Source organism: Pristiophorus japonicus, unplaced genomic scaffold, assembly GCF_044704955.1.
Source record: "Pristiophorus japonicus isolate sPriJap1 unplaced genomic scaffold, sPriJap1.hap1 HAP1_SCAFFOLD_1246, whole genome shotgun sequence".
Taxonomy (NCBI): domain Eukaryota; kingdom Metazoa; phylum Chordata; class Chondrichthyes; family Pristiophoridae; genus Pristiophorus; species Pristiophorus japonicus.
The window spans coordinates 4096-75318 of NW_027250911.1; the positions used below are offsets into that span (position 1 = coordinate 4096).

Genomic DNA, 71223 nt, shown 5'->3' on the forward strand with positions numbered 1-71223 from the left:
GGCGGGGGGGTCACAATGTGCGAGGGGATGGGCAGTGGGAGTGGGGGGAGGGGGTCACTATGTGCGGGGGAGGGGCAGTGGGGGCGGGGTGAGGGGTCACTATGAGCGGGGAAGGGGCAGTGGGCGCGGGGGAGGGGGGGTCTCTATGTGCGGGGGAGGGGCAGTGGGGCGGGGGGAGGGGCAGTGGGTACGGGGGAGGGGGTCACTATGTGCGGGGGGAGGGGCAGTGGGTGCGGGGGAAGGGTCATTATGTGCGGTGGGGAGGGGCAGTGGGGCGGAGGGAGGGGCAGTGGGTGTGGGGGGAGGGGGTCACTATGTGCGGGGGGGACAGTGGGGCGGGGGGAGGGGCAGTGGGTGTGGGGGGAGGGGGTCACTATGTGCGGGGGGGGCAGTGGGGCGGGGGGAGGGGCAGTGGGTGTGGGGGGGAGGGGTCACTATGTGCGGGGGGGGCAGTGGGTGCGGGGGAAGGGGTCACTATGTGCGGGGGAGTGGCAGTGAGTGCGGGGGAGGGGCAGTGGGTGTGGGGGGAGGGGGTCACGATGTGCGGGGGGAGGGGCAGTGGGTCTGGGGGGAAGGGGTCACTATGTGCGGGGGAGGGGCAGTGAGTGCGGGGGAGGGGCAGTGGGCGCGGGGGAGGGGCAGTGGGTGCGGTGGAAGGGGTCACTATGTGCGGAGGGGGTAGTGAGGCGGGGGGAGGGGCAGTGGGTGTGGGGGGAAGGGGTCACTATGTGCGGAGGGGGTAGTGGGGCGGGGGGGTGGGGCAGTGGGTGTGGGGGGAAGGGGTCACTATGTGCGGGGGGGGGTAGTGGGGCGGGGGAGGGGGAGTGGGTGTGGGGGGAAGGGGTCACTATGTGCGGGGGGGTAGTGAGGCGGGGGGAGGGGCAGTGGGTGTGGGGGGAAGGGGTCACTATGTGCGGGGGGGGTAGTGGGGCGGGGGAGGGGCAGTGGGTGTGAGGGGAAGGGGTAACTATGTGCGGGGGGTAGTGAGGCGAGGGGAGGGGCAGTGGGTGTGGGGGGAAGGGGTCACTATGTGCGGGGGGGTTGGTGGGGCGGGGGAGGGGCAGTGGGTGTGGGGGGAAGGGGTCACTATGTGCGGGGGGGGGTAGTGGGGCGGGTGAGGGGCAGTGGGTGTGGGGGGAAGGGGTCACTATGTGCGGGGGGAGGGGCAGTGGTTGGGGGGGGAAGGGGTCACTATGTGCGGGGAGGGGCAGTGGGTGTGGGGGAGGGGGTCACTATGTGCGGGGGGAGGGGCAGTGGTTGGGGGGGTCACTATGTGCGGGGGAGGGGCAGTGGTTGGGGGGGTCACTATGTGCGGGGGGAGGGGCAGTGGTTGGGGGGGTCACTATGTGCGGGGGAGGGGCAGTGGTTGGGGGGGACACTATGTGCGGGGGGAGGGGCAGTGGTTGGGGGGGTCACTATGTGCGGGGGAGGGGCAGTGGTTGGGGGGGACACTATGTGCGGGGGGAGGGGCAGTGGGGGAGGGGGTCACTATGTGCGGGGGGAGGGGCAGTGGTTGGGGGGGTCACTATGTGCGGGGAGGGGCAGTGGTTGGGGGGGACACTATGTGCGGGGGGAGGGGCAGTGGTTGGGGGGGACACTATGTGCGGGGGGAGGGGCAGTGGTTGGGGGGGACACTGTGCGGGGGGAGGGGCAGTGGTTGGGGGGGACACTGTGCGGGGGGAGGGGCAGTGGTTGGGGGGGACACTATGTGCGGGGTCAGGGGGGGGTATGGAACGTCCCCCTCCCTCTGAGTCGGACTCACGTGGACCATCTCCTCGAACTGGATGCGTTTGGTTTGGCTCCTCTTCCATTTGCCCAGCTGTTTCTTGGCGCTGAAGCTCGAGGTGGAAAGTTCTGGAATGGAGGAGGTGTCAGGATCAGGAGCGGTCTGACCCACGTACCCCTAAGCGTGCCCCTTTTCCCCCCATCCCCGGGATCAGCCCGAGCCAACCGTTGACGGGGCTAAAGGGGAGCAGCTCCCAGAATTCCATTGTACCGTCCCCTCACCCCTGACATCTGACCCCGTGACCTCCCTGCCCCAATCCAGCGCGCCGGTCAAGGGGGAGGGTTTATGGTTCGTTGTGGGGGGGGGGGGGGCGCAGGGGGAGCCAAATCTATCCTCTGTTCCCCCTCACCCCCCCCCCCACCCCCCACCCCCCTGCAAACTGGCCACTGGGATGTGAGCCAAGCCAGGGGGGCAAAAGGTTTGGAAATTACCCTCGGTAACCCGCTCCTCCGCCCTCCCCCCCGATCAACCAGCCCTCCCTGCACCCCCCCTCCCCCTACACCCCACCCCCGCCCACTCCAAGCCGTCTTACCTTACCATGAGGCAGACGGGAAGCGAAGCAGGATCAAACAAAACAGGGGGTCGGGAGGCGGGCGATTGGTCAAGCCAAGGCCAAGCCTTTCGGAAGGCTGGAGATTGACGTCAAGCCGGGGAGGTGAAAGGTCAACACAGGGCCACTTTGTGGAAGTCGCCTGTGAAACTGGTCTCAACATGGGGCTGGAATACAAGGGACAGGAATTTGGACTTCAGTTGTATCTCTGTAACCTCCTCCAGCCCCACAACCCCACTGCCCTCCTCCAATTCTGCCCTCCTGACCATCCCTGATTATAATCGCTCCACCATCGGTGGCCGTGCCTTCTGCTGCCCGGGCCCCAAGCTCTGCAACTCCCTCCCTAAACCTCTCCGCCCCTCTCTCTCTCTCTCTCTCTCTCCTTCGAGACGCTCCTTAAAACCGACCCAGCTTTTGGTCACCTGCGCTAACTTCGACTTGTGCAAGGCAAGGTGTCAAATTTTCGACGATCTCATAACGCTCCTGTCAAGCGGCTTGGGAACCTGACGCCACATTAAAGGTGCTACTTAAATGCAGGCGCGTTGTTGTATAAAGCTCTGGTCAAACCCCCTCTGGACTAACTGCGTCCATCCTGGACCTGACCCCACGGGAGGGAGATATCGGTCTCAGCAGAATGATACCCCGGGGCTCAAAGGAATACATTACAAGGACAGGTTGCACACACTGGCCCTGTGTTCCCTCGAGTGTCCATCATCATCATCATCATCATAGGCAGTCCCTCGGAATCGAGGAAGACTTGCTTCCACTCTTAACATGAGTCCTTAGGTGGCTGAACAGTCCAATACGAGAACCACAGTCCCTGTCACAGGTGGGGCAGACAGTGGTTGAGGATTGGCTAACTAACAGAGAGTCGGGATAAATGGTTCGTTCTCGGGTTGGCAATCAGTGAGGTGCCACAGGGATCAGTGCTGGGACCCCAACTATTTACAATATATATATTAATGGCTTGGAAGAAGGGACTGAGTGTAACGTAGCCAAGTTTGCTGACGATACAAAGATGGGAGGGAGGGTCATGTGTGAGGAGGACACAAAAAATCTGCCAAAGGACATAGACAGGCTAAGTGAGTGCGGGAAAAATTTGGCAGATGGAGTATAATGTTGGAAAGTGTGAGGTCATGCACTTTGGCAGAAAAAAAATCAAAGAGCAAGTTATTATTTAAATGGAGAAAGATTGCAAAGTGCCGCAGTACAGCGGGACCTGGGGGTACTTGTGCATGAAACACAAAAGGATAGTATGCAGGTACAGCAAGTGATCAGGGAGGCCAATGGTATCTTGGCCTTTGTTGCAAAGGGGGATGGAGTATAAAAGCAGGGAAGTCTTGCTACAGTTATACAGGGTATTGGTGAGGCCACACCTGGAGTACTGCGTGCAGTTTTGGTTTCCATATTTACGAAAGGACAGACTTGCTTTGGAGGCAGTTCAGAGAAGGTTCACTTGGTTGATTCCGGGGCTGAGGGGGTTGACTTATGAGGAAAGGTTGAGGAGGTTGGGCCTCTACTCATTGGAATTCAGAAAAATGAGAGGTGATCTTATCGAAACGTATAAGATTATGAGGGGGCTTGACAAGGTGGATGCAGAGAGGATGTTTCCACTGATGGGGGAGACTAGAACTAGGGGGCATGATCTTAGAATAAGGGGCCGCCCATTTAAAACTGAGATGAGGAGAAATTTCTTCTCTCAGAGGGTTGTAAATCTGTGGAATTCTCTGCCTCAGAGAGCTGTGGAAGCCGGGACATTGAATATATTTAAGACAGAAATAGACAGTTTCTTAAACGATAAGGGAATAAGGGGTTATGGGGAGCGGGCGGGGAAGTGGAGCTGAGTCCATGATCGGATCAGCCATGATCGTATTAAATGGCGGAGCAGGCTCGAGGGGCTGTATGGCCGACTCCTGCTCCTATTTCTTATGTTCTTATGTAAGGGTGGGTGGGACTGGTTTGCCGCACGCTCCTTCCGCTGCCTGCGCTTGGTTTCTGCACGCTCTCGGCGATGAGACTCGAGGTGCTCAGCGCCCTCCCGGATGCACTTCCTCCACTTAGAGCGGACTGGTCTTTGGGCCAGGGACTCCCAGGTGTCGGTGGGGATGTTGCACTTTATCAGGGAGGCTTTGAGGGTGGTCCCTTGTAACGTTTCCTCTGCCCACCTTTGCCTCGTTTGCCGTGAAGGAGTTCCGAGTAGAGCGCTTGTTTTGGGAGTCTCGTGTCGGGCATGTGGACAATGTGGCCTGCCACATAGTCGACGTATTTACTGAGGTGTACGAAAGCATGGGCCTTACGCTTATCATCCCTAAGACAAAGGTCCTCCACCAGCCTGCCCTCGCCGCACAGCACTGCCCCCCAGTCATCAAGATCCACGGCACAGCCCTGGACAATGTGGACCCCTTTCCTTATCTCGGGAGCCTCCTATCAACAAGGGCAGGCATCAGATTAGTAAAAGGAGAGGTGCAACGAGACCTTGGTGTCATGGTACATCAGTCATTGAAAGTTGGCATGCAGGTACAGCAGGCGGTGAAGAAGGCAAATGATATGTTGACCTTCATAGCTAGGGGATTTGAGTATAGGAGCAGGGAGGTCTTACTGCAGTGGTACAGAGCCTTGGTGAGGCCTCACCTGGAATATTGTGTACAGTTTTGGTCTCCTAATCTGAGGAAGGACATTCTTGCTATTGAGGGAGTGCAGCGAAGGTTCACCAGACTGATTCCCGGGATGGCAGGACTGACATATGAAGAAAGACTGGAACGACTAGGCCTGTATTCACTGGAATTTAGAAGAATGAGAGGGGATCTCATAGAAACGTATAAAATTCTGACGGGACTGGACAGGTTAGATGCAGGAAGAATGTTCCCGATGTTGGGGAAGTCTAGAACCAGGGGTCACAGTCTAAGGATAAGGGGTAAGCCATTTAGGACCGAGATGAGGAGAAACTTCTTCACTCAGAGAATTGTGAACCTGTGGAATTCTCTACCACAGAAAGTTGTTGGGATCAGTTCATTAGATATATTCAAAAGGGAGTTAGATGTGGCCCTTACGGCTAAAGGGATCAAGGGGTATGGAGAGAAAGCAGGAAAGGGGTACTGAGGTGAATGATCAGCCCTGATCATATTGAATGGTGGAGCAGGCTCGAAGGGCCGAATGGCCTACTCCTGCACCTAGTTTCGATGTGACCTTGTTGGCGACGAGATCCAACACCGCCTCCAGTGCTGCCATCGGCCGCCTCGAAAATAGAAGGTTAACGGGTGAGCTAATCCAGGTGTTTAAGAATTTGATAGGGTCGATCGAGAGAAGAAGGGAGGGGAGCAGAGCCCAGAACAAGAGGGCCACAGCTGAAGATCAGACGCAGGCCGCTCAGGGGTGTTGTCAGGAAGGATTTCTTCACACTAAGGGTGGTGGGAGTCTGGAAGGCTCTCTCCCCAAAAGAGCGGTGAAGGCCCGGGGTCAATCGGAGCTTCATGACCGAGAGCAATAGAGTTTTGTTGGGTCAGGGGAGCGAGAGATGTGGAGCCAAGGGCGGGGGGGGCGTACGTGGGGTGGAGTTACAGATCAGGCATGAAGTGCTTGAGGGGCTGAATGGCCTACTCCTGCTCCGAATCGTGACACAGCCACTCTTTGACACAACGACACGCCTCGGGGGACGATTGAGTTTTTGGGTGTTAAGGTAACCAAGAGATATGGGGCTATTGCGGGAAAATGGACATGGGGTCAAAGATCGGCCGTGATCTCATTGACTGGTGGAGCAGGCTCGAGGGGCCTAAAGGCCAACTCCTGCTCCGATTTCTGATGTTGCCAGGAGAGATTTAAATCCACGCTCACCATCGTCCTGTAAAAAATGACAACAACAGTGATTAGAAACACTCCCAGGGCAGGTACAGGGGGTTAGATACAGAGTAAAGCTCCCTCTACACTGTCCCATCACACACTCCCAGGGCAGGTACAGGGGGTTAGATACAGAGTAAAGCTCCCTCTACACTGTCCCATCACACACTCCCAGGGCAGGTACAGCACGGGGTTAGATACAGAGTAAAGCTCCCTCTACACTGTCCCATCAAACACTCCCAGGGCAGATACAGGGGGTTAGATACAGAGTAAAGCTCCCTCTACACTGTCCCATCAAACACTCCCGGGGCAGGTACAGCACGGGGTTAGATACAGAGTAAAGCTCCCTCTACACTGTCCCATCACACACTCCCAGGGCAGGTACAGCACGGGGTTAGATACAGAGTAAAGCTCCCTCTACACTGTCCCATCACACACTCCCAGGGCAGGTACAGTATTCACTGACTTTGCTTCCATTTCCCACCCTCTCTGTGCTGATCTTTCTGTGCCCCAGTGGTAGGCCTGACTAGGCCGGGACGTTAGGTTTGCACGGGACGATGCGGACTGATTTATAACACACCCACACACGTAACTCCCCTCATCTGCTGCCATGACAACGCCTGCTCCCCCCGGGCCTGCAGCGTCGCCGTGGCGACACGTGGGGCCTGTGCCTACGATCGCGGGGAGAGTGACTTCGTCTCTAGGCCAGATGGTCCTGGCGTTCGAGCCCCCACTCCGGACACTCGAGCCCCATAATCCAGGCTGACACGCCCAGTGCCGCACTGTCGGAGGGGCAGTACTGGGGGAGTGCCGCACTGTCGGAGGGGCGGTACTGGGGGAGTGCCGCACTGTCGGAGGGCAGTACTGAGGGAGCGCCGCACTGTCGGAGGGGCGGTACTGGGGGAGTGCCGCACTGTCGGAGGGGCAGTACTGGGGGAGTGCCGCACTGTCGGAGGGCAGTACTGAGGGAGCGCCGCACTGTCGGAGGGCAGTACTGAGGGAGCGCCACACTGTCGGAGGGGCGGTACTGGGGGAGTGCCGCACTGTCGGAGGGCAGTACTGAGGGAGCGCCGCACTGTCGGAGGGGCAGTACTGAGGGAGCGCTGCACTGTCGGAGGGGCAGTACTGAGGGAGCCCCGCACTGTCGGAGGGGCAGTACTGAGGGAGCGCTGCACTGTCGGAGGGGCAGTACTGAGGGAGCCCCGCACTGTCGGAGGGGCTGTACTGAGGGAGCGCCGCACTGTCAGAGGGGCGGTACTGAGGGAACCCCGCACTGTCGGAGGGGCGGTACTGAGGGAGCCCCGCACTGTCGGAGGGGCGGTACTGAGGGAGCCCCGCACTGTCAGAGGGGCGGTACTGAGGGAGCCCCGCACTGTCGGAGGGGCGGTACTGAGGGAGCGCCGCACTGTCGGAGGGGCGGTACTGAGGGAGCCCCGCACTGTCGGAGGGGCGGTACTGAGGGAGCCCCGCACTGTCGGAGGGGCGGTACTGAGGGAGCCCCGCACTGTCAGAGGGGCAGTACTGAGGGAGCGCCGCACTGTCGGAGGGGCGGTACTGGGGGAGCCCCGCACTGTCGGAGGGGCAGTACTGAGGGAGCGCCGCACTGTCGGAGGGGCAGTACTGAGGGAGCGCCGCACTGTCGGAGGGGCAGTACTGAGGGAGCCCCGCACTGTCGGAGGGGCAGTACTCCGGGGAGTGCCGCACTGTCGGAGGGGCAGTACTGAGGGAGTGCCGCACTGTCGGAGGGGCAGTACTGAGGGAGTGCCGCACTGTCGGAGGGGCAGTACTGAGGGAGCGCCGCACTGTCAGAGGTTCAGTCTTTCACGTTGAGACCTTAAACCGAGGCCCCAATTGGAAGAAGAGCGTGGCGGGGGGAGGGGGTGTGGTTGGGAGTACTCCCCCTCACTCCCTGGGTGGCCTGGGCTAATATTCCGCCCCCCCCACCCCCAACCCCCTCCCCAAAAAGTTGATCGGATTAACTACCCAACCCATCCACCGGTGGAATCTTGCTGTGCACAGAATGCCCCCTCCCCTCGCGGTGAACAGAGAGCGAGGGCGTTAGGTCGCGACCCCAGGAGGGGTTATTGATGCCCCAACCCCACCTCCCGCTCCCGAAAGTGACGCAGATCTCCCACTGGCCTTTCCCGATTGGACCGTTCGGGCGAACAGTGGGGGTCGGAGGTCAAGGGGGCGGCATGTCCCAGGATACGTCCAGGCCACGCGCTGCTCGGAACAGGCGTCGCAGTGAAATCCAGCCCGTGGGTGGAGGGGGGGATACTGCGTGTTTCCCGTGCCCGCTCCGTGGGCCGCCTCCCCCTGACCCCCTGACCTTCGACCCCCGACGCTCTCCCGCGATTCTGCTCGTTCACGGGCCAACTTTCGACTCACCGTTGAGTCTATGGCCGATCTCCTCATTAATGACTTTGTGTTCACGTGCATCGAGTCGTGTCCGGCCTCCACTCTGGTGGAAGGAGGTTGCAGAGGGCAAGACATTAGGAGCAGGCTGCGCTTCGATGGGCATCTGCGCCCGCCCGTGCTCCCAAACACCAGCCCCGAGGTCCCAGACATCCGACTCCAGACCCACACACTGGGGTACGGGTCCCACACACACTGACTCTCACTGGGGTACGGGTCCCACACACACTGACTCTCACTGGGGTACAGGTCCCACACACACTGACTCTCACTGGGGTACGGGTCCCACACACACTGACTCTCACTGGGGTACGGGTCCCATACACACTGACTCTCACTGGGGTACAGGTCCCACACACACTGACTCTCACTGGGGTACGGGTCCCACACACACTGACTCTCACTGGGGTATGGGTCCCAAACACACTGACTCTCACTGGGGTACGGGTCCCACACACACCGACTCTCACTGGGGTACGGGTCCCACACACACTGACTCTCACTGGGGTACAGGTCCCACACACACTGACTCTCACTGGGGTACGGGTCCCACAGAAGCCTTGGCGAGTTGCTGCAGTGCAAGTGAGTGTTGAAGGTGGTGGGTTGCGTGGCCCATCGAGCGGCCGCTTTGTCCTGGATGGTGTCGAGCTTCTCGAGTGTTGTTGGAGCTGCAACTCATCCAGGCAAGTGGGGAGTGTTCCATCACTCTCCTGACTTGTGCCTTGTAGATGGTGGGAAGGCTTTGGGGAGTCAGGAGGTGAGACACTCGCAGAATACCCAGCCTCTGACCCGCTCTTGTAGCCACAGTATTTATGTGGCTGGTCCAGTGAAGTTTCTGGTCAATGGTGACCCCCAGGATGTTGATGGTGGGGGATTTCGGCAATGGTAATGTCAAGGGGCAGTGGTGAGACTCTCGCTTGTTGGAGATGGTCATTGCCTGGCACTTGTGTGGCACGAATGTTACTTGCCACTTATCAGCCCAAACCTGAATGTCGCCCAGGTCTTGCTGCATGCGGGAATGGACTGCCCCATTATCTGAGGAGTTGGAGCGGAACTGAACACTGTGCAGTCAGCGAACATCCCCACTTCTGACCTTATGATGGAGGGAAGGTCATTGATGAAGCAACTGAAGATGTTTGGGCCAAGGACACTGCCCTGAGGAACTCCTGCAGCGGTGTCCTGGGGCTGGGATGATTGACCTCAAACCACAGCCATCTTCCTTTGTGCTTGGTCTGACTCCAGCCAGTGGAGAGTTTTCCCCGATTCCCACTGACTTCAGTTTTACTGATGTAATGTATTCGCTTCATGGGTTCTTTGCTTAAGAATTCATCGCGACAGGTCGCTATTAAGAATAAGTCGCTTTATTAGCAAAAGGTTTAACAATCGCACGACACATTACCGGTTCATCCACCAGGCTCACAACCACCTGCCCCATCGTGGATCCCCAGAACCCAACTGGCCGGGGTTTTATTGAGCTGTGTCAACATCACGTGACCGGCTAAGCCCCTCCCCAACTCAACAGCTCTACAACTATTTTAGTAGAAACTTGAATCAAATGCCCCGCCTTTGACAAGGGCACCAGAACCCACAAATGAACAATTTAAACTTGAACGACAAATGAACAATTTAAACTCGAAATCCGGTTGCCGGAGGGTGACGACGCACTCCAGTCCCTCCGGCGCCCACCTCTCGCGGAGGGCCGCGAGCGTACAACGGCGGACACCGCGTGCTCCCTCTCCGGGGACACCCCCGGGGCGCGCACGTAACCGCGGAAGAGAGGCGGGCAGTCGGGCCGGGCGACCCCGCCTCTCCACCTCGGTGCTCCCGGGACTCCCCGATGCCACACTCGGTCAAACGCTGCCTTGCTGTCCGAGGGGGCGGTCACCCTCGAATTCAGCTCTCTCGCTCTCTCTCGTGCGTGCGTGTCCGGACCGAGGCTGTACACGGGGTCCGGGCGCCGAGCAGTGCGCTGGCAAGGCGGAGAGGGTGGGGTGGGGGAAGGGCGGGGGGAGGGGTTACCGGCGAGTTCGTACCTGGAGAAGTATTTGCCGAAAGCCATGGCGTCCGACCCCACTCCGACACTCCGGACCTTGGCCGGAGAAATTAGTGGTCTGGTCGAGAAGGAATGCAGGTCACAGGGCGGGAACAACGGGTTGGGGGGGGGGGCGGGAAAGTCAGCCGACTGGCTTGCGTTGGGCTGCGATGGCAGATGGATACAGATTTCAGGCGTGTGCATGTATGGTGTGTCTGCAGCGTACGCGGTCTTGCAGTTGGACGGGCCGCGGAGGGGGCAAGGGCCGAGGAGGGTGGCCGTGAGCTGTGCTCTGACCGAGGGCTGTTTGGGTTTGAGGAGGGAGTCTGTTTGGGATGGTAGGGGTGATGTAACAAAGACCAGGAGTTCCAGGGTCTCTGGTGGCAAAGCTTCCATCTCTCAAACCCCCGCCCCCTTCTAGAATCAAGAGGAGCAGCTTTTAAATATTGTGATATATCCTTCCGACATCACGGAGGAGCACACTACGCCGAGGGGGGGGGGGGGGGAAGCTATAACACAGAAAACTCTCATCATGTGACCTTGCCCCATGACCCTTTATTATTGACATCAGCAGTTGCAGTACATCAGACGTCCACCAGGGAGAGTTCTTTTATCAATATAAGTTTGACATCCCAAAGTGCAAGCTCACAGATTGAGGTCCAACACGGGGTTAGATACAGAGTAAAGCTCCCTCTACACTGTCCCCATCAAACACTCCCAGGGCAGGTACAGCACGGGGTTAGATACAGTGTAAAGCTCCCTCTACACTGTCCCCATCAAACACTCCCAGGGCAGGTCCAGCACGGGGTTAGATACAGAGTAAAGCTCCCTCTACACTGTCCCATCAAACACTCCCAGGGCAGGTACAGCACGGGTTTAGATACAGAGTAAAGCTCCCTCTACACTGTCCCATCACACACTCCCAGGGCAGGTACAACACGGGGTTAGATACAGAGTAAAGCTCCCTCTACACTATTCCATCAAACATTCCCAGGGCAGGTACAGGGGTTTAGATACAGAGTAAAGCTCCCTCTACACTGTCCCATCAAACACTCCCAGGGCAGGTACAGCATGGGGTTAGATACAGAGTAAAGCTCCCTCTACACTGTCCCATCAAACACTCCCAGGGCAGGTACAGCACGGGGTTAGATACAGAGTAAAGCTCCCTCTACACTGTCCCATCACACACTCCCAGGGCAGGTACAGCACGGGGTTAGATACAGAGTAAAGCTCCCTCTACACTGTTCCATCAAACACTCCCAGGGCAGGTCCAGCACGGGGTTAGATACAGAGTAAAGCTCCCTCTACACTGTCCCATCACACACTCCCAGGGCAGGTACAGCACGGGGTTAGATACAGAGTAAAGCTCCCTTAACACTGTCCCATCAAACACTCCCAGGGCAGGTACAGGGGTTTAGATACAGAGTAAAGCTCCCTCTACACTGTCCCATCACACACTCCCAGGGCAGGTACAGCACGGGTTAGATACAGAGTAAAGCTCCCTCTACACTGTCCCATCACACACTCCCAGGGCAGGTACAGCACGGGTTAGATACAGAGTAAAGCTCCCTCTACACTGTCCCATCACACACTCCCAGGGCAGGTACAGCACGGGTTAGATACAGAGTAAAGCTCCCTCTACACTGTCCCATCACACACTCCCAGGGCAGGTACAGCACGGGGTTAGATACAGAGGAAAGCTCCCTCTACACTGTCCCATCACACACTCCCAGGGCAGGTACAGGGGGTTAGATACAGAGGAAAGCTCCCTCTACACTGTCCCATCACACACTCCCAGGGCAGGTACAGGGGGTTAGATACAGAGTAAAGCTCCCTCTACACTGTCCCATCAAACACTCCCAGGGCAGGTACAGGGGGTTAGATACAGAGTAAAGCTCCCTCTACACTGTCCCATCACACACTCCCAGGGCAGGTACAGGGGGTTAGATACAGAGGAAAGCTCCCTCTACACTGTCCCCATCAAACACTCCCAGGGCAGGTACATGGGGTTAGATACAGAGTAAAGCTCCCTCTACACTGTCCCATCAAACACTCCCAGGGCAGGTACAGGGGGTTAGATACAGAGTAAAGCTCCCTCTACATTGTCCCATCAAACACTCCCAGGGCAGGTACAGCACGGGGTTAGATACAGAGGAAAGCTCCCTCTACACTGTCCCCATCAAACACTCCCAGGGCAGGTACATGGGGTTAGATACAGAGTAAAGCTCCCTCTACACTGTCCCCATCAAACACTCCCAGGGCAGGTACAGGGGGTTAGATACAGAGTAGAGCTCCCTCTACACTGTCCCATCAAACACTCCCAGGGCAGGTACAGCACGGGGTTAGATACAGAGTAAAGCTCCCTCTACACTGTCCCATCAAACACTCCCAGGGCAGGTACAGCACGGGGTTAGATACAGAGTAAAGCTCCCTCTACACTGTCCCCATCAAACACTCCAAGGGCAGGTACAGGGGGTTAGATACAGAGTAAAGCTCCCTCTACACTGTCCCATCAAACACTCCCAGGGCAGGTACAGCACGGGGTTAGATACAGAGTAAAGCTCCCTCTACACTGTCCCCATCAAACACTCCAAGGGCAGGTACAGGGGGTTAGATACAGAGTAGAGCTCCCTCTACACTGCCCATCAAACACTCCCAGGGCAGGTACAGCACGGGGTTAGATACAGGGTAGAGCTCCCTCAGTTGTGGGAAAATTATTGGAAAAAATCCTGAAGGACAGGATAAATCTACATTTAGAAAGACACGGGTTAATCAGGGACAGTCAGCACGGGTTTGTTAAGGGAAGGTCGTGTCTGACTAACATGATTGAATTTTTCGAGGAGGTAACCAGGAGGATCGATGAGGGCAGTGTGTTTGATGTAGTGTATATGGATTATTGGACGAAGAGCAGGGGGAGTTCTCCCCGGTGTCCTGGGGCCAATATTTATCCCTCAATCACTAAAACCGATGGTCCGGTTCATTATCACGTTGCTGTGTGTGGGAGCTTGCTGTGCGCAAATTGGCGTTTCCCACATTACAACAGCGACCGCACTCCAAAAGTACTTGATTGGCTGTAAAAGCGATTCGAGACATCCGGTGGCCGTGAAAGGCGCCATATAAATGCAAGTCTTTCTTTCAAGAGTAGAGAAGCTGGCACCAGAGTTGGCTCAGTCTGGAGGAGGTCCACGACAGGCTGGGACCATTCCACATTGGCGCCTGAAAGGTTGGTCGACGCGGAGACCTGTCGCCTCCGTCGTACTGGCACAGTTCGTTGGCACTGACGGACCCCCCGCCCGTCCGTTCCTCCCCCCCCCCACCACCACCCCCCACCTCTCCTCCCTACACACCTCACACATTCTCCCCTTTGTCTCGGGTACGGCCCGGGGGCTCCAGCTGGCCGAGGTAGCCGTTGGCCTCGCTGGAGTGCCCAGGGCGGCCCCTCCTCTTGCCGCCCCGGACCCTGGGCCTGGGCGAGGGCCGCCCGCTGCGCCCCGACCGGCGGTCTGACTCCTCGGCGTCGATGAAGGCCAGGTTCTCCGCCAGGAAGTCGATGGGCTGCGAGTCACGGGGGCGGATGGGCGAGGGGGCGGGGGGCTGCTGCGGTCCGGCCCCTTCCTCCTCCTCCTCCCCCTGCCCCGGCTTGTCCGGGAACTCGAAGCTGAGTTGCGGCCGCCGAACCCCCTTGATCTCGGTGGTGATGTTGGCCGTCCAGTTTGCCGCGTGAGCTGTCAGGCCTCCCATCTGCGGAGAGAGAGAGAGGGGGGAGGGTGGGGTGCGGGGGTTGGGGGCACACAGACACACAACACGGTTACAGAGACTCCCACTTCGCCCGAGACGCCAAGTTTTTTTTTTGGGGGGGGGGGGTGAGCTATTCGACTCGGTGGGGCATCGCGCCCCCAGCTGAAACACCCAAGCACTTTGTTCCCCCCCCCTGCCCGGGAATACCCCTCCTCCCCCCTCTACCCGGGAATATCGCCTCCCCCTACCCCTGTACCCAGCAATACCCCCCTCCCCCTCTACCCAGGAATTACTCCCCCCCCACCCCACCCTGTACCCCAAAATTCCCCCCCCCCCCCCACCCCACCCAATCCCACCTCCCGCTCATGACTCCGTCCCCCCTTTCTCCCATACCCGGGATTTCCCCCCCCCCTCCCCCCACCCCGTACTTTAGCCCCTCCCCAAGTCCGCAAGCTTGTCGCCCCTGGGGATTCCCCCCCCCGCGGGATATTTAGCCCCTAAGTTACAGACTGTTCTCGTACCCGGGCAGAGGCATTGCCGCAACAGACACAGCTTCCGAATTAATGTTTCCGACGGCATTTCTCTGCTGATCTCCCTGGCCGGGGGGGTGGCGGGGGCGAGGGTGTGTATTTGGGACGGGGGAGGGGAGGGTGTGTATTTGGGAGGAGGGGTGTATTTGGGAAGGAGGGGCGGGCAAGGTTTGTATTTGGGAGGTGGAGGGGAGCGTGTGTATTGGGGAGGGGGAGGGAAGGGGAGGGTTTGTATTTGGGGGGTGGCGATGACAATGGATCTCCGTGCGCTGTGAGTTGGAAAGGTGAGAGACCAACTCAGCCAGGATCCCTCCTCCTGATGCTATCCGGTGCCCCACCCCCCGCCAGTTCAGTGCCTGGGGATGTCGGGCTATGATGCCCCCAGAGTCGAATATCACACAGCACTGTTCAGGGTCAGACCGGAATGGAAGGGCTGTGGACGCGACCAGCACATCAAAACGAGCAGCCGAGGGGTGTAAGAGGCAGAGAAATCAAATGGGGCTTGGGGGTGGGGGCTGGGGTCGGGGGGCGGGGCTACAATTGGCCTCGGCACCTTCGGGTTAGGAAGGAGGTTGGAGGGGGAACTATTTGGCCTCCGGCTCCCGCTCACTACGCAGGGACCCGAGCCGGAACGTTTGCGCGAGTGTCCGTCGGGTGTCGCGCTGCTGCTTCCACAGTCGAATAGCTGCCACCCCCTGGGCGCGCGGCGCAGGAGGAGCGTTTGGGGGAAGGCCTGGAATTGGAGACGGGGCCTCGGGGAGGGAGAGAGAGAGAGAGAGAGGGAGCAGGAAAGGAAGGGACCGTGCGACATTATCCAATATCCCGGGAATGAGGTCAAAGTAAGAGATAGGAGCAGGAGTCGGCCATTCGGCCCCTCGAGCCTGCTCCAACATTCAACACGATCATGGCCGATCTGATCTTGGGCTCAGCTCCACTTCCCCGCCCGCTCCCTTGACTCGTTTATAGCTCAAAAATCTGTCTATCTCCACCTTGAATATATTCAATGACCCAGCCTCCACAGCTCTCTGGGGCAAAGAATTCCACAGATTCACCAGAAGAAATTTCTCCTCATTCCCGTCTTAAATGGGCGACCCCTTATTCTGAAACTATGCCCCCTAGTTCTAGATTCCCCCACGAGGGGAAACATCCTCTCTGCATCTACCCTGTCCATGCCCCCTCAGTATCTTATACGTTTCAATAAGATCACCTCTCATTCTTCTAAATTCCAATGAGTACAGGCCCAACCTGCTCAACCTTTCCTCATACGACAACCCCTCCATCTCAGGAATCAACCGAGTGAACCTTCTCTGAACAGCAAGTACATCCTTCCGTAAATAAGGAGACCAAAACTGTATGCAGTAGTCTAGGCGTGGTCTCACCAGTACCACTCCAAATTCCCTTCCAGTGCCCCCTGGATTCAGGCTCAGGTAGGCCTGAAAGGGCCTTCCTGTAGCTCAGCGAGGTGGCCAACTATTTTCCTGTGGGCCGAGCGCCATGGTAACCCAATGTGAGGGAGCGAGGGAGGGATGGGGTGAGCAAGTAGGCCCAAATGCCATGGTAACCCAATGTGAGGGAGTGAGGGAGTGAGGGAGGGATGGAGTGAGCAAGTAGGCCCAAATGCCATGGTAACCCAATGTGAGGGAGTGAGGGAGGGATGGAGTGAGCAAGTAGGCCCAAATGCCATGGTAACCCAATGTGAGGGAGTGAGGGAGGGATGGAGTGAGCAAGTAGGCCCGTGTGCCATGGTAAGCCAACGTGAGGGGGCGAGGGAGGGTTGAGGTGAGTAGGTAGGCCCGATCGCCATGGTAACCCAATGCGAGGGAGGGAGGGAGGGTTGGGATCAGCAGGTAGGCCCGATCGCCATGGTAACCCAATGCGAGGGAGGGAGGGAGGATTGGGATCAGCAAGTAGGCCCAAACGCCATGGTAACCCAATGTGAGGGAGGGAGGGAGGGTTGGGATCAGCAGGTAGGCCTGAGCGCCATGGTAACCCAATGTGAGGGGGGGGGCGAGGGAGGGTTGAGGTGAGTAGGTAGGCCCGATCGCCATGGTACCCCAATGCGAGGGAGGGAGGGAGGATTGGGATCAGCAGGTAGGCCCAAACGCCATGGTAACCCAATGCGAGGGAGCGAGGGAGGGTTGGGATCAGCAGGAAGGCGTGAGCGCCGTAGCAACCTTACCTCCGTTCGGGTCCTCCTGGATAGAACCCGGAGCCAGTCCCCGATCATGGAGAGAATGGCCGCAAAGTAAGCCAGGCCTAGCAGGATCCAGAACCACACCAGAGGCTTGTACCACACCTTGTACACTCGCTTCGAGTCCCCGCCTGGGGAGGAAGGGGGCGGGGGGGGGGGAGGGGGAGAGAAAGATCCCGGAGTTAGTTAGTCGCCGTCTGGAGGTCAACAGAGCCAGAAAAACGTTATTAGTCGAGGCATAGAATACAAGAGCAGGGAGGTTATGCTTGAACTGGTTAGGCCCACAGCTGGAGTACTGCGTGTAGTTCTGGTCATCACATTACAGGAAAGATGTGATTGCACTGGAGAGGGTACAGAGGAGATTTACGAGGATGTTGCCGGGACTGGAGAACTTTAGCGATGAGGAAAGATTGGATAGGCTGGGGTTGTTTTCTTTGGAACAGAGGAGGCTGAGGGGAGACCTGATTGAGGTGTATAAAATGATGAGGGGCCTGGATAGAGTGGATAGGACGGACCTGTTTCCCTTGGCAGAGGGGTCAACAACCAGGGGCATGGATTTAAAGTAATTGGGGGGAGGTTTAGAGGGGATTTGAGGGGAAATGTCTTCACCCAGAGGGTGGTTGGGGTCTGGGGTGGAACTCACTGCCTGAAAGGGTGGTAGAGGCAGAAACCCTCACCATGTTTAAACAGTACTTGGATGTGCGCTTGTAACCTACAGGGCTACAGACCGAGAGCGGGAAAGTGGGATTAGGCCGGGTGGCTCTTGGTCGGCCGGAGCGGACACGATGAGCCGAAATGGCCTCCTTCCGTGCTGTAAATTTCTGTGATTCTAAAACATGACCTTTCACCTCAAGTCGGCGGGGGGGGGGGGCGGTGGGAAGCGTGACCTTTCACCTCGGGGGGGGCGTGAGGGAAGATGGCGGGGGGGGGGGGGCTAAAGTTCAAAGTTGACTCCCGGGATAAAATGGCGGCCGGGCCATGGGTGTGGGACTATCCGGGCGCCTCGGCAACTGGGTTCAAAAGCCAGCCCCGCCATCACAAGGAACGAGGAGGGGGGGGGGGGGCGCCTCCATTTGCCCAACGGGGCCTTGCGTCAGGAGCTAGGCACGCGCTCCAATCTCCGGGTTCCTTCCGCAGGTGGGGAGCAGGGCGATCTCGGCCGGGAGCCTGCTGGGGCCGATGGCGGAACGGGTCGAGTAGGCCCCGGGTTCGCGATTCTAAAGCCGGAGGAGGCGGGCGCGCGTTGGACAGCCTTGAGAAAGGCCCCGGTCCGGGCTGCCCCCAATCACAAAGAAGCCCGCCCTCCACAGCGAGCGCAACCTGCCTTTCACGTCCCAGGGCTCGTCACAGGAGCGTAACGAGGTGAAAGGAATTTGACACCGAGCCGTCTGAGGAGAAATTAGGGCAGGTGACCAAAAACATGGCCCTGACCCTTGACCCTCCCTGCGCCCCCCCCCGCGACCCTTGACCCTTGACCCCCCCACCACCACCACCACCGCCGGCCTCACCTGCCACGTAGTCCCCGAATCCGATGGTGGTGAGCGTGATCACCACGAAGTAGACGGAATCCAGCAGGCTCCAGCCCTCCATCCACTCGAAGACCAGCACCGGGCTGGAGACGAACAGCAGGCAGCCAATCAGGAGGAAGAGCAGAGTGGACACCACTCGGATGATGGTCGGGCTGACCTTCCACCTCTGGAAGCAAGGCCGAGAGGAATGAGACGGGATTGGTGGTGGGGTGTGGTGGGGGTGGGGAGACACGGACATGCAAGCTAAGCACCTAGCTTCCTGGGATTCCCGGGAGGGCAGGACTGTCGTATGAGGAGCGATTGGGGTGGACTGGGCCTGTATTCACTGGAGTTTAGAAGAATGAGAGGGGATCTCATGGAAACGTATCAAATTCTGACGGGGGTTGGACGGACTGGATGCGGGGAGAATGTTTCCCCCGGGGGCTGGGAAGCCTAGAACAAGGGGTCACACAGTCTCAGGATACGGGGTGGGAAATTTAGGAGTGAGATGAGGAGAAATGTTTTCACTCCGAGGGTGGTGAACCTGTGGAATTCTCTCCCACAGAAGGCTGTGGAGGCCAAGTCACTGAATATATTTAAGAGGGAGACAGATAGATTTCTAGACACAAAATGCATCAAGGGGTATGGGGAGAAAGCGGGAATATGGTGTTGAGATAGAGGATCAGCCAGGATCATATTGAATGGCAGTGCAGGCTCGAGGGGCCGAATAGCCTACTCCTGCTCCTAGTTTCTATGTTTCTAAGTACCCGAGCCATGGATGCCAGGGGTCAGGGGTGAGGGGTGAGGGGGGTGGGGGCGAGGAAGGGGGGGTGTTGGAACTTCAGCCAGGATTCCCGCTCCATATCTCACCACTCCCCCCCCACCCCCCACCACTGCTCCCTCCAGCCACCCTAATTAAGAACATAAGAAATAGGAGCAGGAGTCGGCCATTCGGCCCCTCGAGCCTGCTCCGCCACTCGATGAGGATCACGGCTGATCTTCGACCTTGTTATGTATTACTGCTTCGGGGTCACCAGACAAGCTGGGTGTCTTTGTCACGCTTGGCACTCTTGGGCTGGAATAAAGATGGGTCGGGTCGCACCTGAGTGAGTTTACGGTAACCAGACGCTTGAGTCATTACAACTGGCGACGAGGTACCTTCGCCTGCACAACGGGCACGGTTGGAATCCTGGAGAGAATCGTGGAGGGCGAGGGTTGGGCGGATTTTGTCGACCGCCGGGATCAGTATTTTGTGGACAAACGGCATGGAGGCAGAGACCTACGCAGTTAAGCCCAGGGTCCGTTCTCCTCGCGGTCTGTGGTCCGAAAGCTTACGGCCTCATGAAGAATCTTCTCTCGCCTGTAATTCCGGTGGGAAAAGGGATACAAGGCATTGCGTACGTTGGTGGGTGACCATCTGAAGCCAAAAGAGGGGGGATCATCATATCGCGCTACCAGTTCTGCACGCGTGTTCGTGCTGAGGGCCAGTACGTGTCGGGATTTGTAGCCGACCTGTGACGTCTTGCAAGTTAAACTAATATGGCAGGGGGATGGGAACCACTGCAGGGAGACAGAGGGAGACAAAAAGGAGGCAAAAGCAAAAGACAGAAAGGAGATGAGGAGGGGTATGGTGAGAAAGCAGGAAGGGGGTACTGAAGTTGCATGTTCAGCCAGGAACTCATTGAATGGCTAGAAGGGCCGAATGGCCTGCTCCTGCACCTAGTTTCTATGTCTCCATGTAACATGCTGGAAGACATGCTGCGTGATGTCTTCGTGACAGGCATCAGCCAGGCTGCGATCCTCCGGAAGCTGTGGGCTGCAGAGACGCTGGGTTTGAAAAAAAGGCCATCGCGACTGCCCAGGCATGCATGACGATAATTTGAGGCAGATATCATCGACGAGTCGGAGTTCCACGGCAAGTACTGCAAACAAGATGGCGGCGTCTTCGGGCGGAGCTGCTTACGCGGAACCCGCCGCTGCTCAGAGCCCCGCCAACTGGTTCGAACCAGATTTCACCCTGTTGGCGTTGTGGGGGCAATCATCGGCCTCATCGGTGTCGGTTTAGACAATACTCATGCAATGGATGTTCGAAAGTGGGGCATCTTCACAAGGATGTGTCCACAACGGAGCAAGCGTGGTGCGGCTCGCCACGTGGTTGATGAGGACCAGTTCAGTGATGGCCCGGATACCCAACCCGAGGAGGGAAGTGAATGGACTGTATCCGTTCCTGAGCAAGAGCCAGCCGACAGTCGTTAATGTGAAGCTGAATGGCGTGCCTGTATCAATGGAGCTGGACACGGGTGCGAGCCAGTCGATAATGAGCCAAAGGACATTCCTCAAGCTGTGGGACACTAAGGCTGCGAAACCGAAGCTGAGTCCAGTCAATGTCAGGTTGCGTACTTACACTAAGGAACTCATATCAGTGCTCGGCAGTGCAGCAATCGAGGTGTCATATGACGGTGTGGTTCACGAGCTACCATTATGGATTGTCCCAGGTAATGGTCCAACGCTGTTCAGCAGGAATTGGCTCGAGAAAATCAAGCTGAACTGGAATGATGTCAAGATATTGTCCTCGGTAGATAATACTTTGTGTGCTCAAGCATTGAAAAAGTTTCTTTCTTTGTTTGAACCGGGCATTGGCAATTTTACGGGAGCCAAGGTGCAGATTCACCTGGACTCCAATGCAAGGCCTGTCTATCACAAAGCTCGGTCTGTTCCGTACATGATCAGGGGAGAAGGTTGAAATTGAGCTTGGCAGAGTCCAGCGTGAAGGGATCATATCACCGGTCGAGTTTAACGAGTGGGCTAGTCTCATTGTCCCTGTGTTGAAGGGTGGTGGCACTGTCAGGATTTGTGGAGACGACAACGTTACGATTAATCGATTTTCGAAACAGGATCAGTACCCGTTACATAAAAACACAGAAACATAGAAAATAGGTGCAGGAGTAGGCCATTCAGCCCTTCGAGCCTGCACCGCCATTCAATGAGTTCATGGCTGAACATGCAACTTCAGTACCCCATTCCTGCTTTCTCGCCATACCCCTTGATCCCCCGAGTAGTAAAGACTACATCTAACTCCTTTTTGAATATATTTAGTGAATTGGCCTCAACAACTTTCTGTGGTAGAGAATTCCACAGGTTCACCACTCTCTGGGTGAAGAAGTTTCTCCTCATCTCGGTCCTAAATGGCTTACCCCTTATCCTTAGACTGTGTGACCCCTGGTTCTGGACTTCCCCAACATTGGAAACATTCTTCCTGCATCTAACCTGTCGAAACCCATCAGAATTTTAAACGTTTCTATGAGATCCCCTCTCATTCTTCTGAACTCCAGTGAATACAAGCCCAGTTGATCCAGTCTTTCTTGATAGGTCAGTCCCGCCATCCCGGGAATCAGTCTGGTGAATCTTCGCTGCACTCCCTCAATAGCAAGAATGTCCTTCCTCAGGTTAGGAGACCAAAACTGTACACAATACTCCAGGTGTGGCCTCACCAAGGCCCTGTACAACTGTAGCAACACCTCCCTGCCCCTGTACTCAAATCCCCTCGCTATGAAGGCCAACATGCCATTTGCTTTCTTAACCGCCTGCTGTACCTGCATGCCAACCTTCAATGACTGATGTACCATGACACCCAGGTCTCGTTGCACCTCCCCTTTTCCTAAACTGTCACCATTCAGATAATAGTCTGTTTCTCTGTTTTTACCACCAAAGTGGATAACCTCACATTTATCCACATTATACTTCATCTGCCACGCATTTGCCCACTCACCTAACCTATCCAAGTCATTCTACAGCCTCATAGCATCCTCCTCGCAGCTCACACTGCCACCCAACTTAGTGTCATCTGCAAATTTGGAGATACTACATTTAATCCCCTCGTCTAAATCATTAGTGTACAGTGTAAACAGCTGGGGCCCCAGCACAGAACCTTGCGGTACCCCACTAGTCACTGCCTGCCATTCTGAAAAGTACCCATTTACTCCTACTCTTTGCTTCCTGTCTGACAACCAGTTCTCAATCCATGTCAGCACACTACCCCCAATCCCATTTGCTCTAACTTTGCACATTAATCTCTTGTGTGGGACCTTGTCGAAAGCCTTCTGAAAGTCCAAATATACCACATCAACTGGTTCTCCCTTGTCCACTCTACTGGAAACATCCTCAAAAAATTCCAGAAGATTTGTCAAGCATGATGTCCCTTTCACAAATCCATGCTGACTTGGACCTATCATTACCGAGGGCTGATGAATCTGTTTGCCATGCTAGCTGGTGGAAAGTCGTTCATTAAACTGGATCTGACGTTGGCCTATATGACCCAGGAGCTTGTCGACACTTTGAAGAAACTCACCTGCATCAACACCCATAAAGGACTGTTCGTCTACAACAGGTGTCCTTTTGGGATTAGTTCGGCTGCAGCCATATTTCAGAGGACGATGGAGAGTTTACTGAAGTCCGTTCCTAGAACTGTCGTGTTTCAAGATGACATTCTGGTCACAGGTCGCGACAGTGCTGAACATGTGAACAATCCTGAAGAAGTCCTACGGCGTCTGGGCAAAGCGGGGCTCAGGCTGAAATGCTCAAAGTGTGTATTCATGGCACCTGAAGTTGAGTTCCTCGGGAGGAAGATTGCTGCTGATGGTATCAGGCCCACTGATTCGAAAACCGAGGCCATCAAAAATGCACCCAGGCCTCAAAATGTCACGGAGCTGTGTTCATTTCTTGGGCTACTCAACTACTTCGGTAATTTCTTACCCAGATTGAGCACTTTACTCAAGCCACTGCATGTGTTACTAAGAAAAGGCGACAACTGGGTCTGGGGTGTGTCTCAAGATAGAGCCTTTGAGAAAGCCAAGAATCTGCTATGTTCAAACAAGTTGCTTGTTCATTATGATCCGTGTAAACATCTTGTATTGGCCTGTGATGCTTCATCATATGGGGTTGGCTGCGTACTCCAACAAGCAAATGAATTGGGCAAGTTACAACCTATTGCGTATGCTTCGAGAAGTCTGTCTGAAGCAGAACGAGCTTACAATATGGTAGAGAAAGAAGTTTTGGCCTGTGTGTATGGGGTAAAAAAAATGCACCAGTCCCTGTTTGGTCTTCATTTTGAACTCGAAACGGATCACAAGCCACTCATTTCATTGTTTGCGTAAAACAAAGGTATTAATACCAATGCATCGTCCTGCATTCAAAGGTGGGCGCTGACATTGTCTGCCTATGATTACGTCATCCGTCATAGACCTGGCACTGAGAATTGTGCCGATGCACTGAGTCATCTGCCCTTACCCACAACTGAGATGGAGACGCCTCAACCTGCAGATCTACTGTTAGTAATAGATGCTTTTGAGAGTGAAGGAACTCCTGTCACTGCTCAACAAGTTAGGATCTGGACCAACCATGACCCTATTTTATCGGTTGTGAAACGGTGTGTACTCAGTGGTGATTGGTCTGCCATACCTATGGAGATGCATGAGGAGACCAAATCTTACAATCATTGCAAGGATGAGCTGTCCATTCAGTCAGACTGTCTACTGTGGTGTAATCGGGTAATCATGCCTAAGAAAGGTCGAGAAAAATTTGTACGTGAACTTCATAGCACTCATCCTGATATTGTCATGATGAAGTCCATTGCTAGGTCTGATGTATGGTGGCCTGAAATTGACTCTGATCTGGAATCATGCGTGCATCAGTGCAATACTTGCTTGCAGCTTAGTAAAGTACCAGCGGAATCTCCATTGCGTCTTTGGTCGTGGCCATCCAAACCAGGGTCGAGGATCCACATTGATTTTGCGGGCCCGTTCCTAGGAAAGATGTTTTTTGTCGTAGCAGATGCATATTCTAAGTGGATAGAGTGTGTTATTATGTCATCCAGCACATCTGCAGCTACCATTGAGAGCCTTCGTATCATGTTTGCTACTCATGGTTTGCCTGACATTGTTGTGAGCGACAACGGACCTTGCTTCACAAGTCTTGAGTTCCAGGAGTTTATGAAACTCAATAGCATCAGACATGTGAGATCAGCTCCATTCAAGCCTGCTTCTAATGGTCAAGCAGAGCGTGCTGTTCAAACGATCAAGCAAAGTATGAAACGTGTAACTCAGGGCTCACTGCAGAGATGGTTGCCATGTATATTGCTCAGTTACAGGTCAAGACCCCATACACTTACTGGGGTTCCTCCTGCTGAACTACTCATGAAGAGAAATCTCAAGACCAGGCTTTCTCTTGTTCATCCTGATTTGAATGATCGTGTTGAAAACAGACATCAAAGTCAGCAATGGTGTCATGATCGTGTTGCCGTGTCACGTGGCATCTCAGTCAACGATCCGGTTTATGTACTGAACTATGGTCAAGGTACAAAGTGGATCGTCGACACTGTTACAGCCAAGGAGGGTAACAGAGTGTTTATTGTCGTGCTCAAGAATGGGCAAACATGCAGGAAACACCTTGACCAGGTTAAACTGCGGCACACGGATGAACTGGAACCGAGCGAGGAAGATGCAGTCAGTGACCAACCAACCATTGTTCACTCATCAGAGGACCCTGCTGACATTACTGACTCTGAACCTTCAGTCTCTGACGTGGTCATGACCACTCCCATCAGATCGGCTACTCAGCCCTCAGTCTCAACGGACTCAGAACGCTCGCCCAGAGCCAAAGTTGAACTGAGGCAATCAACTCGTGAGAGGAAAGCCCCAGACTGTCTTAATTTGTAAAAAGACTATTGTTAAGATTTTAAAAGGGGGATGTTGTTATGTATTAATGTTTGGGGGTCACCAGACACCAGAGGGCACCGCGGTCGGAGGTCATCGGGCTGTACGCATGTGGCTTGTGTGCTTGGTCACCTGTATATATAAGCTGGATCCCTTTCCCGCCCAATCCCTTGATTCCGCTAGACTCCAAGAATCTGTCGATCTCGGCCGTGAATATAGTCAGAGACTGAGCCCTCTGGGGCAGAGAATTCCAAAGATTCACCCCCCTCTGAGTGAAGAAATTCCTCCTCATCTCAGTCCTCAATGGCCGACCCCTTATCCTGAGACTGTGTGACCCCTGGTTCTAGACTCCCCAGCCCGGGGGAAACACCCTCTCTGCATCTACCCTGTCAAGCCCCCTCAGAATCTTATGTTTCAATGAGATCACCTCTCATTCTTCTAAACTCGAGAGAATACCGGCTCAATCTAGTCAAACTCTCCTCATAGGACAACCCTCTCACCCCAGGAATCAGTCGGGTGAACCTTCATTGTACCGTCTCCAAGGCAAGTATATCCTTCCTCAGATAAGGAGACCAGAACAGTGCACAGTACTCCAGGTGTGGTCGCACCAGGGCCCTGTATAATTGTACCAGGATTTCCTGACTTTTATACTTGCCTGAAGTTGTGAGTCTGAGTCCCATTCCAGGGACCTGCACACATAAATCTAGGCCGACACACCCAGTGCAGTGCTGAGGGAGCACCGCACTGTCGGAGGGGCAGTGCTGAGGGAGCGCCGCTCTGTCGGAGGGGCAGTACTAAGGGAGCCCCGCACTGTCGGAGGGGCGGTACTGAGGGAGCCCCGCACTGTCGGAGGGGCGGTACTGAGGGAGCCCCACACTGTCGGAGGGGCTGTACTGAGGGAGCCCCGCACTGTCGGAGGGGCGGTACTGAGGGAGCCCCGCACTGTCGGAGGGGCTGTACTGAGGGAGCCCCGCACTGTCGGAGGGGCGATACTGAGGGAGCCCCGCACTGTCGGAGGGGCTGTACTGAGGGAGCCCCGCACTGTCGGAGGGGCGGTACTGAGGGAGCACCACACTGTCGGAGGTGCCGTCTTTCAGATGAGACGTTAAACCGAGGCCCCGTCTGCCCTCTCAGGTGGATGTAAAAGATCCCGCGGCCACTATTGGAAGAAGAGCAGGGGGAGTTCTCCCCGGTGTCCTGGGGCCAATATTTATCCCTCAACCAACATCACTAAAACAGATGATCTGGGTCATTATCACATTGCTATTTGTGGGAGCTTGCTGTGCGCAAATTGGCTGCCGCGTTTCCCACATTACAACAGCGACCGCACTCCAAAAGTGCTTCATTGGCTGTAAAGCACTTTTGGACGTCCGGTGGTTGTGATAGGCGCTATATAAATGCAAGTCTTTTACTCCAAGCACCTTGCACTAATTGCTTGCAGTAGCTACATGCTAATCTCTGTGTTTCCTGTAGGACACCGAAATCTCTCTGACCGCTGACGGTTAATAGGATCTTGCCATTTAAAAAGTGCGAGTGGCGATGCCTCCAGAGTGGAATTGCCTGCCAGCGCTCACCGCCTGCATCAGGAACCACGATTCAGGTACCGGAGCCCACTTGGGATGGCCAAGTGTCAGCCCCACAGGAGTGCAGGAGGGGACGTCGTTCAAAACATCTCCAACATTAGAATCACGTCGGGCTGCCCCGTACAGAATAGAAGGATCCTTTCCCCCACCTCTATCGAACACTGCGTTCTATGGAGCTCTGGATTAAGTGCAATCGGAGAGACGGGGGGAACGGAATGCGTGCAGTCTCTCTCGCCTGAGTGACTAGGTCATGGGTTCAAGTCCCATCCCAGAGACTCGAGCACAAGGCTTCTTCGGCAGCACCTCCCAAACCCATGACCTCTAACCCCTAGAAGGACAAGGGCAGCAGGCGCATGGGAACACCACCACCTCCACGTTCCCCTCCCAGTCACACACCATCCCGACTTGGGAATATATCGGCCGTTCCTTCATCGTCGCTGGGTCACAATCCTGGAACTCCCTCCCTAACAGCACTGTGGGAGCACCTTCACCACACGGACTGCAGCGGTTCAAGAAGGCGGCTCACCACCACCTTCTCGAGGGGCGATTAGGGACAGGCGATAAACGCTGGGCCTTGCCAACGACGCCCACATGCCAGGAACAGAAACAAAAATCCAGGCTGACACTGCTGAGGGAGCGCCGCACTGTCGGAGGGGCGGTATTGAGGGAGCGCCGCACTGTCGGAGGGGCGGTATTGAGGGAGCGCCGCACTGTCGGAGGGGCAGTACTAAGGGAGCGCCGCACTGTCGGAGGGGCGGTACTGAGGGAGCGCCGCACTGTCGGAGGGGCGGTACTGAGGGAGCGCCGCACTGTCGGAGGGGCAATACTGAGGGAGCGCCGCACTGTCGGAGGTGCGGTATTGAGGGAGCGCCGCACTGTCGGAGGGGCAGTACTGAGGGAGCGCCGCACTGTCGGAGGGGCGATACTGAGGGAGCGCCGCACTGTCGGAGGGGCAATACTGAGGGAGCGCTGCATTGTCAGAGGGGCAGTACTGAGGGAGCGCCGCACTGTCGGAGGGGCGGTATTGAGGGAGCGCCGCACTGTCGGAGGGGCAGTACTGAGGGAGCGCCGCACTGTCAGAGGGGCGGTATTGAGGGAGCGTCGCACTGTCGGAGGGGCTGTACTGAGGGACTGCCGTACTGTCGGAGGGGCTGTACTGAGGGACTGCCGCAATGTCGGAGGGGCAGTACTGAGGGAGCGCCGCACTGTCGGAGGGGCAGTACTGATGGAGCGCCGCACTGTCGGAGGGGCAGTACTGAGGGAGTGCCGCACTGTCGGAGGGGCAGTACTGAGGGAGCACCGTACTGTCAGAGGGGCAGTACTGAGGGAGCACCGCACTGTCGGAGGGGCAGTGCTGAGGGAGCGCCGCACTGTCGGAGGGGCAGTACTGAGGGAGCGCCGCACTGTCGGAGGGGCAGTACTGAGGGAGCGCCGCACTGTCGGAGGAGCTGTAATTCACATGAGGATCTAAACCGAGGCCCCGTCTGCTCTCTCAGGTGGACATAAAAGATCCCAGGGCCACTATTGGAAGAAGAGCAGGGGGAGTTCTCCCCGGTGTCCTGGGGCCAATATTTATCCCTCAACCAACATCACTAAAGCAGATGAACTGGTTATCCAATTTATTGGCTGTTTGTGGGAGCTTGCTGTGCACAAATTGGAGGCCGCGTTTCCTACATTACAACAGTGACTACACTTCGATAAGTACTTCACCGGCTGTGAAGCGCTTTGGGACGTCCCGTGGTTGTGAAAGGCGCTATATAAATGCAAGTCTTTCTTTAATCTGTGAGCCGTGTTTAGGGAGCAGTCACTCTCGCCCAATAGGCACGAGCGCGCTCGGTCGGGAGGCTCGACAATGTGCCGGGGGAGGGGGAGGGGAGTCTGGGGGGGGGGGTTTCTTCTTTAAAAAACCAACAGACAGTATTTGAATTCCAATTTATTGAAGAACAATTTTCCATTGTCGGAGGAATAGGGAAGGTCACTTATTACTGGGAGGGAGCGAGTCTCGGTGGGACAGAGGAACAAAGGGATCTTGGAGTACAGTTACACCAATCGCTAAACGTTGGGACACAGGTTATAGCAAGGCCATTAAAAAGCAAACCGAGAAGTAGGGTTTATTTCTCGAGGGATAGAATTGAAAAGTAGAGAAGTTACACTAAACCTGTATCGAACCTGGGTCAGACCGCACTTGGAGCACTGCGTACAGTTCTGGTCGCCGTGTTATACAAAGGATATCGAGGCACTGGAGAGTGATAGGTCCTTGCTGCACAGTATAAATGCACACGAGGCCCATGCTTGAGAGAAGGTCAGTCTGTGACCTGTCCTTTATTCCTTGGCACTCCAAGTGATGAAGGTGGCTGGAGCTTCCCCTTTTGTACCTGAAGGCCCAGGTTAGGAGTGCCTCCCACCTAGTGGTCAGTGTTCTCACGGTGTACAACTTCGGTCGGGTTATACATGGGTTACAATGCTGCTTGAATACATGACAGAGAGGGCGACGAGAAGGTCCACAAGGACGATACCAGAAACGCGAGGGTATACCTATCAGGAAAGGAAAAGGGGCCTCCCGCAGAAACGAGAGGCAAAAGACGGTGTCAAGTCCAGGACGGGCAGCAGTGGCCACAGCTCATCCAATGACAAAGGGCGAGGCAAAAGACCCCCGCTGCCACCAGCAGAAGAAGGGGCAACACGCCAACGCCACCAGCGCAGTCCAGCTCCGGGACCCTGGGAGCAGTGATGTCACCGATGCACCACCCCCACCCCCCCCACTGCCCCGGATCTCCGGGAACCCCCCCAGTCCACACTGCTGGCGTCCCCCTGCTCGAAGCATCCCCAGAGCAGAGGACAACCCGTATCTCAGCCAAGGTGCCGTTGAAAAGTTTTAAAGTTAACCTGTGTATACGGGAACAGGCCACAGGGACCAAAGGGCTGCGTGCTCGAAATGTAACATTTGGACTGTAACCACCAATTGACAAACGGGTTTAAAGATGGCATCCGTCAACGTGCGAGGCACGTAAGCCGACTACGCGATGTGTTTCCAGCTTGGGGTACCTCGCCAAGGTCGAGGCAGACCTGCTCCCCTTGCAGGAGTGCGTCAGCACCTACCGGCAGTGATCACGATGGTGGGCCCACGGACCACCCGTCTGGTCAGGAGGCAACGGTTGCTGTTCCTCCGGCCTGGGGCATTCTGCTCCGGGGGGGGGTGGGTGGGAGGGGGCCACTTCACCATCACAGAAGTTCAGGAGATGCATTGTATAAAAATGTTGCTCTAAGGCTAATTAACGCGCACGCCTCGCCTCTCAGAAGCGGGCGGCTGGCCCTCCTTGCAGCAGCTCCCACGGCTGCTGGCGACGTCCAGGCCCGATCGTTCTGGGCCGAGCCGACAGCAAGCTGGACGCCACGTCCGGGCTCCTGGCGGACGCGGTGAAAGGACGCCAAGCTGTGCGACTTCTTCAGCAAGACGGAGCACCGCGCAGACGCAGCTGGTCGAGACCAGACAGGGCCGTCCGTTCCAGAATAGACTTCCTGTTTGTGTCCCGCACGCTCCGGGTCAGGTCCACCGGCGTCACACCGGGTGTTCTTCTCCGACCACTGCCTCCTACTGGCCGACTGCCGCCCCACAGGAAGACCAGGAAGTCGGCAGGGGGGGGGGATATGGAAGCTCAACGTGAAACTGTTGACCCCGGAAAACGTTGAGGAACTCGAGAGGGATTACAAAGGTTGGAGAACCGTAAAAGCCCCTCTGCGATTCCCCCGCTGCACTGGTGGCAAACAATCGAGACAAACATCAAGAGGTTCTTCATCCCCAAAGGTGTTCAGGAGGCGAGAGGGAGACAGAGGGAATTGTCCCAACTCCAGACGAGTATGCAAAACGTGCTCCTGCTGCAGTCGATGGGGGTCGATGTCGCGGAGGAACTCGAAGAGGTGAAGGGCCAGCGAGCCTCGCTCTTTGCCTCGGAGTCCTCCAAGATCACCTTCCGATCCAGAGTCCGCTCCGTCGCACAGGATGAGACGTGTTCGCGTTTCTTCTTCCAAAAGGTAGACAGGGGGAGCTCTGTGATCACCAGCCTAAAGGAAGAAGACGGCTCTGTGACGTCTTCGCAGCCCGACATGCAGAGGATCAGCAAATCCTTCTATGCCGGGCTGTACGACGTCAAGCCCACAGACCGCGCGGCGTCCAAGTCTTTCCGGTCGTCTATTTCGGAGGTCCCAAGCGACAGCGAGCGGGAGAGTCTGGACCACCCGCTAACTCTGGACGAGATGACAAAGGCCGTCCGGTCCTTCGAGACGAATAAAACCCCCGGAAGCGACGGCTTACCGATCGAGTTGTATTCGGCTCTGTGGGACTGGATAGGCCCAGACCGGCTGGAAGTGTACGGGGGTATGCTTCTGGCCGGCAGTATGTCAGAATCGATGAGGAAAGGCATCATCACCCTCATCTACAAGCAGAAGGGGGAGAGGGAGGAAATCAAAAGCTGGCGGCCCATCTCGCTGCTCAATGTGGACTACAAGATCCTGTCAAAGGTCATCGCCAACAGGGTCAAGTCTGCTCTTGAGCTGGTGATCCACCCGGACCAGACCTGCGCTGTCCCCGGCAGGAAGATCTCTGATAGCCTGGCGCTACTCAGGGATACGATCGCCTACGTGCGGGACAGGGGGGTGGACACCTGCTTAATCAGCTTAGACCAGGAGAAGGCCTTTGACAGGATATCGCACACGTACCTGATGGACGTGCTCTCCACAATGGGGTTTGGGGAGGGTATCCGCAATTGGGTCAAACTGCTCTACACAGACATCAGTAGCGCAGTTCTAATCAACGGGTGGGAAACTGAAAGCTTTCCGATCAGGTCTGGAGTCAGGCAAGGCTGTCCCCTCCCCTCTGTCTTGTTTGTGTGTTGTATCGAGCCCTTTGCCGGGTCCATCAGGAAGGATGCGGGCATTAGAGGGGTGGCGATCCCAGGCAGCGGAGGTGCTCAGGTCACGATCTCCCTGTACATGGACAACGTGGCCGTCTTTGGCTCGGATCCGCAGTCGGTCCGCGGATTGCTCACAATCTGCGACCGGTCTGAACTGGCTTCGGGAGCAAAGGTCAATCGCAGCGCGAGCGAGGCAATGTTCTTTGGCCACTGGGCCGACCGAGCCTCCATTTCCTTCACCATTAAGCCAGGCTTCCTGAAGGTGTTGGGAATATGGTTCGGAGCGGACGGGCCGTGCGCCAAAAACTGGGACGAGCGTATCGCCAAGGTCAAACAAAAACTGGGATGGGGGAAGCTGTGCTCCCTCTCCATGGCAGGAAAGAACCTGGTCATCAGGAGTGAGGTGCTCTCGGGGTTGCTGCACGTGGCACAGGTCTGGCCCATCTCTCGCTCCTGCGCCGCGACAGTCACCCGGGCCGTCTTCCACTTTGTCTGGAGGTCCAACATGGACCGTGTCCGCAGAGACACGATGCACAAATCTCTGGACAGTGGAGGAAAGGACGTTCCGAACGTGGCCCTCATCCTGAGGGCCACCTTTGTGTGCGGCTGCATCAAGCTGTGCACAGACCCCCAGTACGCAAACACCAAGTGTCACTACGTGCTGAGGTTCTACCTGTCCCCGGTGTTGCGAAGGATGGGCCTGGCCATGCTGCCGCGAAATGTCCCCACCAGCTGGACCATGCCTGTCCACCTGTCCTTCGTGGAAAAGTTTTTCACAAAAAACCCCTTTGACCACAAGGCCATAAAACAGTGGTCGGCACGTAAGGTCCTGAAGGCCCTACGAAAGAAGGAGAGGGTGGACCCTGTCAGGTGGTTCCCCGAGCGGACTGTCGAACTCGTCTGGCAGAACGTCTCATCGCCAGAGCGGTCACACAAGCACCAAGACGTAGCTCGGTTGGCGGTGAGGAGGGCCCTACCCGTCAGAGCGTTCATGCACAGCCGACGTCTCAGCAACACGGCACGGTGTTCATCCCGAGCAGCTCCGTCACACAGGACTCTGTGCTCTCCGGGCTGTTCCCAGGGACACACACCGAGACTGACATCACCTGCTGCTGGAGGGCCATCGACTCGATGACAGACGCACTTTGGTCTTGCCGAAACGTGCGGGTCTTCCAGAGCAAGGAGATGTCCACGTCTGCGTGTTGCAGACTGGCGCGATCCAAGATCCAGGAGTACGTGCTGAGGCACGCACTGAAAATTGGTGCAGTCGCCGCAAAGGCACGGTGGGGAAGGGCCGCAGTCTAAAGCCCTTCTGCCACGGTCAACCCGGGGGCAGGAATCAGCGCAAAACCCCCCTCGGGCCGTACTTGTAACTTCTTTGTGTACATGGAGCACCATGATCTGTAAACACCTATGTAGTCCCATGTACAATGCAAGGTCTGTTTCGTAACGTATGTTGCAAAGAAATGTAACTGTACCCTCACCCATTCCGTGTACCGTATAGTGCCACATGTAAAGTAATTTGATGACTGTATTACAATGTATCCTGGATTGTACTGAAATGTACCTCGAAATGTAAAGCAAGCAAATGAATTGAACAGAACTGCCGTCAGCATCCAAATGTATTGTATGGAATTGCTGACTGCATCCAAATAGACTGAACTGCCTTCCAATGTATTGTGCAAATTTTTATATGCATAAAGTATCTTTTGAAATTAAAAAAATGAACAGGCTGGGTCTCTTTTCTCTTGAAAAAAGGCTGAGGGGTGGCTTAATAGAGGTCTTTAAAATGATGAAAGGTTTTGATAGAGCAGATACAGAGAGAGTGTTTGCACTTGTGGGGGAGACCAGAACTAGGGGCCATCAATGTAAGACAGCCACTGATAGCCTTCATAGCAAGGGGATTTGAGTACAGGGGCAGGGAGGTGTTGCTACAGTTGTACAGGGCATTGGTGAGGCCACACCTGGAGTATTGTGTACAGTTTTGGTCTCCTAACCTGAGGAAGGACATTCTTGCTATTGAGGGAGTGCAGCGAAGGTTCACCAGACTGATTCCCGGGATGGCGGGACTGACCTATCAAGAAAGACTGGATCAACTGGGCTTGTATTCACTGGAGTTCAGAAGAATGAGAGGGGACCTCATAGAAACATATAAAATTCTGACGGGGTTAGACAGGTTAGATGCAGGAAGAATGTTCCCAATGTTGGGGAAGTCCAGAACCAGGGGTCACAGTCTAAGGATAAGGGGTAAGCCATTTAGGACCGAGATGCGGAGGAACTTCTTCACCCAGAGAGTGGTGAACCTGTGGAATTCTCTACCACAGAAAGTTGTTGAGGCCAATTCACTAAATATATTCAAAAAGGAGTTAGATGAGGTCCTTACTGCTAGGGGGATCAAGGGGTATGGCGAGAAAGCAGGAATGGGGTACTGAAGTTGAATGTTCAGCCATGAACTCATTGAATGGCGGTGCAGGCTAGAAGGGCCGAATGGCCTACTCCTGCACCTATTTTCTATGTTTCTATGTTTCTATAAACCCAACGGGGAATTCAGGGCAAACCTCTTTACCCAGAGAGCGGTGAGAATGTGGAACTCGCTGCCACAGGGAGGGGTTGAGGCGAATAGTATCGATGTATTGAAGGGGAGGCTGGAGAAACACACGAGGGAGAAGGGAACAGAGGGTTATGGTGATGGGGTGAGATGGAGAGGGGCGGGAGAGGGCTGGTGTGGTGTATAAACCCCGGCGCGGACCCCTTTCTGCGCTGTGAAACCGGTGCAACATTCGAGCCTGACTCACCAGGAAAATCTCCTCCACTTTGCCGATCAGTTGCCCCAGCGCCGATCCCAGCTGGTCGCCCACTCCGGCCAGGAGGAAGCCAAACATCGGAATCCCCACCAGGGCGTAGACGATGCAAAAAATCTTCCCCCCTTCCGTCTTGGGCGAGATGTTGCCGAAGCCTGCAAGGCGGAGGGGAGCGGGATCAGGCAGGATAGCGGCTCACGCAGACCCTCGCTCCCAGAGTAACGGGCAACACGGAGTCAGGGTGGGCACTATCAACGGGTTTGTCATCAACACCAGCCTGGGATTAGACTGGGTGGGATATTAAAGGGGGGGAGTGAGGGGGAGAGTGGGATTAGACTGGTTGGGATATTAAAGGGGGGAGTGAGGGGGAGAGTGGGATTAGACTGGGTGGGATATTAAAGGGGGGAGTGAGGGGGAGAGTGGGATTAAACTGGGTGGGATATTAAAGGGGGGAGTGAGGGGGAGAGTGGGATTAGACTGGGTGAAATATTAATGGGGGGAGTGAGGGGGAGAGTGGGATTAGACTGGGTGGGATATTAAAGGGTACGGGGAGTGAGGGGAGAGTGGGATTAGACTGGGTGGGATATTAAAGGGGGGAGTGAGGGGAGAGTGGGATTAGACTGGGTGGGATATTAAAGGGTGCGCGGAGTGAGGGGGAGAGTGGGATTAGACTGGGTGGGATATTAATGGGGGGAGTGAGGGGGAGAGTGGGATTAGACTGGGTGGGATATTAAAGGGGGGAGTGAGGGGGAGAGTGGGATTAGACTGGGTGGGATATTAAAGGGGGGAGTGAGGGGGAGAGTGAGATTAGACTGGGTGGGATATTAAAGGGGGGAGTGAGGGGGAGAGTGGGATTAGACTGGGTGAAATATTAAAGGGTACGGGGAGTGAGGGGAGAGTGGGATTAGACTGGGTGGGATATTAAAGGGGGGAGTGAGGGGAGAGTGGGATTAGACTGGGTGGGATATTAAAGGGGAGAGTGAGGGGGAGAGTGGGATTAGACTGGGTGAGATATTAAAGGAGGGAGTGAGGGGGAGAGTGAGATTAGACTGGGTGGGATATTAAAGGGGAGAGTGAGGGGGAGAGTGGGATTAGACTGGGTGAGATATTAAAGGGGGGAGTGAGGGGGAGAGTGAGATTAGACTGGGTGGGATATTAAAGGGTACGGGGAGTGAGGAGAGAGTGGGATTAGACTGGGTGGGATATTAAAGGGTACGGGAAGTGAGGGGAGAGTGGGATTAGACTGGGTGGGATATTAAAAGGTACGGGGAGTGAGGAGAGAGTGGGATTAGACTGGGTGGGATATTAAAGGGGGGAGTGAGGGGAGAGTGGGATTAGACTGGTTGGGATATTAAAGGGGGGAGTGAGGGGGAGAGTGGGATTAGACTGTGTGGGATATTAAAGGGGGGAGTGAGGGGGAGAGTGGGATTAGACTGTGTGGGATATTAAAGGGGGGAGTGAGGGGGAGAGTGGGATTAGACTGGGTGGGATATTAAAGGGGGGAGTGAGGGGGAGAGTGGGATTAGACTGGGTGGGATATTAAAGGGGGGAGTGAGTGGGAGAGTAGGATTAGACTGGGTGGGATATTAAAGAGGGGAGTGAGGGGGAGAGTGGGATTAGACTGGGTGGGATATTAAAGGGGGGAGTGAGGGGGAGAGTGGGATTAGACTGGGAGACTCGGGTGGGGGCAGTGCAGACTCGATGGGCCGAATAGCCCGCGGTGTGTGCCGGAAGGTTCTGCGGGAGCAGGGGCTGGGGGGAGGTTCCATACCGATGGTGGTGATGATGGTCCCAGCGAAGAAGAACGAGCTGCCCAGGTCCCAGTTGGTGGTGAAGTTGGAGGAGTTACTGGCAGGGTGCACTCCTGCCTCGACGGCCAGTATCATGTGCTGAGGGGGAGGAGGAGCGGGGTGGGGGGTGGGGAGAAAGAGAAAGGGAAGGCGGGAGGGTCAGAACCGCTCACGGTGGACGCACGTTACATCACCCCCGGGTCAGCGCCACGCCCAGCGATCGATGCCAGTCCCGTGCCCGCCCACAAGCCGTCACACGGCCCGAGGTACCAGTCTACCCAGGTCTGTCTTCACAGGCTGCACCTCACAGACATCGTACCCTTGGGGTACAACCCAATCGTAGGATCATAGTGACTTACGGCGCGGAAGGAGGCCATTTTGGCCCATCGTGTCCGCGCCGGTCGACCAAGAGCCACCCGGCCTAATCCCCCTTCCCCGCTCTCGGTCCGTAGCCCTGTCGGTTACAAGCGCACATCCAAGTACTGTTTAAATGTGGTGAGGGTTTCTGCCTCTACCACCCTTTCAGGCAGTGAGTTCCGCCCCAGACCCCCACCACCCTCTGGGTGAAGCCATTTCCCCTCAAATCCCCTCTAAACCTCCCCCCAATTACTTTAAATCTATGCCCCCACCTCCAGGAATGCCCACAAAAGAGATCGTATCATTGGCGTAGAACTCACGGAAATTGTTCCCCCGAGATCTCTGCGCTCCTCTAACTCTGCCCTCCTGACCATCCCTGATTATAATCGCTCCACCATCGGTGGCCGTGCCTTCAGCTGCCTGGGCCCCAGGCTCTGGAACTCCCTCCCTAAACCTGTCCGCCTCTCTCTCCTCCTTCAAGACGCTCCTTAAAACCCACCTCGTCGACCCAAGCTTTTGGTCGCCTGCGCTAATTTCTCCGTCTGCGGCTCAGTGGGGCTCACGCAAATCAAACCCACCCCCGCTGGCCCACCACACTCCGATCCAACACCGCCTCCAGTGCGCCAGTGCAGCCTTCGGCTGCCTGAGGAAAAGAGTGTTCGAAGACCAGGCCCTCAAATCCACCACCAGGCTCATGGTCTACAGGGCTGTAGTGATACCCGCCCTCCTGTATGGCTCAGAGACATGGACCATGTACAGTAGACACCTCAAGTCGCTGGAGAAATACCACCAACGATGTCTCCGCAAGGTCCTGCAAATCCCCCGGGAGGACGGACGCACCAACGTTAGCGTCCTCGACCAGGCCAACATCCCCAGCATCGAAGCAATGACCACACTCGACCAGCTCCGCTGGGCAGGGCCACATTGTCCGCATAGAAACAGAGAAAATAGGTGCAGGAGTAGGCCATTGGGCCCTTCGAGCCTGCACCACCATTCAATACGATCATGGCTGATCATGCAACTTCAGTACCCCATTCCTGCTTTCTCTCCATACCCCTTGATCCCTTTAGCCGTAAGGGCCACATCTAACTCCCTTTTGAATATATCTAACGAACTGGCCTCAACAACTTTCTGTGGTAGAGAATTCCACAGGTTCACAATTCTCTGAGTGAAGAAGTTTCTCCTCATCTCGGTCCTAAATGGCTTACCCCTTATCCTTAGACTGTGACCCCTGGTTCTGGACTTCCCCAACATCGAGAACATTCTTCCTGCATCTAACCTGTCCAATCCCGTCAGTATGGCAGACACGAGACTCCCAAAGCAAGCGCTCTAGTCGGAACTCCTTCACGGCAAATGAGCCAAAGGTGGGCAGAGGAAATGTTACAAGGGACACCCTCAAAGCCTCCCTGATAAAGTGCAACATCCCCACCGACACCTGGGAGTCCCTGGCCAAAGACCAGTCCGCCCTAAGTGGAGGAAGTGCATCCGGGAGGGCGCTGAGCACCTCGAGTCTCGTCGCCGAGAGCGTGCAGAGACCAAGCGCAGGCAGCGGAAGGAGCGTGCGGCAAACCAGTCCCACCCTCCCCTTCCCTCAACCACTGTCTGTCCCACCTGTGACAGGGACTGTGGCTCTCGTATTGGACTGTTCAGCCACCCGAGGACTCATGTTAAGAGTGGAAGCAAGTCTTCCTCGACTCCGAGGGACTGCCCGTTTGAGGATGGTGTTTGTTGAGGTGGAACTCCCGCAGACTGAACCCCTGAGATAGAACCCACTCCCCCACCCGAGCCCACCACCCTCCCTCCTCCCTCCAACGCTCGCCCCTCCCGCTCCCCACACCCCCTCACCCTCCCAGCCCACACCTCACCTCCATCAGCTCGTCCAGCCTGACCGAGTCCACGCACCGATACTGGTCCAGGAAGGCCCCCCGGGCCTCGACGACGGAGGTCTGCTGCGAGCTCTCGAAGGGTTGCTCGAGGAGCTGGAAGACCCTGGCTCCCGCCACCAGGTAGGCCAGGACCACCAGCAGCACGGCCAGCACTGTCTTCCTCTTCATCGCGCTGGCCCGGGCCGGGACCCCCTCCCAGTCGGGCAGGGGGAGCCTGGCACTTCGCCCTGGGGGGGAACCGCGCGCCCTCTGACCCCGAGGATCTCACTGGGCGAGAGAGAGAGAGAGAGAGAGAAAAAGGCGGGATCTGAGGAATGCAGGGGCCAATTAGAAACGGGTTACACCTCCCTCCCACTGCCCCCGGCGCCGCCTTGGGGGAGGGTGGGGGAGGAGGGTCCTGAGCTCCAAAGACCCTGCCCCGCCCCCTCCCTTGGCTCTGTGCATTGAATGAACTGATCTCAGGGAGGGCTTCAGTATTCCATCCCCCTGCCCCCGCTCCGCTAGGGAGGAGGCGGAGACCAGCCAGGTCCCCCGCCGTGTGGGGAACAGGGTTGTGGTATCCACATCCCCCCCCCCCCCCCCCCCCCACCGTGCATAGCCGACAGGTCACACGGTCTCGGCCCGTGAGGGATGGCCATTTGGGCCGGTCACCACGGCACGGATCCCCACTCGGGCAACTGTCCCTGGATCGCCGACCAGAGGTGGGCCCTATTCTCCACAACTGCGAGGCCTTGCACCTCCCCCAGTCTCCTCTTCCCTTTCTCTACCTCTAGCCCAGGACCGGCGTCTCCTCATACTTCGTGCTTTGTCTCATCTTCTCCCCGACTCTTTACGGTATCCTGCACAATGGTCTTTTGGCCTTGACCCAGGCCTTGGGCCTAGACACAGACTTTGGGCCTTGGGCCTAGACACAGGCTTTGGGCCTTGGGCCTAGACACAGGCTTTGGGCCTAGACGCAGGCTTTGGGCCTTGGGCCTGGACACAGGCTTTGGGCCTTGGGCCTAGACACAGACTTTGGGCCTTGGGCCTGGACACAGACTTTGGGCCTTGGGCCTAGACGCAGGCTTTGGGCCTTGGGCCTAGATGCAGGCTTTGGGCCTTGGGCCTAGACACAGGCTTTGGGCCTTGACATAGGTTTTGGGCCTAGGCACAGACGTTGGGCCTTGGGCCTAGACACAGACTTTGGGCCTTGACATAGGTCTTGGGCCTTGACACAGGCTTTGGGCCTTGGGCTTAGACACAGGCTTTGGGCCTTGGGCCTAGGCACAGGCTTTGGGCCTTGAATAGGTCTTGGGACTTGACACAGGCTTTGAGCCTTGGCACTTCAGGCAGGCTTTGGGCCTTCTCCCAGCCTTTGACTCTTAATCCTTCAACTCGGCTTTGGGCCATCTCCAAGGCCTCAGAAATAAAGCTCTGAGAGAGTGAGGGAGGGAAGGGAGGCGGAATCGGTGGCCCATGGAAAGCCGGGGCCCCTGGGATTCGGTGTGGAATACAGTTGGCAGTGACACACGGGTTAACCACCCATTGCGGATGTGGCGAGAGGTGACGGGGCGCGTAGGGCCCGGGTGAGCGGGTGTGGGGCCCATGGCGGGGAGCGAGTTGGGACTAAATGCCGGCTGGAATCAGTGGATCGAACTGCCTGGAGATATCGCTGGGCCGAGGCACAGCCCTCGTGGCACTGAGGCCTATGGACCAGGAGGCCCCCGGTCCCCGCCGGGTAAGCGGATTTGAGGCGGGGCCTGGCACAAGGCCCCTGCGATTGGCTGCGGCATCCCTGGGCTATGGAGGGGCAGGGGCAGGGGCAGGTTTGTGGGATGGGCAGGTTTGTGGGAGGGGCAAAACCGATCAGCCAATCGCTAGAAAGTGCGCAGGTGTACAGGAGAGAACAGGATCGGGCTAGGCTACAATGGCTTCCACAGATGAATAGCCACTTAGGTCCACCTCCCTTAGAGGAAAAGGAGAACACACACACCCTCACACACACACAGACACACCCTCACACACACACACACACACACACACATTCTCACACACTCACTCACATTCGCAAACACACTCACTACACATTCTCACACACACACACACTCACTCTCTCACACACACACACACACACACACACTCTCTCACACACACACACATCCTCACACACACACTCTCTCTCACACACACACACATTCTCACACACTCACTCACATTCGCAAACACACTCACTACACATTCTCACACACACACACACACACTCTCACACACACACACACTCTCTCCCACACACACACACTCTCTCACACACACACCCTCACACACACACACATTCTCACACACTCACACATTCGCAAACACACTCACTACACACTCTCTCACACACACACACACTCTCTCACACACACACACACTCTCTCACACACACACACACTCTCAGACACACACACACTCTCTCACACACACACACACACACTCTCTCTCACACACACACTCTCACACACACACACACACACACTCTCTCACACGCACACACACTCACACTCTCTCACACACACACACATTCTCACACACACACACTCTCAGACACACACACACACACTCTCTCACACACACACACACTCTCTCACACACACACACACTCTCAGACACACACACACTCTCTCACACACACACACACTCTCACACACACACACATTCTCAGACACACACACACTCTCTCACACACTCACACTCTCTCTCACACACACACACTCTCAGACACACACACACTCTCTCACACACACACACACACTCTCTCTCACACACACACACTCTCACACTCACACACACTCACACTCTCAGACACACACTCACACTCACACACACTCTCACACTCACACACACTCACACTCTCAGACACACACTCACACTCACACACACACTCACACACACTCACACTCACACACACACTCACACTCTCAGACACACACTCACACACACTCACACACTCTCACACACTCTCACACTCACACACACTCCCTCACACACACTCTCAGACACACTCACACACACACACACTCTCACACTCACACACACTCCCTCACACACACTCTCAGACACACACACTCACACACACTCTCACACTCACACACACTCCCTCACACACACTCTCAGACACACTCACACACACACAGCCCGGTGTCAGAGGGTAAGTGCACAGCGGGAGAGCCCAGCCTCCGAGACCCCCCCCCCCCCGCCAGACCCCCAGCACCCACCCAGGGGTGCACAGGCTCTCACTGGGAAAGGGGGGGGGTGCCGTGCTGTGGAGGGGCTGGGTGGGCAGAGATACCGCGAACCGAGGCAGGAGACCAGCAACAAACAACCCCAGCCCCCACCCCTCCCGGCAAACCAATAACACTGGTGCCCCCGGCCCTCGTCACTCTCTCGCCCAGCCCCCGAGAGAGAGGGGGGAGGGAGTGGAGCGTACCACGATGTTCAGACGGGAGAACCCCGGGGGGATTGGAAACTCACCGTCTAAAAGAATCCTGCTCCCTCGCGGCGAAGGGTTCGGTTGTGGCCGTGTTTCGAGCTCAGCTTTCAGACCGCACTGCCTGTTCACCGGCACACAGCGTTAAGACATCCTTTACTGCAATACATCAAAGGCTTGTTGCACTTGGGGGAATTCAGCTCATCAATTAACGCTCGCCTTGTTAGCCTGAGGTCTGTGCTGTGCCTGCCAGCCTCCGCTTTAAGGCACACTTTCTACTGCCTTCTGAGTCACCAGGTCCTCCGTTCAAAAATTAATTAAATCGGCTTTATCTGAAACACTGCCTGACTGCAGTCTCTGGCAGTAGGTTCGAGGCAATGGTGTGTGTGTGTGTCAGGAGAGGGGGCAGGGCAGTTTGCAAGCAAGCCAGCCCAAGCTGCTGATTCTGGGAGCTGTTCGATTCCAGCCCAGCCCAAGTAGAAGGGCTGAACAGTGCACTCCGCCCCCAGTTGTGTGTCAGCCCAGGCTCAGTGGCTCTCTCTCTCTCTCTCTCTCTCTCTCGCTCGCCTCTCAGTCACAAGGCTGTGGGTTCCAGTCCCACTCCAGGGACTGGAGCACAAAATCCAGGCCGGCGCGCCCAGTGCGGAGCTGAGGGAGCGCCGCACTGTCGGAGGGGCAGTACTGAGGGAGCGCCGCACTGTCGGAGGGGCAGTACTGAGGGAGCACCGCACTGCGCTGTCGGAGGGGCAGTACTGAGGGAGCGCCGCACTGTCGGAGGGGCAGTACTGAGGGAGCGCCGCACTGCGCTGTCGGAGGGGCAGTACTGAGGGAGCGCCGCACTGCGCTGTCGGAGGGGCAGTACTGAGGGAGCGCCGCACTGCGCTGTCGGAGGGGCAGTACTGAGGGAGCGCCGCACTGCGCTGTCGGAGGGGCAGTACTGAGGGAGCGCCGCACCGCACTGTCGGAGGGGCGGTACGGAGGGAGCGCCGCACTGCGCTGTCGGAGGGGCGGTACGGAGGGAGCGCCGCACTGTCGGAGGGGCGGTACGGAGGGAGCGCCGCACTGCGCTGTCGGAGGGGTAGTACTGAGGGAGTGCCGCACTGCGCTGTCAGAGGGGCAGTACTGAGGTAGTGCCGCACTGCGCTGTCGGAGGGGCAGTACTGAGGGAGCGCCGCACTGTCGGAGAGGCAGTACTGAGGGAGTGCCGCACTGTCGGAGGGGCAGTACTGAGGGAGTGCCGCACTGTCGGAGGGGCAGTACTGAGGGAGCGCCGCACTGTCGGAGAGGCAGTACTGAGGGAGCGCCGCACTGTCGGAGGGGCAGTACTGAGGGAGCGCCGCACTGACGGAGGGGCGGTACTGAGGGAGCACCGCACTGACAGAGGGGCAGTACTGAGGGAGCGCCGCACTGTCGGAGGTGCCGTTTTTTGGATGAGACGTTAAACCGAGGCCCCGTCTGCCCTCTCGGCTGGATGTAAAAGATCCCGGGGCTACTATTGGAAGAAGAGCAGGGGGAGTTCTCCCCGGTGTCCTGGGGCCAATATTTATCCCTCGACCAACATCACTAAAACAGATGATCTGGGTCATTATCACATTGCTGTGTGTGGGAGCTTGCTGTGCGCAAATTGGCGTTTCCCACATTACAACAGTGACCACACTTCAAAAAAAAAAATACTTCATTGGCTGTGAAGCGCTTTGGGACAACTGAGGTTGCGACCTTTGACCCTCAGGGGTCAGGCGCGGCCTGGGCAGGAGGAACGACCCTTGCCCTCGGTGCGAGGATTGCCCGAGGGGTTCCATGGCGAGGGTCGGACTGTGCTAGCCTTGGACGCGGGCACTGGGCGCTCCAACACCGCACGGGATCCATTATTCATCACCGATTTTCCAGAACGCCATCAATAATGCAGAAATATTCATTTATTTGGCTAAGTGCTCCACTCATGAAAGCTCTCCTTTATCCCACAGGCCCCGGGCTGTTTGCTGGGAGGGTGGGGCGAGTGAATAGGGGGGCGAAATGTTCCCTCGTCTGGTCCCCGTCCCATTAACCCCTTCAAGAACAACAGCTTGCATTCATATAGCGCCGTTAACGTAGTGAAACTTCCCGAGGCGCATCACAGCAGTATTGTTAGCTCAAAATTTTACACCTTGCCTTGCATAAGTAGAAATTAGGGCAGGTGACCAAAAGCTGGGTCAAAGAGCTGGGTTTTAAGGAGCGTCTTGAAGGAGGAGAGAGAGGTGGAGAGGTTTAGGGAGGGAGTTCCAGAGCTTTGGGCCCAGGCAACAGAAGGCACGGCCACCGATGGTGGAGCGATTATAATCAGGGATGGTCAGGTGGGCAGAATTAGAGGAGCGCAGACATCTCGGGGGGTTGTGGGGCTGGAGGAGATTACAGAGATAGGGAGGGGGCGAGGGCCATGGAGGGATTTGTAAACCAGGATGTGAATTCTGAAATCGAGGCGTTGCTTAACCGGGAGCTAATGTAGGTCAGCGAGCACGGGGGTGATGGGTGAGCGGGACTGGGGGCGAGTTAGGACACGGGGCAGTGAGCACAGGGGGTGATGGGTGAGCGGGACTCGGTGCGAGTTAGGACATGGGGGCAGTGAGCATAGGGAGTGATGGGTGAGCGGGACTCGGTGTGAGTTAGGACACGGGGGCAGTGAGCACAGGGGGTGATGGGTGAGCGGGACTCGGTGCGAGTTAGGACACGGGGCAGCGAGCACAGGGGGTGATGGGTGAGCGGGACTCGGTGCGAGTTAGGACACGGGGACAGCGAGCACAGGGGGTGATGGGTGAGCGGGACTCGGTGCGAGTTAGGACACGGGGACAGCGAGCACAGGGGGTGATGGGTGAGCGGGACTCGGTGCGAGTTAGGACACGGGGACAGCGAGCACAGGGGGTGATGGGTGAGTGGGACTCGGTGCGAGTTAGGACACTGGGGCAGCGAGCACAGGGGGTGATGGGTGAGTGGGACTCGGTGCGAGTTAGGACACTGGGGCAGCGAGCACAGGGGGTGATGGGTGAGCGGGACTCGATGCGAGTTAGGACACGGGGCAGCTGAGTTTTGAATCACCTCTAGTTTACGTCGGGTAGAATGTGGGATGCCGGCCAGGAGTGAGTTGGAATAGTCAAGTCTAGAGGTAACAAAGGCACGGATGAGGGCTTCAGCAGCGGATGAGCTGAGGCAGGCGCGGAGGCGGGCGATGTTAGGGAGGTGGGCATAGGCGGGTTTAGTTATACCGCGGGTATATGGCCGGAAGCTCATTTCAGGGTCGAATGTGACACCAATGTTACACTTTCAGCTATGCAAGTGGAGTCTGTGCCGTGTGATTTGTACGTGAATCCTTGTTTACAAATCCCTCCATGGCCCTCGCTCCCTCCCTATCTCTGTAATCTCCTCCAGCCCCACAACCCCCCGAGATCTCTGCGCTCCTCTAATTCTGCCCTCCTGACCATCCCTGATTATAATCGCTCCACCATCGGTGGCCGTGCCTTCTGTTGCCTGGGCCCCAAGCTCTGGAACTCCCTCCCTAAACCTCTCCGCCTCTCTCTCCTCCTTCAAGACTCTCCTTAAAACTGACCTCTTTGACCAAGCTTTTGGTCACCTGCCCCAATATCTCCTCATGTGGCTCAGTGTCAAATTAGGTCCAATAATGCACCTGTGAAGCACCTTGGAACGTCTTACTACGTCAAAGACACTATACAAATGCAATTTGTGTATAGATATGTGAGTGTGTGAGTTTCTATGAGTGTGTGTGTGAGTTTCTGTGAGTGAGTGAGTGAGTGTGTGTGTGTGTTGTGTGAGTGTGTGAGTTTCTGTGAGTGAGTGAGTGAGTGTGTGTGTGTGTGTGTTTCTGTGAGTGAGTAAGTGAGAGTGAGTGAGTGTGAATGAGTGAGTGAGTGAGTGTGTGTGTTTCTGTGAGTGAGTGAGTGAGAATGAGTGTGTGTGTTTCTGTAAGTGAGTGAGTGAGTGAGTGAGTTTCTGTGAGTGAGTGAGTGAGTGTGTTTCTGTGAGTGAGTGAGTGAGAATGAGTGAGTGAGTGAGAATGAGTGAGTGAGTGTGTGTGTTTCTGTGAGTGAGTGAGTGAGTGAGTGAGTGTGTTTCTATGAGTGAGCGAGTGTGTTTCTGTGAGTGAGTGAGTGTGAATGAGTGAGTGAGTGTTTCTGTGAGAGAGTGACTGAGTGAGTGAGTGTGAGTGTTTCTGTGAGTGAGTGAGTGAGTGAGTGAGTGTGAGTGTTTCTGTGAGTGAGTGAGTGAGTAAGTGTGAATGTTTCTGTGAATGAGTGAGTGAGTGTGAGTGTTTCTGTGAGTGAGTGAGTGAGTGAGTGAGTGTGTTTCTGTGAGTGAGTGTGTTTCTGTGAATGAGTGAGTGAGTGAGTGTGTTTCTGTGAGTGAGTGTGAGTGAGTGAGTGTGTTTCTGTGAGTGAGTGACTGAGTGAGTGAGTGTGAGTGTTTCTGTGAGTGAGTGAGTGAGTGTGTTTCTGTGAATGAGTGTGAGTGAGTGAGTTAGTGTGTTTCTGTGAGTAAGTGAGTGTGAGTGAGTGAGTGTGTTTCTGTGAGTGAGTGAGTGAGTGTGAGTATTTCTGTGAGTGTTTCTGTGAGTGAGTGAGTGTGAGTGTTTCTGTGAGTGAGTGAGTGAGTGAGTGTGTTTCTGTGAGTGAGTGTTTCTGTGAGTGAGTGAGTGTGAGTGTTTCTGTGAGTGAGTGAGTGTGAGTGAGTGAGTGAGTGACTGAGTGAGTGAGTGTGTTTCTGTGAGTGAGAGTGTTTCTGTGAGTGAGTGAGTGAGTGAGTGAGTGTGTTTCTGTGAGTGAGTGTTACTGTGAGTGAGTGAGTGTGAGTGTTTCTGTGAGTGAGTGAGTGTGAGTGTTTCTGTGAGTGAGTGAGTGTGAGTATTTCTGTGAGTGAGTGAGTGAGTGAGTGTGTTTCTGTGAGTGAGTGTTTCTGTGAGTGAGTGAGTGAGTGAGTGTTTCTGTGAGTGAGTGAGTGAGTGAGTGAGTGTTTCTGTGAGTGAGTGACTGAGTGAGTGAGTGTGAGTGTTTCTGTGAGTGAGTGAGTGAGTGAGTGTGTTTCTGTGAGTGAGTGTTTCTGTGAGTGAGTGAGTGAGTGAGTGAGTGTTTCTGTGAGTGAGTGAGTGAGTGAGTGAGAGTGAGTGAGTGAAGTGACTTGGGACATTTTACGAGGTGAAAGGTACTATATAAATGTAAGTTGTTACTGCGCCCTCTCGGTGACCAGTGACGGTCCCAGTTGAGACGGGACTCATGGCCCCATCAGGTAGCAATAGGCACAGTGCTCGGGGCCAAGGTCAGCATCGACCAACGTTACTGAGGCCATTTATCCCGATCCTTAGTCTCAGTCGCGATGCTGTTCCCGACTCCAGCTTCTCCTCGGTGTCTGTGGCCACGGGCTGGGGCTTGTAGGCTGAACTTTGCCCACGGATGGATGGGGTAAGGGTCTCCGCCCTCCTGAGGGTCCCGTGTAACCAGAGGTCCAGGGCTCCTTTATTCCCATTCCTGGCACCCTGCGCCACGAGACAAACCTTCACCGGCCAGCAGCCACAGGAGGACAGCACGGGGCGCTCTGCTACGGTACTGAGGCACATTCAAAGGACAGTGTAGAGGGAGCTTTACTCTGTATCTAACCCCGTGCTATACCTGCCCTGGGAGTGTTTGATGGGATAGTGTAGAGGGAGCTTTACTCTGTATCTAACCCCGTGCTGTACCTGCCCTGGGAGTGTTTGATGGGACAGTGTAGAGGGAGCTTTACTCTGTATCTAACCCCCTGTACCTGCCCTGGGAGTGTTTGATGGGACAGTGTAGAGGGAGCTTTACTCTGTATCTAACCCCCTGTACCTGCCCTGGGAGTGTTTGATGGGACAGTGTAGAGGGAGCTTTACTCTGTATCTAACCCCCTGTACCTGCCCTGGGAGTGTTTGATGGGATAGTGTAGAGGGAGCTTTACTCTGTATCTAACCCCGTGCTGTACCTGCCCTGGGAGTGTTTGATGGGACAGTGTCGAGGGAGCTTTACTCTGTATCTAACCCCGTGCTGTACCTGCCCTGGGAGTGTTTGATGGGACAGTGTAGAGGGAGCTTTACTCTGTATCTAACCCCGTGCTGTACCTGCCCTGGGAGTGTTTGATGGGACAGTGTCGAGGGAGCTTTACTCTGTATCTAACCCCCTGTACCTGCCCTGGGAGTGTTTGATGGGACAGTGTAGAGAGAGCTTTACTCTGTATCTAACCCCCTGCACCTGCCCTGGGAGTGTTTGATGGGATAGTGTAGAGGGAGCTTTACTCTGTATCTAACCCCGTGCTGTACCTGCCCTGGGAGTGTTTGATGGGACAGTGTAGAGGGAGCTTTACTCTGTATCTAACCCCCTGCACCTGCCCTGGGAGTGTTTGATGGGATAGTGTAGAGGGAGCTTTACTCTGTATCTAACCCCCTGTACCTGCCCTGGGAGTGTTTGATGGGGCAGTGTAGAGGGAGCTTTACTCTGTATCAAACCCCGTCCTGTACCTGCCCTGGGAGTGTTTGATGGGACAGTTTAGAGGGAGCTTTACTCTGTATCTAACCCCGTGCTGTACCTGCCCTGGGAGTGTTTGATGGGACAGTGTCGAGGGAGCTTTACTCTGTATCTAACCCCCTGTACCTGCCCTGGGAGTGTTTGATGGGACAGTGTAGAGAGAGCTTTACTCTGTATCTAACCCCCTGCACCTGCCCTGGGAGTGTTTGATGGGACAGTGTAGAGGGAGCTTTACTCTGTATCTAACCCCGTGCTGTACCTGCCCTGGGAGTGTTTGATGGGACAGTGTAGAGGGAGCTTTACTCTGTATCTAACCCCCTGCACCTGCCCTGGGAGTGTTTGATGGGATAGTGTAGAGGGAGCTTTACTCTGTATCTAACCCCCTGTACCTGCCCTGGGAGTGTTTGATGGGGCAGTGTAGAGGGAGCTTTACTCTGTATCAAACCCCGTCCTGTACCTGCCCTGGGAGTGTTTGATGGGACAGTTTAGAGGGAGCTTTACTCTGTATCTAACCCCGTGCTGTACCTGCCCTGGAAGTGTGTGATGGGACAGTGTAGAGGGAGCTTTACTCTGTATCTAACCCCCTGCACCTGCCCTGGGAGTGTTTGATGGGATAGTGTAGAGGGAGCTTTACTCTGTATCTAACCCCCTGTACCTGCCCTGGGAGTGTTTGATGGGGCAGTGTAGAGGGAGCTTTACTCTGTATCAAACCCCGTCCTGTACCTGCCCTGGGAGTGTTTGATGGGACAGTTTAGAGGGAGCTTTACTCTGTATCTAACCCCGTGCTGTACCTGCCCTGGAAGTGTGTGATGGGACAGTGTAGAGGGAGCTTTACTCTGTATCTAACCCCCTGCACCTGCCCTGGGAGTGTTTGATGGGATAGTGTAGAGGGAGCTTTACTCTGTATCTAACCCCCTGTACCTGCCCTGGGAGTGTTTGATGGGGCAGTGTAGAGGGAGCTTTACTCTGTATCAAACCCCGTCCTGTACCTGCCCTGGGAGTGTTTGATGGGACAGTGTAGAGGGAGCTTTACTCTGTATCTAACCCCCTGTACCTGCCCTGGGAGTGTTTGATGGGGCAGTGTAGAGGGAGCTTTACTCTGTATCAAACCCCGTCCTGTACCTGCCCTGGGAGTGTTTGATGGGACAGTGTAGAGGGAGCTTTACTCTGTATCAAACCCCGTCCTGTACCTGCCCTGGGAGTGTTTGATGGGACAGTGTAGAGGGAGCTTTACTCTGTATCTAACCCCCGCCTGTTCGCTCCTCTTCCAGTGATTGCTGTTTTATGACAGATTATTTCACCATCCCCAGTATTTCGCGATTGGATTCCGAACACAAGGCTCCTTTTGGCGATGGAGGAGGGAGAAAGAAGGACTTGCATTTATATAGCGCCTTTCACAACCACCTGATGTCTCAAAGCGCTTTACAGCCAATGAAGTACTTTTTGAAGTGTGGTCACTGTTGTATTGTGGGAAACGCGGCAGTCAATTTGCGCACAGCAAGCTCCCACAAACAGCAATGTGATAATGACCGGATCATCTGTTTTAGTGATGTTGGTTGAGGGATAAATATTGGCCCCAGGACACCGGGGAGAACTCCCCCTGCTCTTCTTCCAATAGTGGCCGTGGGATCTTTTACATCCACCTGAGATGGCAGACGGGGCCTCGGTTATTAGTCATTCAAAAGACGGCACCTCCGACAGTGCGGCGCTCCCTCAGCACTGCCCCTCCGACAGTGCGGCGCTCCCTCAGTACTGCCCCTCCGACAGTGCGGCGCTCCCTCAGTACTGCCCCTCCGACAGTGCGGCGCTCCCTCAGTACTGCCCCTCCGACAGTGCGGCGCTCCCTCAGTACAGCCCCTCCGACAGTGCGGCGCTCCCTCAGTACTGCCCCTCCGACAGTGCGGCGCTCCCTCAGTACTGCCCTTCCGACAGTGCGGCGCTCCCTCAGTTCTGCCCCTCCGACAGTGCGGCGCTCCCTCAGTACTGCCCCTCCGACAGTGTGGCGCTCCCTCAGTACTGCCCCTCCAACAGTGCGGCGCTCCCTCAGTACTGCCCCTCCGACAGTGCGGCGCTCCCTCAGTACTGCCCCTCCGACAGTGCGGCGCTCCCTCAGTACTGCCCCTCTGACAGTGCGGCGCTCCCTCAGTACTGCACTGGCAAGTGTCAGTCTAGATTTTTGTGCTGAAGTCCCTGGAGTGGGACTTGAACCCACAACCTGCCGGCTCAGAGGCGAGGGTGCTGCCCACTGACAGCAGGGAGCGAAGGGACCAACAACAACTCTAAACTCTCTCCATGAGGCAAGACTGAGCATGAAATTTAAACTCTGCACCCTCGGGCACGATCGCAAGTCTGGCACCGGGCTCATCCCCAGTGTCTTTTGTCGAATGATAATAAACTCGTTGCTTTTGGAATTTATCCTTTTGTCTTTACCCAATTCTGGTTTTGGGCACAGGTGGGATTATTCTTCTCGAGCCATTTCACCTGCTCCAGCTCCCCCCTCCTGAAGGTGTTGGCCCTCACTGGGGTATTCTCCCCAGCCCCCACCCCCACCGCCCCCCGCCCCAGTAACTCACTCGGGGTACACTTCATGTATGAGCCTCAGCAGCACTTTTCCCGCAAGCTATTCGACTATGGTAGGCACACTAATATAGCTTAATCTTGTCTTCACGATCATCTAGAAACGCGCCATAGTCTGGTTGGGTTATTAAAGGGGGGAGTGAGGGGGAGAGTGGGATTAGACTGGGTGGGATATTAAAGGGGGGAGTGAGTGGGATTAGACTGGGTGGGATATTAAAGGGGGGAGTGAGGGGAGAGTGGGATTCGACTGGGTGGGATATTAAAGGGGGGAGTGAGGGGAGAGTGGGATTAGACTGGGTGGGATATTAAAGGGGGGAGTGAGGGGAGAGTGGGATTAGACTGGGTGGGATATTAAAGGGCAGAGTGAGGGGGAGAGTGGGATTAGACTGGGTGGGATATTAAAGGGGGGAGTGAGGGGGAGAGTGGGATTAGACTGGGTGGGATATTAAAGGGGGGAGTGAGGGAGAGAGTGGGATTAGACTGGGTGGGATATTAAAGGGGGGAGTGAGGGGAGAGTGGGATTAGACTGGGTGGGATATTAAAGGTTACAGGGAGTGAGGGGAGAGTGGGATTAGACTGGGTGGGATATTAAAGGGGGGAGTGAGGGGGAGAGTGGGATTAGACTGGGTGGGATATTAAAGGGTACAGGGAGTGAGGGGAGAGTGGGATTAGACTGGGTGGGATATTAAAGGGGGGAGTGAGGGGAAGAGTGGGATTAGACTGGGTGGGATATTAAAGGGGGGAGTGAGGGGGAGAGTGGGATTAGACTGGGTGGGATATTAAAGCGGGGAGTGAGGGGAAGAGTGGGATTAGACTGGGTGGGATATTAAAGGGGGGAGTGAGGGGGAGAGTGGGATTAGACTGGGTGGGATATTAAAGGGGGGAGTGAGGGGAGAGTGGGATTAGACTGGGTGGGATATTAAAGGGTACAGGGAGTGAGGGGAGAGTGGGATTAGACTGGGTGGGATATTAAAGGGGGGAGTGAGGGGGAGAGGGGGATTAGACTGGGTGGGATATTAAAGGGTACAGGGAGTGAGGGGAGAGTGGGATTAGACTGGGTGGGATATTAAAGGGGGGAGTGAGGGGAAGAGTGGGATTAGACTGGGTGGGATATTAAAGGGGGGAGTGAGGGGGAGAGTGGGATTAGACTGGGTGGGATATTAAAGCGGGGAGTGAGGGGAAGAGTGGGATTAGACTGGGTGGGATATTAAAGGGGGGAGTGAGGGGGAGAGTGGGATTAGACTGGGTGGGATATTAAAGGGCAGAGTGAGGGGGAGAGTGGGATTAGATTGGGTGGGATATTAAAGGGTACAGGGAGTGAGGGGAGAGTGGGATTAGACTGGGTGGGATATTAAAGGGGAGAGTGAGGGGGAGAGTGGGATTAGACTGGGTGGGATATTAAAGGGGGGAGTGAGGGGGAGAGTGGGATTAGACTGGGTGAGATATTAATGGGGGGAGTGAGGGGGAGAGTGGGATTAGACTGGGTGGGATATTAAAGGGGGGAGTGAGGGGGAGAGTGGGATTAGACTGGGTGGGATATTAAAGGGGGGAGTGAGGGGAGAGTGGGATTAGACTGGGTGGGATATTAAAGATACGGGGAGTGAGGGGAGAGTGGGATTAGACTGGGTAGGTTATTAAAGGGTGCGCGGAGTGAGGGGAGAGTGGGATTAGACTGGGTGGGATATTAAAGGGGGGAGTGAGGGGAGAGTGGGATTAGACTGGGTGGGATATTAAAGGGGGGAGTGAGGGGAGAGTGGGATTAGACTGGGTGGGATATTAAAGGGGGGAGTGAGGGGAGAGTGGGATTAGACTGGGTGGGATATTAAAGGGTGCGGGGAGTGAGGGAGAGTGGGATTAGACTGGGTGGGATATTAAAGGGGGGAGTGAGGGGGAGAGTTGGATTAGACTGGGTGGGATATTAAAGGGGGGAGTGAGGGGAGAGTGGGATTAGACTGGGTGGGATATTAAAGGGGGGAGTGAGGGGAGAGTGGGATTAGACTGGGTGGGATATTAAAGGGGGGAGTGAGGGGAGAGTGGGATTAGACTGGGTGGGATATTAAAGGGGGGAGTGAGGGGGAGAGTGGGATTAGACTGGGTGAGATATTAATGGGGGGAGTGAGGGGGAGAGTGGGATTAGACTGGGTGGGATATTAAAGGGGGGAGTGAGGGGGAGAGTGGGATTAGACTGGGTGGGATATTAAAGGGGGGAGTGAGGGGAGAGTGGGATTAGACTGGGTGGGATATTAAAGATACGGGGAGTGAGGGGAGAGTGGGATTAGACTGGGTAGGTTATTAAAGGGTGCGCGGAGTGAGGGGAGAGTGGGATTAGACTGGGTGGGATATTAAAGGGGGGAGTGAGGGGAGAGTGGGATTAGACTGGGTGGGATATTAAAGGGGGGAGTGAGGGGGCGAGTGGGATTAGACTGGGTGAGATATTAATGGGGGGAGTGAGGGGGAGAGTGGGATTAGACTGGGTGGGATATTAAAGGGGGGAGTGAGGGGGAGAGTGGGATTAGACTGGGTGGGATATTAAAGGGGGGAGTGAGGGGGAGAGTGGGATTAGACTGGGTGGGATATTAAAGGGGGGAGTGAGGGGGAGAGTGGGATTAGACTGGGTGGGATATTAAAGGGGGGAGTGAGGGGAGAGTGGGATTAGACTGGGTGGGATATTAAAGATACGGGGAGTGAGGGGAGAGTGGGATTAGACTGGGTAGGTTATTAAAGGGTGCGCGGAGTGAGGGGGAGAGTGGGATTAGACTGGGTGGGATATTAAAGGGGGGAGTTAGGGGGAGAGTGGGATTAGACTGGGTGTGTTATTAAAGGGGGGAGTGAGGGGAGAGTGGGATTAGACTGGGTGGGATATTAAAGTGGGGAGTGAGGGGGAGAGTGGGATTAGACTGGGTGGGATATTAAAGTGGGGAGTGAGGGGGAGAGTGGGATTAGACTGGGTGGGATATTAAAGGGGGGAGTGAGGGAGAGTGGGATTAGACTGGGTGGGATATTAAAGGGTGCGGGGAGTGAGGGGGAGAGTGGGATTAGACTTTTTTCCCCATTCATCACAGCAACAGGACATCCAAATGTTTGGTGTAAAACAGTAAATACAGATCATGCTAAAAATAGAGAGCTTTAAATAATAAATTCAGTCGCTGTGTTTCAGAAGCAGACTCAGACACTTGCAGAAAAAAATGGTCTTACTTTTAATTGAAGAGGTTGAGGTCTGTTCACTCGATGGCAACAGATAAATTGCCCGATAATTGGCTCGGTTGTGAATTGCAGACAGCAGGCAGGCTGGAGCCAGTGGGCTGGAGCTGGACTCTCTGTTGGGGAGGAGTAGAGAGGCAGGCGACTGGTCCGGGGCTCTGCAGAGCCGAGGGAGGGTGGGTGTGATATAAGGAAATAAATTCACCTGCCTGGCCTCCCTGCTTCTCTGAGGCTGTGGTTGCTTTGGGCTGGTGCAACAAGGCACATTGTCACATCTCTTTCTCGCTCGCTCTCTCTCTTTCTCTCTCTCTCTGTGTCACATCACTCCCAAGCCCTCTCCTCTCGCAGGGAACTGCCTCCTCCGCCGAATACCCCGGCGGTGCTATTCGGCCATGGGGGGAATCGCCGGCAGTTTTCTCCTCTCCTGGGACCCGTGTCCCCCCATCCCTCAAGCCCACCCCTTTTCAGCAAAAGAGTGTGGGGGAGGGGAGACAGTCACAGGATATCATCATCACGGGCAGTCCCTCGGGATCGAGGAAGACTTGCTCCCACTCTTAACACGAGTCCTCAGGTGGCTGAACGGTCCAATACGGGAGCCACAGTCCCTGTCACTGGTGGGACAGACAGTGGTTGAGGGAAGGGGAGGGTGGGACTGGTTTGCCGCACGCTCCTTCCGCTGCCTGCGCTTGGTTTCTGCACGCTCTCGGCGACGAGACTCGAGGTGCTCAGCGCCCTCCCGGATGCACTTCCTCCACTTAGGGCGGACTGGTCTTTGGGCCCAGGGACTCCCAGGTGTTGGTGGGGGATGTCGCACTTTATCAGGGAGGCTTTGAGGGTGGTCCCTTGTAACGTTTCCTCTGCCCACCTTTGGCTCGTTTGCCGTGAAGGAGTTCCGAGTAGAGCGCTTGCTTTGGGAGTCTCGTGTCTGGGGCCTGCGGACAATGTGGCCCTGCCCAGCGGAGCTGGTCGAGTGTGGTCAGTGCTTCGATGCTGGGGATGTTGGGCCTGGTCGAGGACGCTAACGTTGGTGCGTCTGTCCTCACGGGGGATTTGCAGGATCTTGCGGAGACATCGTTGGTGGTATTTCTCCAGCGACTTGAAGTGTCTACTGTACATGGTCCATGTCTCTGAGCCATACAGGAGGGCGGGTATCACTACAGCCCTGTAGACCATGAGCCTGGTGGTGGATTTGAGGGCCTGGTCTTCGAACACTCTTTTCCTCAGGATAACCATCAGAGTCTTAGTTGAATTTTGAGCCCCGCACCCATCCCCCATACTTTAATTGAGGGAACTGAGGCAAGTTTGCAGTACACCTGTTACATGCTGTGATCGGCTAACTCATCACACCCAGCGGGGCTCAAAGATTAGGACGGGGGTCGGTGGGGGGGGGGGAAGAGTGAGACACAGGTCCAAGGAGAGGAGAAATTTAGCAGTGCTTCCCCCAGTAGCTGAATAGCCAACAGTTCCCTGCGAGAGGAGAGGGGGGGTTGCTGCTTAGGAGTGAACTTCAAGAGAGAGAGAGAGATGTGAGAATTTCCTCCTGCAATTCTGTGGAGCTCAGGACCACACTGAGGCACCCACTGTGGCATCAGGTGGTGGGATGGCGTTGGGCGAGGTCTCCTCGGTATGAAATGGCCTGAGGCACTGCAACATTCCCGTTATCAATGTTAACACACAGTCAGTGTTTGCAAAAGGTTGATATGTGGCGATAATCTCAGTTATATTGAGATCTCCTTTGGGACAGTGTAGAGGGAGCTTTACTCTGTATCTGACCCCGTGCTGTACCTGCCCTGGGAGTGTGTGATGGGACAGTGTAGAGGGAGCTTTACTCTGTATCTAACCCCCTGTCCCTGCCCTGGGAGTGTTTGATGGGACAGTGTAGAGGGAGCTTTACTCTGTATCTAACCCCCTGTACCTGCCCTGGGAGTGTTTGATGGGACAGTGTAGAGGGAGCTTTACTCTGTATCTGACCCCGTGCTGTACCTGCCCTGGGAGTGTGTGATGGGACAGTGTAGAGGGAGCTTTACTCTGTATCTAACCCCTGTCCCTGCCCTGGGAGTGTTTGATGGGACAGTGTAGAGGGAGCTTTACTCTGTATCTGACCCCGTGCTGTACCTGCCCTGGGAGTGTGTGATGGGACAGTGTAGAGGGAGTTTTACTCTGTATCTAACCCCTGTCCCTGCCCTGGGAGTGTTTGATGGGACAGTGTAGAGGGAGCTTTACTCTGTATCTAACCCTGTGCTGTCCCTGCCCTGGGAGTATGTGATGGGACAGTGTAGAGGGAGCTTTACTCTGTATCTAACCCTGTGATGTACCTGCCCTGGGAGTGTTTGATGGGACAGTGTAGAGGGAGCTTTACTCTGTATCTAACCCCCTGTACCTGCCCTGGGAGTGTTTGATGGGACAGTGTAGAGGGAGCTTTACTCTGTATCTAACCCCGTGCTGTACCTGCCCTGGGAGTGTTTGATGGGACAGTGTAGAGGGAGCTTTACTCTGTATCTAACCCCCTGTACCTGCCCTGGGAGTGTGTGATGGGACAGTGTAGAGGGAGCTTTACTCTGTATCTAACCCCCTGTACCTGCCCTGGGAGTGTTTGATGGGACAGTGTAGAGGGAGCTTTACTCTGTATCTAACCCCGTGCTGTACCTGCGCTGGGAGTGTTTGATGGGGACAGTGTAGAGGGAGCTTTACTCTGTATCTAACCCCGTGCTGTACCTGCCCTGGGAGTGTTTGATGGGACAGTGTAGAGGGAGCTTTACTCTGTATCTAACCCCCTGTACCTGCCCTGGGAGTGTTTGATGGGACAGTGTATAGGGAGCTTTACTCTGTATCTAACCCCATGCTGTACCTGCCCTGGGAGTGTTTGATGGGACAGTGTAGAGGGAGCTTTACTCTGTATCTAACCCCCTGTACCTGCCCTGGGAGTGTTTGATGGGACAGTGTAGAGGGAGCTTTACTCTGTATCTAACCCGTGCTGTACCTGCCCTGGGAGTGTTTGATGGGACAGTGTAGAGAGAGCTTTACTCTGTATCTAACCCTGTGCTGTACCTGCCCTGGGAGTGTGTGATGGGACAGTGTAGAGGGAGCGTTACTCTGTATCTAACCCCCTGTACCTGCCCTGGGAGTGTTTGATGGGACAGTGTAGAGGGAGCTTTACTCTGTATCTAACCCCGTGCTGTACCTGCCCTGGGAGTGTGTGATGGGACAGTGTAGAGGGAGCGTTACTCTGTATCTAACCCCCTGTACCTGCCCTGGGAGTGTGTGATGGGACAGTGTAGAGGGAGCTTTACTCTGTATCTAACCCCGTGCTGTACCTGCCCTGGGAGTGTTTGATGGGACAGTGTAGAGGGAGCTTTACTCTGTATCTAACCCCCTGTACCTGTCCTGGGAGTGTGTGATGGGACAGTGTAGAGGGAGCGTTACTCTGTATCTAACCCCTTGTACCTGCCCTGGGAGTGTTTGATGGGACAGTGTAGAGGGAGCTTTACTCTGTATCTAACCCCCTGTACCTGCCCTGGGAGTGTGTGATGGGACAGTGTATGATGAATGGCCGTTCATGCCAATTCTGAGCAAGGCAGTGACTGGGATCGTTGGGATTTGAGCGGGAATCATCCTCTCTCGGGTTCCCTGGGATACATACAGGAACCCGAGACTGGCAAAAGTGAACGTACTCCACCATCTTGCAGCTCTCAGTGAGGGCCAGTGTGGCTAACCCACGGGTACACTCTCTCTCTCTCTCACACACACACACACAAACATGTGCAAGCACAATCCCGTACACATAATCTTTACACAACTTGCATTTATATAGCGCCTATAACATACTAAAATGTCCCAAGGTGCTTCACAGGATTGAAAATCAGACATATTTGACACCAAGCCATATAAGGAGATATTAGGGCAGGTGACCAAAAGCTTGGTCAAAGAGTGTCTTAAAGGAGGAGAGGTAGAGAGGCTTCAGAATTCGAGCTTGGGGCCCAGGCAACAGAAGGCACGGCCACCGATGGTGGAGCGATTATAATCAGGGATGGTCAGGAGAGCAGAATTAGAGGAGCGCAGAGATCTCGAGGGGTTGTGGGGCTGGAGGAGATTACAGAGATAGGGAGGGGGCGAGGGCCATGGAGGGATTTGTAAACAAGGATGAGAATTTTGAAATCGAGGCATTGCTTAACCGGGAGCCAATGTAGGTCAGCGAGCACAGGGGGTGATGGGTGAGTGGGACTCGATGTGAGTTAGGACATGGGGGCAGTGAGCATAGGGAGTGATGGGTGAGTGGGACTCGATGTGAGTTAGGACACGGGGCACAGGTGGTGATGGGTGTGCGGGACTTGGTGCGAGTTAGGACACGGGGTCAGCGAGCACAGGGGGTGATGGGTGATTGGGACTCGGTGCGAGTTAGGACACGGGATCAGTGAGCACAGGGGGGTGATGGGTGAGCGGGACTCGGTGCGAGTTAGGACACGGGGGCAGCGAGCACAGGGGGTGATGGGTGAGCGGGACTCGGTGCGAGTTAGGACACGGGGGCAGCGAGCACAGGGGGGTGATGGGTGAGCGGGACTCGGTGCGAGTTAGGACACGGGGTCAGCGAGCACAGGGGGGTGATGGGTGAGCGGGACTCGGTGCGAGTTAGGACACGGGGTCAGCGAGCACAGGGGGGTGATGGGTGAGCGGGACTCGGTGCGAGTTAGGATACGGGGGCAGCCGAGTTTTGGATCACCTCTAGCTTACGTCGGGTAGAATGTGAGAGGCCGGCCAGGAGTGCGTTGGAATAGCTGAGTCTGGAGGTAACAAAGGCACGGATGAGGGCTTCTGCAGCAGATAAGCGGATGCCTACATACACACGCATACACACACTCACACACGTTCAGACATATATACATACACACCCACAGACACACACACACATTTATAATTCGGTGTAGTTTGAGAGATATCACTGCTCGACAGGGATGGAGTGGTTGAGCGAAAAGTCCGAAACATCTTTCTTCGACTCTGCCTCCTTGTTGCATTGAAATCAAGACTCATTGCACCATCTCCTTCGGGGAAAGGGAGTGGGGGGTGGGAATGGCTGAGGTGCTCTTGCAGGGAGCCGGCACAGGCTCGACAGGCCCAATGGCCTCCTTCTGTGCTGTAACCGTTCTCCGAGTCTCCTTCTGCCCCAGGACCTCAAACCCCTGTGAACCCCCTCAGTCTTCCCCCTCCTCCAGCAGCCCAGAGAATCGCGGAGCTTCACCGTTGAGCTCGTTCCGTCCCAATCTCGGCAGTCGTTACGATTCAAGTTTGTTCCGGGTTCCTGCCCCCTCGCTCTCGCTCCAGACTCGCCGCCGAAATCCAGACACTCGGTGACCCGGAACGAGACCTTCATCGTGGAGGGAGGGGGTGTAGGGTGGGCAGGAGGTGGGTGGGGCTACGGGGTACTGTGGTACCTCGAAAAACAATCAAACCCATTAATGCCACCAGCCTGCACATCGTAAATCCACCAGGTCTCACGTCATAGAATGATGCAGCACAGAAACAGAGACATTTACAGGGCAGGAGGAGGCCATTCCGGCCCGTCGTGTCCGCGCCGGCCGACAAAGAGCCGCCCGGCCCTCGGTCAGCAGCCCTGAAGGTTACAGATAAACCCATGAACAATGGCGGACAGGCAAAGGGCACCCGGCCCAACCAGTCCGCCCCACACAACTGCGACACCCCTTACACTGAAACATTCTACACTCCACCCCAACCGGAGTCATGTGATCTCCTGGGAGAGGCAAAAACCAGATTAAAACCCGGGCCCATTTAGGGAGAAAAAAATCTGGGAAAATTCCTCTCCGACCCATCCAGACGATCGACACTAGTCCAGGAGATCACCCTGGCCGTATTCGATTCCCGGCAGTACTTACCGTTATATCTGCTCCATCCAACAAAAGGTCTAATCCCAATGACCAGCTCTAGGTCCGTAACCCCGCTGGTGACAGCACTTTAAGGGCCCATCCAACCATCTCTTAAAAGTGCTGAGGGTTTCTGCATCCACCACTCTTCCAGGCAGCGAGTTCCAGATCCCCACAACCCTCTGCGTAAAGAAGCCCCCCCTCCAATCCCCTCTAAACCTTCCACCAACCACCTCAAAACTATGCCCCCTGGTAATAGACCCCTCCACCAATGGAAATAGGCCCTTGCTATCCACCAAGCCCCTCAATATTTTGCACACCTCGATGAGGTCTCCCCTCAACCTCCTCTGTTCCAATGAGAACAAACCCGGCCTATCCATCCTGCCTGTGCCAACTCTTTGCACGAGCGATCCAGTCAGACCCACACTGCCCCCCGCCCCCCCTGCTCATTCCACACAACCCTGCACATTTTCCCTTTCACGTATTTATCCAATCCCATAGAATGCAACCGAGAGGATGCCGCGGAGATTTACCAGGATGCTGCCTGGACTGGAGAATCTTAGCTATGAGGACAGATTGGGGTTTGTTCTCATTGGAACAGAGGAGGTTGAGGGGAGACCTGATTGAGGTGTGTAAAAGTATGAGGGGCCTGGATACAGTGAATAGCAATGCCCTATTTCCCCTTGGTGGAGGGGTCAATTACGAGGGGGCATAGGTTTAAGGTGGAAGGTTTAGAGGGGATTTGAGGGGAGGCTTCTTCACGCAGAGAGTTGTGGGGGTCTGGAACTCACTGCCTGGAAGGGTTGTTGTAGTGGAGTATTTAAAATTAACACTAGGTAGATTCAAGTAGTCTTTAATTTCTTGCAAGGGAGAGACAAGTCCGCAGTCAACCTGTTGCTGAACTGTCCTCACTCGCTCTCCCTGAACAAAGAACACACGGTTTTTATTCAGTTCCTCGGCCTAAAATGGCCGGACATTCAATACATGAGACATGCATTGATTTGAGTGGTCAAAACCCTTGTCACTCAAAGTAAAGGTACAATCCTGACCCCTCCTATCTCCAGTATTTTTCCACAAACCTCACCGTCCCAAACGTTCATTAGCACATTGGAATGTTATCTTATCTCTCGTGCCTTGACCAGATGGAGCTCCTCCATTGTGTCACTTTTGAACACCCTCCCTGTTTATCTGCCCCTCTGGGCTTCCTGTGGTTCAACAGTTGGGACAGCTTGTAACAATGAATCATTCTGACATGCCACTTCCCTCTAAACACCCTCATAAAGTGACCACCACAGAAGTCCATGTCAAATTCCGAGATCCATGCTCAACCCTTTAATTATAACAGAGTTCGATAGCCCCACTTCAGTTCCCCCTTTTGGTACTTGGCTACCCAGGTTACCAACCTAATTCTACTTCATCCCATGTCCTCGCTCTGTTCTGTGGTGATCAGCCACGTGGTTTGGGGCGTGATCTGTGTCTTAAAGTATTTCAGGTTACTTGGCAAACAACTTTCACTGTTCCACAATTAAAGCTTTTGGTTTCCTTCTCCGTTGCCTCATTCTGCATGCCATGCATAACCCAATTCCCCAACAGCTAGCCCTAACTGTGCGATCACCAATACGTGAGAATATATGAATCCACAGATGGATATTCACATTCATTCCCCAATTCCATACATGTTCCCACTATTGTGTCTTCCAGGGTTTCTTCAATGTCGTTTGAATGCTGTATGGAAGCTTCCAAAATCTCATGACAATGACGTATGCTTTTCTCAGTTGCGTCAAATGTTCTTTGAGACGGGGAATGTCTTGCCAACTTGGTATGTCATATTGTTCCATTTCATCATCCCATCTCGGGTTGTTTAAAGTGATGTTCTCGATGTGTTCCGCTCTTCGTGGGAATAGGTATTGATGGCCTAGTTTGACCACTGCTTTAGGTGTAAAACAGAAATTAGGTTGTGGGATCGCACATATGACATTACCATGCTTGTACTCATTTTCCTTGCTAGATATGCAGTACGTCCCATCATCCCGGGCTGCCATCTTCGTCCCTCCCTGACTAAGAGGGCTCATTTCCAACGTGCGATTAACCGTCTGAGTGAACCCTATACGTTGCTCTCCTTCCATGGGGTGTGTGCACACTATCACATCCAAATATTGCGTGCAACCATCTGTATGCACCCCTTGAAATGTGCCATTGGGTTTTACTGCATAAGGGGGCACATCGTGGAACTGAACCCGGGATTGGCCTTGTATTTCGCCTATGTACTGTACTGCCCAGAGGTTTGGCATCTGTACCCTCTATCTGAGGGATAGCTAGAACCATACCTATTTCAATTCTCTGGTAATACAATTTGGGACAAGAACACTTGTCCTACGAATATCAGAGGGTCCTTGTCATAGTACCAACAGTAGCCATGTACGATATATCACCAGGTGTGCCACCAGAGGGCACAGCAGTGGGAGACTTGTGGGTTACCAGTACAGGTGGACCTGGCCTAGTATAAAAGGCAGGCCACCAGGTGATCCTCACTCTGGCGTTAACTAATAAAGGACGAAGGTCACTACAACACATACAGCACATGGCCTCGTGGAGTCATGACGAGAGCATCTAAGGACACAACAGTCCTTAGTCCATTTTGACAACTGCTCATTACTTATCCAATCGGGTATTTTTCTGTTTTCATCTGGCTTACATTGTATTGGATGTTCCCTAGTAACCATGTGCCGTACATTGCACATACAAGTTCTTTGTGTTTCTTGGGTTAGATCAGTCGCACACTTATCTTATTGATAGTTTGGGCATGAGGCTCTCAGATTTCCTTGATTTGCAGCATTTGTCTAGCGACCTCGTCCCCGGTTTCTGACAACTGCAAAGTTTGATTGTTTCCCTTTTAATAAAAGGGTTCTCAAACATTGGGCTATGTCTTGAACTTCTTGGGCTATACTGGCCATGTCAAATATGTTAACAGCTGCCATCCTTACTGTATGCCGATCGTGTCGGTTGTTGGATAATAGGTAACATAAAAACTACATAGTCTCGTGGTTCATTGTCAGGCTATCTCGATCATATGTACCGTAAGTATCACCTCAGCGTCTAGCTGTTGTGACCCTCTGTTCCCCATTTTGCTTAATGCCCATTGTACTTGGTCCTCAATTGGCCCACTTAACTATCCAAATTCATTATATATTCCCTTTGGCAGTTAAACTTTCCCTCCTTTCTCAGTGATATTTACTTGTCTACGCAAATAATTACTTAATGAAACCCGCGCCCCAAGTCTCAGTTTGGACTGGGGTAATACAAAAGGTTCCTGTCGCAATGGGACAAGTCAGGTTGGTACTGCACTGGTATTCCCGGTGTATGGTGCTGACACAATATTCACCCTTCCCTCTTTATACAGATCGTACAGGAAAATGCTGTCCTGCAATTACCTTCATGGTGCAGTTCCATGTTATCCTATCCACCCGGGTTAATTTCCCGTGTTCATTGTAGCCTACTAAATTTTCTCGGGCTGCTTGAGTAATACCCAACTATCTCTAACAGGGTGATGTCATTCTGTTCCTATAACTGATACTCATGCCGCTGGGTATATCTGTACCAACCTTCTGACTTGGCAGAGAGTCTTAGTAAGTTAATAAGTGGACATTGCCCTAGGTCTCGATCAGTTACCCAGAAAGAGAGCTTTCCCTCTGCAATATGCTGCAGGTTTCCTTGGGCTTGTTCCACTAACCAAGATCCATACATTACTTCCAGCCGTTTCGTTAAAGACTATTTGTTCCCCCTCTATAATCTGGTTTACCCCCTTTTTAGCATTAAACCAGTTACAACATATTAATCAGGCCTCGCTGCCTTCTGTTATGATTCTCCCCACTAGTCTCGGCACCGTTCTTGTCAAGGTATGATCAAGCCCATTGCTCTCCCTGAACTCAGTGCAGGTTGTACTGGCCCTCTGCCAAAATCCTTTGATCATTCTCCCATGTAGCCGTGCTGTTTTAGGCTTGCATCATCCAGGTAGTCCCACTTTGATCAGATTCAATATTACAGGTACCACTTCGTGATGCACATCATGGTACAATATCACCTGAGGTTGTGATTACCATTAGCCCATTTGTTGGCCCTTGGATGAGTTTATGACAAACAATTCACCTTTTCCCACAAATCTGTTTTCTTTGGAGAAGGAGCCTTTGGATGAGTTTTTTTAAAACAAAACTTGCTGCTTGTACAACCGTGATCCTGCCCTTGCACCCCTTAATATAATAGACTGTTACAGTGGCATGATTACCATGCCACTGTAAATGTACCGCTATCCTATACCCTCGGCCATCCCTACTGCTACCAAGGAGGTGGCCTTGGAAATAGTGGATGCGTTGACAGTCATTTTCCAACGTTCCATTGACTCTGGATCAGTTCCTATCGAGTGGAGGGTAGCCAATGTAACCCCACTTTTTAAAAAAGGAGGGAGAGAGAAAACAGGGAATTATAGACCGGTCAGCCTGACATCGGTAGTGGGTAAAATGATGGAATCAATTATTAAGGATGTCATAGCAGTGCATTTGGAAAGAGGTGACATGATAGGTCCAAGTCAGCATGGATTTGTGAAAGGGAAATCATGCTTGACAAATCTTCTGGAATTTTTTGAGGATGTTTCCAGTAGAGTGGATAAGGGAGAACCAGTTGATGTGGTATATTTGGACTTTCAGAAGGTGTTCGACAAGGTCCCACACAAGAGATTGATGTGCAAAGTTAGAGCACATGGGATTGGGGGTAGTGTGCTGACATGGATTGAGACCTGGTTGTCAGACAGGAAGCAAAGAGTAGGAGTAAATGGGTACTTTTCAGAATGGCAGGCAGTGACTAGTGGGGTACCGCAAGGTTCTGTGCTGGGGCCCCAGCTGTTTACACTGTACATTAATGATTTAGATGAGGGGATTAAATGTAGTATCTCCAAATTTGCAGATGACACTAAGTTGGGTGGCAGTGTGAGCTGCGAGGAGGATGCTGTGAGGCTGCAGAGCGACTTGGATAGGTTAGGTGAGTGGGCAAATGCATGGCAGATGAAGTATAATGTGGATAAATGTGAGGTTATCCACTTTGGTGGTAAAAACAGAGAGACAGACTATTATCTGAATGGTGACAGATTAGGAAAAGGGGAGGTGCAAAGAGACCTGGGTGTCATGGTACATCAGTCATTGAAGGTTGGCATGCAGGTACAGCAGGCGGTTAAGAAAGCAAATGGCATGTTGGTCTTCATAGCAAGGGGATTTGAGTACAGGGGCAGGGAGGTGTTGCTACAGTTGTACAGGGCATTGGTGAGGCCACACCTGGAGTATTGTGTACAGTTTTGGTCTCCTAACCTGAGGAAGGACATTCTTGCTATTGAGGGAGTGCAGCGAAGGTTCACCAGACTGATTCCCGGGATGGCGGGACTGACCTATCAAGAAAGACTGGATCAACTGGGCTTGTATTCACTGGAGTTCAGAAGAATGAGAGGGGACCTCATAGAAACATATAAAATTCTGACGGGGTTAGACAGGTTAGATGCAGGAAGAATGTTCCCAATGTTGGGGAAGTCCAGAACCAGAGGTCACAGTCTAAGGATAAGGGGTAAGCCATTTAGGACCGAGATGCGGAGGAACTTCTTCACCCAGAGAGTGGTGAACCTGTGGAATTCTCTACCACAGAAAGTTGTTGAGGCCAATTCACTAAATATATTCAAAAAGGAGTTAGATGAGGTCCTTACTACTAGGGGGATCAAGGAATGGGATACTGAAGTTGAATGTTCAGCCATGAACTCATTGAATGGCGGTGCAGGCTAGAAGGGCCGAATGGCCTACTCCTGCACCTATTTTCTATGTTTCTATGTTTCTATTCACAATATCTCTTACTACTTTGAGATTTGCAGGGTTTGAGGTATGTCTGTGGATTGGAGGTAGTTCCAAATCTGGGACCCGAAGAGATTCTTCCAGCTCCTGTGTCCTGTCCACTTCCCTTTGGATCATTCTGTACCTGATTAGGTGGGGGTATCCCATTAGGCACCCCCTCTTCCTCATTCCCCTGGAGAGGACAAATCCCACTTCTGAGATTTACACTCGGATGTAGTCTGTTACAGTGGTGTGCCCTCCTGACCCCTCAGGCGCAATCCACTAATCCCTTTAAACAACAGCGCCTCTTCCTGATGATCACCTACTTAAAACAAAGGAAACACAATCTCTGGTGATTCTCTTCAAATTAAGATTTCCAATATTCAAAAAGGTATCACCCACTGAGTTAAAACGGAGTTCACAGCTGCCCGTGAAAAAGTTAACTTCCTTTGTTTCGAAAGCTGACAAACCGACACCATCAGTGTCGACTTCAGCCTACAGCCTTTTTCAGTTTAAACTTTCCAGTTAAAAATTTTACTTTTATAAAGTCTCCGAGTTTTTATTCTCAAAATAACTGTTCAGAAAAACACCTTTGCACAATAGTGTTTCATCCTTTTCTCCCCAGTTGCACATTGGTCGGAATTTTTTAAAACCATATCAATTATTAATGTGAAATGCCTTGTGTCTGGAACTAAAGACTCCACACAATTTACATCAACCACAATTTGATCATGGCCATAATGAAAGTCTGGTTTAATTAACCTCAGTCACTCCAATGTTAAACTTCCCGATGCCACTTGGAAAAGGGGGAGGAGCCACAGCCCAAACAAAGGAACAATCGCACATGTTTCCCTAAAACTTTACGGAAACATCGAGGAAAAGAGGCGGAGCGGGACGTCGGAGAGGCCGGCAAAAGGCCCATCAGTCGGAGGGAATGGCGTGGTGGGAGTCGGGAGGCCAGCTGGTGCAGCTGCAGAGAGAGAAGGCAAAAAAGTAGAAAGAAATCGGAGGGTGACGTCACAGCCAAGGGGGTGATTGATTGGCTGGTGATTGGTGAGTAGTTTTTCTTTTTCTTGTCCTTTATCGGTAGGTAACCTTCAGCATTGTTGTTGCCAAATTAAGTTAATCTAAGAGTTAAGTGATGGCAGGAGAGCTCGGACACGTGTTATGCTCCTCCTGTGCTATGTGGGAACTCAGGGACCCTTCCAGTGTCCCTGACGACTACATGTGCGGGAAGTGTATCCGGCTGCAGCTCCTGACAGACCGCATTGCAGCACTGGAGCTGCGGGTGGATTTCCTCCGGAGCATCCATGATGCCGAGGATGTCGTGAATAGCACGTTTAGTGAGTTGGCCACACCACGGGTAAAGGTTACACAGACAGATAGGGAATGGGTGACCAACAGGAAGAGCAGTGGAAGGAAGGTAGTGCAGGGGCCCACTGCGGTCATCCCCCTGCAAAACAGATACACCGCTTTGGGTACTGTTGAGGGGGATGACTCATCAGGGGAGGGCAGCAGCAGCCAAGTTCATGGCACCGTGCGTGGCTCTGCTGCACAGGAGGGCAGGAAAAAGAGTGGGAGAGCTATAATGGAAGGGGATTCTATTGTAAAGGGGATAGATGTTTCTGCGGCCGCAACCGAGACTCCAGGATGGTATGTTGCCTCCCTGGTGCAAGGGTCAAGGATATCTCGGAGCGGCTGCAGGATATTTTGAAGGGGGAGGGTGAACAGCCAGTTGTCGTGGTGTATATAGGTACCAACGATACAGGTAAAAAAACGGGATGAGGTTCTACAAGACGAATTTAGGGAGCTAGGAGCTAAATTAAAAAGTAGGACCTCAAAAGTAGTAATCTCAGGATTGCTACCAGTGCCATGTGCTAGTCAGAGTAGGAATCGCAGGATAGCTCAGCTGAATATGTGGCTTGAGGAGTGGTGCAGGAGGGAGGGATTCAAATTCCTGGAACATTGGAACCGGTTCTGGGGGAGGTGGGACCAGTACAAACCGGACGGTCTGCATCTGGGCAGGACTGGAACCAATGTCCTAGGGGGAGTGTTTGCTAATGCTGTTTTGGAAGGGTTAAACTAATACGGCAGGGGGATGGGAATCTATGCAGGGAGAGAGAGGGAAGTAGAATGGGGGCAAAAGCAAAAGATAGAAAGAAGTAAAGTAAAAGTGGAGGGCAGAGAAACCCAAGGCAAAAAGCAAAAAAGGGCCACATTACAGCAAAATTCTAAAGGGACAAAGGGTGTTAAAAAGACAAGCCTGAAGGCTCTGTGCCTCAATGCGAGGAGTATTCGGAATAAGGTGGATGAATTAACTGCGCAGATATATGTTAACGGAGATAATGTAATTGGCATCACGGAAACATGGCTCCAGGGTGACCAAGGCTGGGAACTCAACATCCAGGGGTATTCAACATTCAGGAAGGATAGACAGAAAGGAAAAGGAGGTGGGGTGGCGTTGCTGGTTAAAGAGGAAATTAACGCAATAGTAAGGAGGGACATTAGCTTGGATGATGTGGAATCGGTATGGGTGGAGCTACGGAACACCAAAGGTCAGAAAAACGCTAGTGGGAGTTGTGTTCAGACCACCAAACAATAGTAGTGAGGTTGGGGACAGCATCAAACAAGAAATTAGGGATGCATGCAATAAAGGTACAGCAGTTATCATGGGCGACTTTAATCTACATGTTAATTGGGCTAACATAACTGGTAGCAATGTGGTGGAGGAGGATTTCCTGGAGTGTATTAGGGATGGTTTTCTAGACCAATATGTCGAGGAACCAACTAGAGGGCTGGCCAGCCTAGATTGGGTGATGTGTAATGAGAAAGGACTAATTAGCAATCTTGTTGTGCGCAGCCCCTTGGGGAAGAGTGACCATAATATGATAGAATTCTTGAAGATGAGAGTGACACAGTTAATTCAGAGACTAGGGTCCTGAACTTAAGGAAAGGTAACTTCGATGGTATGAGACATGAATTAGCTAGAATAGACTGGCGAGTGATACTTAAAGGGTTGATGATGGATAGGCAATGGCAAACATTTAAAGATCACATGGATGAACTTCAACAATTGTACATCCCTGTCTGGAGTAAAAATAAAACGGGGAAGGTGGCTCAACTGTGGCTAACAAGGTAAATTAAGGATAGTGTTATATCCAAGGAAGAGGCATATAAATTGGCCAGAAAAAGCAGCAAACTGAAGACTGGGAGAATTTTATAATACAGCAGAGGAGGACAAAGGAGTTAATTAGGAGGGGAAAAATAGAGTCTGAGAGGAAACTTGCTGGGAACATAAAAATTGACTGCAAAAGTTGCTATCGATATGTAAAGACAAACGTAGGTCCCTTGCAGTCAGAATCAGGTGAACTTATAATGAAAAACAAAGAAATGGCGGACCAGTTCAACAAATACTTTGGTTCTGTCTTCACGAAAGAAGACACAAATAACCTTCCGGAAATACTAGGGGACTGGGGGTCTAGTGAGAAGGAGGAACAGAAGGAAATCCTTATTAGGCGGGAAATTGTGTTGGGGAAATTGATAGGATTGAAGGCCGATAAATCCCCGGGGCCTGATAGTCTGCATCCCAGGGTACTTAAGGAAGTGGCCCTAGAAATAGTGGATGCATTGGTGATCATTTTCCAACAGTCTATTGACTCTGGATCAGTTCCTATGGACTGGAGGGTAGCTAATGTAACACCACTTTTTAAGAAAGGAGGGAGAGAGAAAACAGATAATTATAGATTGGTTAGCTGACATCAGTAGTGGGAAAAATGTTGGAATCAATTATTAAATATGTAATAGCAGCGCATTTGGAAAGCAGTGACAGGATCGGTCCAAGTCAGCATGGATTTATGAAAGGGAAATCATGCTTGACGAATCTTCTAGAATTTTTTGAGGATGTAACTGGTAGAGTGGACAATGGCGAACCAGTGGATGTGGTGTATTTAGACTTTCAAAAGGCTTTTGACAAGGTCCAACACAAGAGATTGGTGTGCAAATTAAAGCACATGGTATTGGGGGTAATGTACTGACGTGGATAGAGAACTGGTTGGCAGACAGGAAGCAGAGAGTCGGGATAAACGGGTCCTTTTCCGAATGGCAGGCAGTGACTAGTGGAGTGCTGCAGGGCTCAGTGCTGGGACCCCAGCTCTTTACAATATACATTAATGATTTAGACGAAGGAATTGAGTGTAATATCTCCAAGTTTGCAGATGACACTAAACTGGGTGACGGTGTGAGCTGTGAGGAGGACGCTAAGAGACTGCAGGGTGACTTGGACAGGTTAGGTGAGTGGACAAATGCATGGCAGATGCAGTATAATGTGGATAAATGTGAGGTTATCCACTTTGGTGGCAAAAACACGAAGGCAGAATATTATCTGAATGGCGGCAGATTAGGAAAAGGGGAGGTGCAACGAGACCTGGGTGTCATGGTTCATCAGTCATTGAAAGTTGGCATGCAGGTACAGCAGGCGGTGAAGGCGGCAAATGGCATGTTGGCCTTTATAGCGAGAGGATTTGAGTATAGGAGCAAGGAGGTCTTACTACAGTTGTACAGGGCCTTGGTGAGACCTCACCTGGAATATTGTGTTCAGTTTTGGTCTCCTAATCTGAGGAAAGACGTTCTTGCTATTGAGGGAGTGCAGCGAAGGTTCACCAGACTGATTCCCGGGATGGCAGGACTGACATATGAGAAGAGACTGGATCGACTGTGCCTGTATTCACTGGAGTTTAGAAGGATGAGAGGGGATTTCATAGAAACGTATAAAATTCTGACGGGACTGGACAGGTTAGATGCAGGGAGAATGTTCCCGATGTTGGGAAAATTCAGAACCAGGGGACATAGTCTAAGGATAAGGGGTGAGCCATTTAGGACCGAGATGAGGAGAAACTTCTTCACTCAGAGAATTGTGAACCTGTGGAATTCCCTACCGCAGAGAGTTGTTGAGGCCAGTTCGTTAGATATATTCAAGAGGGAGTTAGATGTGGCCCTTACGGCTAAAGGGATCAAGGGGTATGGAGAGAAAGCAGGAATGGGGTACTGAGGTGAATGATCAGCCATGATCTTTTTGAATGGTGGTGCAGGCTCGAAGGGCTGAATGGCCTGTTCCTGCACCTATTT

General features: G+C 54.3%; 1 protein-coding gene across 1 annotated transcript; it reads right to left on the bottom strand.

Annotated features, from left to right (window-relative positions):
* Positions 1-13965: 13965 nt before the first annotated feature.
* Positions 13966-38792, bottom strand: LOC139242177 (potassium channel subfamily K member 2-like). Its single transcript, XM_070870267.1, has 6 exons — positions 38601-38792; positions 36360-36477; positions 34583-34743; positions 18585-18771; positions 17065-17207; positions 13966-14358 (listed from the first exon to the last, which is right to left on the bottom strand). Exons 1-6 carry the CDS (start codon positions 38787-38789, stop codon positions 13966-13968), a joined length of 1191 nt encoding a protein of 396 aa, XP_070726368.1. The 5' UTR covers positions 38790-38792.
* Positions 38793-71223: the final 32431 nt, after the last annotated feature.

Coding starts and splice junctions, on each gene's coding strand:
- LOC139242177 (XM_070870267.1), bottom strand. CDS start 38,789: ATGAAGAGGAAGACAGTGCTGGCCGTGCTGCTGGTGGTCCTGGCCTAC. Junction 17,208..18,584: donor ATTCGGGGACTACGTGGCAG/GTGAGGCCGGCG, acceptor CTTCCTCCCCAG/GCGGGGACTCGAAGCGAGTG. Junction 14,359..17,064: donor CCAGGAGGACCCGAACGGAG/GTAAGGTTGCTA, acceptor CTCTCTCCGCAG/ATGGGAGGCCTGACAGCTCA.